The 66,069-nt window shown below is 43.3% G+C and overlaps 1 protein-coding gene across 1 annotated transcript; it reads left to right on the forward strand.

Moving 5' to 3' along the window:
- The first annotated feature begins 25,902 nt into the window (after positions 1–25,902).
- CREG2 (cellular repressor of E1A stimulated genes 2) lies at positions 25,903–60,262 on the forward strand. Its single transcript, XM_073614775.1, has 4 exons — positions 25,903–26,427; positions 36,211–36,380; positions 43,842–43,955; positions 53,522–60,262. The coding sequence occupies exons 1-4, from the start codon at positions 25,975–25,977 to the stop codon at positions 53,661–53,663; spliced, it is 879 nt and encodes a 292-aa protein (XP_073470876.1). The 5' UTR covers positions 25,903–25,974; the 3' UTR covers positions 53,664–60,262.
- The last annotated feature ends 5,807 nt before the right edge of the window (positions 60,263–66,069 follow it).

A 66,069-nucleotide genomic window follows, 5' to 3' on the forward strand; every position in this document is an offset into this window, starting at 1 on the left:
TAAGGAATACTTTCCAGCCAGCCACTGACTACCAATGCTGGGGGGGAGAAGAGATTATTGTTTCATTCAGCTACTGATCAGCAATACTGAGAGGTTATTGTTTCAGCCAGCCACTAACCACCAATGCTGGGGAGTTATTGTTTCAGCCAGCCATTGACCATCAGTGCTGGGGAGGGGGTTACCCTTGCATCAAGCTACTGATGCCCAAAGCTGGTGGGGAGGGGCGGGTTATTTTTACAATCATCATTGACCACCTTAACTTCTGGCCAATGTGTTTATTGTCTCAACAGTTGCTGGTTGCTAAGTAGCCAATGACTATTTTATAACAAAAGGTATATGGGTTGAACAGGGGTGGACTGACAAACCATGGGGCCCCCAGGCAATAGGAGATTATGAGACCCCCGGGCAATAGGAGAAGATTATGGGGCGCCCGGGCAATAGGAGATTATGGGGCCCCCAGGCAATAGATTATGGGGCCACACAGTATACACACACATACAGTATACACACAGAGACACACAATATACAAAAACAGTATACACACACTGAAAAGGCACTGGAGAGGCAGGGCAGCTATAATCTTGGGATTTTTTAAAAAACACAGATTTTTTACATACTGTCCCTGGTTTTATTGAGGCTGGCAGCCCTGATGGGGCCCCTTAGTGGCATGGGGCCCTCGGGCAGTGCCCGAGTGCCCGAATGGTCAGTCCGCCCCTGGGGTTGAAGACCATATGTTAAGCAATGACAGAGTTAAAAAAAAATATTTTGGTGAGTATTGTTCACATGGCTTTTTTTTCAGAGATTAGGTGCTGCTATTTATGTATAGTTGTGGTGGCCAAATTGCGCTGTGGAAGTGGAAGGGTTCTAAAAGGGTAAGATTAATTAATACCTGAGTCTTCTTGCTGCATATATACAGTATCTCACAAAAGTGAGTACACCCCTCACATTTTTGTAAATATTTTATTCTATCTTTTCATGTGACAACACTGAAGAAATGACATTTGCTACAATGTAAAGTAGTGAGTGTACAGCTTGTAGAACAGTGTAAATTTACTGTCCCCTCAAAATAACTCAACACACAGCCATTAACCACTTGCCGACCAGCCGCCATCATTATACTGCGGCAGGTCGGCGCGTTCCCGCGAATCGCCGCAGCTGTACGTTGGCCCTTTAAACTGCTCTAGCAGGTGTGCCCGCTGTACAGCGGGGGACACGATGTCCTCCTGCCACGTGCGATCACGGGCACAAGAGCCAGAACAGGGATGAGTTTTGGCAAATCCCTATTCTGTCAGGAGAGGAGAGACAGATTGTCTGTTCCTGCTAGCTAGGAGCAGCAATCTGGCTCCTCCTCTATTAAGTCACATCCCCATGCAGTTAGAAACACCTAGCTGGGAACACATTTAACCCCTTGATCACCCCCTAGTGTTAACCCCTTCCCTACCAGTGAAATTTTCACAGTAATCAGTGCATTTTTATAGCACTGATCACTGTATAAGGGCCATAAATCTATTCCCTATTTTGTAAATGCTATAACTTTTGCGCAAACCAAAAAATATAAGCTTATTGCGATTTTTTTTACCAAAAATATGTAGAAGAATATATATTGACCTAAACTGATGAAGATTTTTTTTTTGATATTTATAATAGCAAAGTATAAAATATTGTTTTTTTTTTTCAAAATTGTCACTCTGTTTTTATTTATAGCGCAAAAAATAAAAACAGCAGAGCTGATCAAATACCACCAAAAGAAAGCTCTATTTGTGGGAAAAAAAAGGACTTTTATTTGGGTACAGAGTCGCACGACCGCGCAATTGTCAATCAAAAAGCGATGCAGTGCCGTATCGCAAAAAATGGCCTGTCATTAAGGGGGAAATTCTTCCAGTCCTTAAGTGGTTAATGTCTAAACTGCTGGCAACAAAAGTGAGTACACCCCCTAGTGAAAATGTCCAAATTGGGTCCAAACTGTCAATATTTTGTGTGGCCACCATTATTTTCCAGCACTTCCTTAACCCTCTTGGGCATGGAGTTCATCAGAGCTTCACAGGTTGCCACTGGAGTCCTCTTCCACTCCTCCTTGAGGACATCACAGAGCTGGTGGATGTTGGAGACCTTGCGCTCCTCCACCTTCCATTTGAGGATGCCCCACAGATGCTCAATAGGGTTTAGGTCTGGAGACATGCTTGGCCAGTCCATCACTTTTACCCTCAGCTTCTTTAGCAAGGCAGTGGTTGTCTTGGAGGTTTATTTGGGGTCGTTGTTATGTTGGAATACTGCCCAGTCTCCAAAGGGAGGGGATCATGCTCTGCTTCAGTATGTCACAGTACATGTTGGCATTCATGGTTCCCTCAATGAACTGTAGCTCCCCAGTGCCAGCAACACTCATGCAGCCCCAGACCATGACACTCTCACCACCATGCTTGACTGTAGGCAAGACACACTTGTCTTTGTACTCCTCACCTGGTTGCCGCCACACATGCTTGACACCATCAGAACCAAATAACTTTATCTTGGTCTCATGATTATCCATATGTTTTTCCTGAGCCCAGTCAGACTGAAATGCGGCTTTGAAATCATACGAGTTCAGATGAAGTTGCACAATTTCAAAGCCGTGTTCACTGTGAACAAGGTCTTAAGGTGTGCCAGTAAGTGCTGGGTGAGCAAGGGGTGTCATTTTCTGGTGTGCAGAAAAAATCCCCAAACAATTCTTCAGCTCCTCTGGGGAAGCACTTCACAGGGAAAAAATGTTTTTATTCAGAATGTCTCTGTATGTGTTTTTCTTGTGTTTTTTTTAATACGTTAGGAACTGTTAATTCATATGGATGTTGATATTTATTGTGCAAATAAAAAAAAAAATGTAATTTTCACATTCATGGTTTTCAAAAATATCATTTGTCAGCAACCAAAAAGTCCCGCTAGGTGTTACTGAAATGGATATATGAATAGATGGACAGATAAATAAAGAATGCTGTTACATGTTTTGGGGATGTCTGTCAGCTGCACAGATTCTAGGAAGGTTGCTTTGGACATTTTAACCCCTTCCTGCCCAGCCCTGGTGTCCCTTTAACTTGGCTATTATGTCTGGGGGGGGGGGGGGGCAGGAAGGTTTTTTTGCTCTACATCTTAGTGATATTAAAGCCTTGGCTTTTTTATGTTTAACAAACATGTTATACTTACCTGCTGTGTGCAGTGGATTTGCACAGAGCAGCCCCGATCCTCCTCTTCTTGGGTCCCTCGCTGGAGCTCCTGGACCCTCCCTCCTGCCGAGTGCCGTCACAGCAAGCAGCTTCCTATGGGGGCACACGAGCTGAGCCGCTACTCTGTGTGTCCATTCAGACACAGCCATGCCCACTCACTCTCTTCATTGGCTCACTGACTTAAATTGACAGCAGTGGGAGCCAATGGGGCCTGCTGCTGTGTCTCAGGCAATGAGGAGGGGGAGCCCCCGACAGTTGAGGCTCTTGTTCAACATCGCTGGATCAAGATGGGGCTCAGGTAAGTATTAGGGGGGCTGAGGGAGGCTGCTGCACACAGAAGTTTTTTATCTTGTTGTATATAATGCATTAGGATAAAAAACCTTCTGCCTTTAGAACCACTTTAAATTAATTTGCCTGTAACAAGGTATGTCCCAGGTGGTGCAGGCAGCTGGATCCAGTAGCAATATTCACTGCAGGGATGCCCCATCCTCTTCCTGTGGCTGAACTTCTGGTATACAGGGAGTTAATGGTTTCAGCCTTCAGGCTGAACTGCTGTGAAAAAAACTCTGCTCCTCCTTCCTCCTCTTCCTTTAAGAAAACTTCTTTGATTGCTGTCACTGCCTGTAACACAATCTCGGTATGGAGGAAAGATTCTTGTGACTCGTTCAACATTCCCCCAATTACAGATAGTGGTACAGGTAGTGAAAGCAATCAAATACAGTAACTTTTCTCAATGGAAGAGGATAGAGGGGCAGCTCATTCCAGAGCCTGAATCTTTTAACCCCTTGCACAACAGAAGTTCAACCACAGGAAGAGGACAGGGCATCCCTGCAGTTACGTTTTTTTCCGGCTCCAGCTGCCTGCACAACATGGGACCTATTTCATTACAAGTGATGTCACTAAAGCGGTAGAGAAAAAAAAAAACTGAACTTCAGCTTTAAAGGGGGTCACATCTTCATCTGTGCATGGTAATTAAATGGGCACTCTGCTACACTAGTAGTTCTCTTGTCATGTATGCTGGGTGGAATTCTCAGGATATGTTTTTATTCTTATGTAAAGAAAGGGTAAAGCTTTTTTTTGCATGCTGGGTATAATTCTCAGTTTCACTAAGTAGCATTGTGGTGTCGCTCACTGTATGCCAGGTAAAATTATTAGTGTCTGTTCTTGCTTGTTATAACTATCAGTTCTTTTGTATCACTTCTTCTGTTGTGCAAGCTAAATGCAATTCTCGGTATCAGCTCTTTTTTTGCTGTTTGACTGACGCTCTACAATAAGTTAATTAGTAGTGAATTAAAGTAAAATTAAAGCCAAACTGTGTTTATATGAAGTTTAGAGGGATTAGAACACCTGTCAAGTTTTTATAATTGCCATTTGTGTTACCGTTAAGGACATTCACCCTTACCATTTGTCCTGGTGACCATTATCACCAAAAAGTGAACGTGAAAGGAAATCCCAAATTTTGAGTGGTCACCAGTGGAGGAATAAAAGGCAAACCATTCAATGGGGACACTAGTTCTGGTGACTCTGGTGACTGCCAGTGATTTCCCTCACTTTGGATGGACTTCATCTCCTTTCCTGCTGTGGCTATGGGACAAAAGTGAAAGAACAGGCAGGGGTTATAACCAGTGGTGGCCGCTCCATCAGGGGTGCAGGGGTGCTGCCCCCCTAATCCATGTGCCCTGCCCCTAATCTACATGCAGGGCACCGGAAGCATGGATTTCAATGTTTTTTTGAAGCACATGATTAGAGCCTGAGGCACAGAGTACTGCACCCTGAGCCCACCCGTGTCGTGTGACAATAACAAAATAATATTCGCTATTGTCTTCCTGTTTCTCCTCCCAGCCAATCAGGAAGCGGGTCTTCTTAAGACCCGATTGGCTGGGAGGAGAAGCGACTGTATTAGCCACCAATGAGGAAGCCGCCGAAGAGGGAGAGACGCAGGGGGAAGCCAACCTAGGTGGGGTAAGTGTGGGGCTGGTTGGCGAGCGACGGGGGGGTGGTGTTTGGTCTACCGAGTGACGGGGGGGGTTTGACTGACTGCCCAGCCGGGGGGGGGGGGGTTGGGGTGGAGAAAGGCAGGAGAGGAATAGAGCAGTATACACAGTGAGGGGGCAGTCTGTACAGACAGGCTGACTGTCAATGTCGGCTTTTAAATGTAATTGTCAGCTCTTTTTTTTTTCTATACTTCATAGCACCGAGAAGGAGCTGTCATTCGGGCCTGCCACTAAATTAAACAAAGGGGTCACTGGGTGATGTCACTGGGTGACCCCGCTCCTTTGTTTAATTTAGTGGCAGGCCCGAGTGACAGCTCCTTCTCGGTGCTATGAAGTATAGAAAAAAAAAAAGAGCTGACAATTACATTTATAAGCCGACAATGACAGTCAGCGTCGGCAAGTGAGGGAGCCTGTCTGTGCAGACTGCCCCTTCACTGTGTATTCTGCTCTTCTCCTGTCCTCTCCTTGCCCCCCCCCCCCCCAAAAGAGGACCTGTCACATATCTGCTATCACATAGGGGACTATGAGATAGCAATTAAATCATAAGTAAAAAAAAGTACAAAAACAAAAAAAACTTTTTGTCACTCTTCAGGGATCACTCTTCAGGGTGTAACACCCCAACAACTTTAGGTTTTAGCCAACATGGCTCAGATGACCACTTTCTGTAACTGCCGGCAGCAGTCAGTCCAGCACAGTCCTGGCAATACAGCTTTCTGGGGTGTTCCCCATTAACAACACTTTAAATGGGTGTGCAAGGTGGCTGTTAGCGTAGCATCCTTGACATCACACAACCCATATTTGTAATCCACAAGAGGCGACTTTAGTATCTCCATAACAGTTACTAATAGTACCCGGGTTCGGGTAGGATCGAGGCCTCTCTCTCTTGGCATTCACCGTAGTGATCAGCGTTTAAAATCTCTTTTTGTGAAACTAACGTTATCAACATTAGTTTAAGGAATGGACAGGAAACAGGTAACAATGGGGCCTCCAACCCCCGGTTTTCGATCATATTCCACTGACAACTTACTCATATAATTCTTAAGGTGGTGGGACTTTTGCAACTCTGCTAACAGCGGGAACATTTCTTTCCTTAGAATTAAGAAGTGAACAGTACGAAATACAGTCTTTAAATTTCATCACACGATAGCAACTTTACATCACTTTATCTGCCCTTTCTGCCTCCTTGTCCGAGATTCCACAAGCAGGGTATAAGGGTCTCCATACCAGATTTAAATCCTTGCATATGGGGCATGCGGTGCTAATCACCCCACCACAATAGCGGGTGACTGGAAGATTGCCAGGAATCCAGCGTTCCTGGCAATCTTCCGCCGTTCCCCCACATTAGTTCCTCATCACTGTCACTCCACTCCTCACTACTGGACCTGGCACAAAAACCCGACTCAGGTAGTCCATCGAGCAGAACATCTGGCTCTGTAATGGTAGAACACTCTTTAGCTGGTATATAGTTAGGTATAAATGGCGTGTTCTCGGACACCCCTTGGGCATCCCCTTTAGCGACCGCTGGCATCGCCTTCACTTCAGACACACTAATTTCACTTCTTACTGGCTTACCCGGCCCCTGTATTTTCCTCTGAGGTAGCTCAGACATCAAAGCAAGCAGCTGGGCCCGACCTCAGCCTCTAGGGGTGATTGGTGTGCTGGGTCCTGGGGTGGTTACCAATGCAGTGTCGGCAGCTTCTTGCCCGGTTCGGGTGATGGCTGATGAGCTCTGGACATCACTCCCAGCTGGGACAGCGACATCCCTGTCCTGGTCTACTTGCAAAACCCTTGGAGGTTGGGTCGTAGAGACAACCTCAAACTAGTGCTTACCACAGCATCCACATCTGATCTAAGGACTCAACTCAGATGTCAGAACAGAACACTTTTCACAGATCAGCCCCAACGCTTCCTAGCCTCCAACTGTGTACAGGGCAAGTTGACCCTCTGTTCTATACCGCACTCTGGCATCAGTCAGAACACCCTTCGACCGACTTCATTTGAGATCAACACCTGAAAGGTACATCGTTCAATCCGCCATTATGCTCCAGAACAGCCCCACCTTCTTCTTAAACCCTTGCTCAGACACATGTGGCAGCACGTCCTTATCCTCCTCTGCAGAGCGGGGATTCCTCCCCCTGGCAACGGATTGGTGTAGAAGTTCTTTGGGAACTGTGGCACCTGCCTTCTTGCCGCAGCGCGCCAAAACTATAATGGAATCCATTTTGGAGTCTGTATTAACCCTCACAGCACTGGCGGGAAGTGTCAAAAGACCAGGCTGATCTTCTCCCCCGAGCAATGAGACTTGGTGGTTCTTCCCCACATTGATAGTACACATAACAACGCAGTTTATAAGAAGGATAAATGTTACTCGCCACCTTCCCACGGAGCCAGGCGAAACTCCGACGGAGCTGAAGCCGGTTGCTATGGGTGACTGCTGCACAGACAATGCCTTAACCCCACGTTAGACACCAAATGTAGCAAGGTCTCTGGCCTTGTCCAGCCTTAAGTAGCTGTAGATTCATTTGGCAGACTCCAAGACTTCAACAGGAGGACAGCCATGCAGGGAAAGGCCCCAGCAAGGCGCCACATCTGCACATGCAGGAATTCTGTCTCCTATGGCAAAAGTCTTTAACAGTTTCTAACTCAACGTAACAGTTCCTTCAGCTTCACTACAACAGCCTCTTGTAGTTCTTCAATACTGAGCTCACAGTCTTTTACTAGACCCTCTGATTCACTGACTCTGAATCCCTTGAGCTCCTCCAATCTTTGCGGTGGTATCTTCCTCAAGCGTCACCCACACTTCCCTGCTGGGTCCCTAGCTTGGCACTCAAGATACTTCTCAAGCTTCACCCCTGCTGAGCGGCTCAGTCCCTGGCTTGACTCACAAGGCTGCTTTGCAAGCGTCACCTCCGCTGGTTTGGTCCATGACTTGATCACCGCCTGAAGTTTCCCGATTCTCCACCATGCCCGTTCGGTGAGAATCCTGCTCCGGTACTTGCTTCAGTTACTCACTGTGGTCCCTGGTAATAAGGTGGTTGGTCCCTTTGTGGCGACCTCTTCCCTTCTACCTCCGACCACTGACAGGTTCTCCGGCCGGCAGAACCGTCACTTCTGGTGACACTTGCAAAGCAGCCTTGTGAGTCAAGCCAAGGACCGAGCGGGTCAGCAGGGGTGAAGCTTGAGAGCTTTCTGGAGTGCCAAGCTAGGGACCCAGCAGGGAAGCGTGGGTGATGCTTGAGGGGGATACCACCGCAAATATTGGAGGTGATCAAGGGATTCAGAGTCAGTGAATCAGAGGGTCTAGTGAGAGACTGGGAGCTCAGTATTGAAGAACTACAAGAGGCAGTTGTAGTGAAGCTAAAGGAACTGTTACGTTTAAGTTAGGAACTGTTAAAGACTGTTGCCATAGGAGACAGCATTCTTGCATGTGCAGATGTGGCGCCTTGCTGGGGCCTTTCTCTGCACAGCTGTCCTCCTGTTAAAGTCTTGGAGCCTGCCAATTGAATTACAGCTACTTAAGGGTGTCCTGGCCCTAACCCTCTTTCCCCCAAAAATACAAACAGGACTGTTAAGAATAATAAAACCTCTTTTACATCCAAGAACTGTCTGGCGCCCAATAAATTTGTCCACCTTGCACCCACTATGCCTCACAACCCACTACATACAGAAGGATATCAGCTATCTTTGGCTTGGAAAGTTCTCATTAGACTGGACAAGGCTAGAGACCTTGCTACATAAATCTATTCTCACCCTTGGTGGGTACCCGGTCGGGGTATTAAAGGTGGATTCATGGACTTATTTCTGTGGATTTTGCACTATTTATAAGGTATGATCCAGGGCAGCCTGACGTTAGGATGAACTAAAGTCATGTATAGCGGAAATCTGTGTTTTATACTGAATTGTAACTGCACAAGTTTTCAAGTAAACTTTCTGGAAATTCATCAAGGTGCCTGGTCTGAAGTTACATAAAAAGGGGTGCATGCATGGCATATCAAAGAACAGGGCTTAGAATGAAGTTGAAGAGAGGTTAGTAAAGATACATTACATACAGTATCTCAAAAAAGTAAGTCCACCCCTCACATTTTTGTAAATATTTTATTCTATCTTTTCATGTGACAACACTGAAGAAATTACACTTTGCTACAATGTAAAGTATGTGGGCAGGACCTCCAGACCCCTGGATGTTCGCATTGCTGAACATGTAAATAACATCTAAAAAGGTTTGAGAACACATAGCGTTTCAAAACATTTTAGGATTTTTCATAACAGGGATCCCAAATGCCTTAGATTTTGGGGGTTAGAGAAGGTACTCAAACACTGGAGAAGAGGAATTTTTTTTTACGCCATTTAAGTCAGTGAGAATCCTTCTGGATCCATGAGACAAAAGTTTTGGTTCAGGAAGGGTTAAAGGTTGAATTTGATTTGAATTGTTTTATATCGGATAAATAAACATTATTTTAAGGTGCGTTTTAGGACGTTTTAAAAGTTTTGTTATATTCATGTTTTTAGTGTAAAGGGATGGCCATGGGTATCTAACGTCCAATTTATGCATTTAGTTGATTAATGATTAATATTATTGGCTTTCTGAGAGGAGGTTGAGGTTCTTACATGCCCCTCTTAACTCTTGATAGCTATCATATAAATGTTTGTATATGTCTTATTCAGCTAGCCAGTGTCCCCATAGGAATGAGAGATCGCAAAGGAGGACATGGATTTCCTGTTTCCGCGATCCATGGAGACCATCTGCCTATTTAAACACTTGGGTGACGCGATAGCCCCGCCCTCGCTGACGAAGTTCCGTAAGATGTAATGCGTATGAGGGGAGGAGCTATCTTGCGGACATCACCCGCTGCCATTTCACGATCCTTGTTGTATTTTATCTACTACTTTACTGGTTCATCGGTAGTTGTTTGCAGCGCTGCCTTGTGCTATGATTCACAGTGTTTTGTAAACAAATTTTATTAAATGACTTTCATAACGGAGAGCACTTAGATTGTGTCCTTTCTTCTTATACCCAATTTGGTTTGATCTGGTTCCACTGGAGTGCTGGCGATCCATCTCTATTGAGGGGACAGCAAATTTACACTGTTATACAAGCTGTACACTCACTACTTTACATTGTAAAATTAAAGGACAATACGCGCAAACAAATAATTAATACAAAAGTTTTGCAAGCTGTACACTTCAGGCTAATCACATCACCTCAAATACATATGAAAAATAAGTGCAGCACAATGATAATTGAGGGTATGTCAATATAAAAAGTACAAAGGAACGTCAAGTCCCAGGATAAAGGATGAAGACACCTGGTGAGAAGATAAATTCCAATCCACTGAGATTCTGAGTGACAGGCACTCCACCAGTAAATTGATGCCATTACCAGATATGATAGACCCCTGAATTAACAGAAGGTCAGACACGCTTGTATCCACAATGGGATAGAGATGGATCGCCAGCACTCCAGTGGAACCAGATCAAACCAAATTGGGTATAAGAAGAAAGGACACAATCTAAGTGCTCTCCCTTATGGAAGTCATTTAATAAAATTTGTTTACAAAACGCTGTGAATCATAGCACAAGGCAGCGCTGCAAACAACTACCGATGAACCAGTAAAGTAGTAGATAAAATACAACAAGGATCGTGAAATGGCAGCGGGTGATGTCCGCAAGATAGCTCCTCCCCTCATACGCATTACATCTTACGGAACTTCGTCAGCGAGGGCGGGGCTATCGCGTCACCCTAGTGTTTAAATAGGCATGGCATACCAAAGAAGTTGAGTGCACGTTCTCAGTGTCATATCCAGAGGGTGTCTTTGGGAAATAGACGTATGAGTGCTGCCAGCACTGCTGCAGAGGTTGAAGAGGTGGGGGGTTAGCCTGTCAGTGCTCAGACCATACGCCGCACACTGCATCAAATTGGTCTGCATGGCTGTTGTCCCAGAAGGAAGCCTCTTCTAAAGATGATGCACAAGAAATCCCGCAGTTTGCTTAAGACAAGGATTACTGGAATCATGTCCTGTGGTCTGATGAGACCAAGATAAACTTAATTGGTTCAGCTGGTGCCAAGCGTGTGTGGCGGAAACCAGGTGAGGAGTACAAAGACAAGTGTGTCTTGCCTACAGTCAAGCATGGTGATGGGAGTGTCATGGTCTGGGGCTGCATGAGTGCTGCTGGCACTGGGAAGCTACAGTTCATTGAGGGAACCACGAATGTCAACATGTACTGTGACATACTGAAGCAGAGCATGATCCTCTCCCTTTGGAGATAGGGCAGCAGGGTAGTATTCCAACATGATGACGACCCCAAACACACCTCCAAGATGACCACTGTCTTGCTAAAGAGTGAGTGACTTGTATAGTGCTACCTATGCAAACTGAATCGCCTCAGGGTGCTTTTTGCCACTGGTGTCTATCTGCAGTATAGCGCGGTCCTTTACTCCATGGGGTCCTGATGCGCTTACAAACACATACACATACACCACCCTTATACTTGGTCAATTTTTTTTTCTTGCCAGGATCTAATTAACCTACCAGCATGTCTTTTGGAGTGTGGGAGGAAACCAGAGTACCCGGAGGAAACCCATGCAGGCACAGGGAGAACATGCAAACTTCAGGCAGATGGTGTCGTGATCGGGGTTTGAACCAGCGACCCTATTGCTGCTAGGTGAAAGTGCTAACCACTACACCATTGTGCTGCCCCATAAAGAAGTTGAGGGTAAAGGTGATGGACTGGCCAAGCATGTCTCCAGACCTAAACCCTATTAAGCATCTGTGGGGCATCCTCAAATGGAAGGTAATTAGAAGAAGGAGAATCTGGACAGCCGCACTCCAATAAAAACACCTTTATTGTATAAAATAACAAAAGTTCAAACCACAGCAGGGTACAGGATAGATTTTCTGACGCGTTTCACACTCTCAACAGTACTTAGCCATAGCTGACCTATGACTAAGCACTGTTGAGAGTGTGAAACGCATCAGCTAATCTATCCTGTGCCCTGCTGTGGTTTGAACTTTTGTTATTTTATACAATAAAGGCGTTTTTATTGGAGTGCGGCTGTCCAGATCCTCCTTCTAATTGCTATATGCTTAGCCAGCACCTGCAGGAGAGTGCCATTCTCTACACACCCACCTGGAGCGGTCATCCCTTTCTCCCTCAAACGGAAAGTGGAGGAGCGTAAGGTCTCTAACATCCACCAGCTCCGTGATGTCATAGTGGAGGCATGGAAGAGTAATCCAGTGGCAACCTGTGAAGCTCTGGTGAACTCCATGCCCAAGTGGGTTAAGGCGGTGCTGCAATATGGGTATGTGGGGCACTGATCGCTAAGAAGGGGGCTAAGCTCATAAACCACCCCACTAACTGGACCTTCCATTACCTGTCACCTGTTCCATGTCACCACGACACTGGATAGCTGATTACTTAAGTACCCAACATTATTCGGTTGTCACTCTTCTCTTTCCACTGCAGGTTAGACATACAGTATCTCACAAAAGTGAGTACACCCCTCACATTTTTGCAAATATTTTATTATATTTTTTTCTGTGACAACACTGAAGAAATTACACTTTGCTACAATGCAAAGTAGTGAGTGTACAGCTTGTATAACAGTGTATGTTTGCTGTCCCTTCAAAATAACACACAGCCATTAATATCTAAACCACTGGCAACAAAAGTGAGTACACTCCTAAGTGAAAATGTCCAAATTGGGCCCAAAGTGTCAATATTTTGTGTGGCCACCATTACTTTCAAGCACTGCCTTAACCCTCTTGGACATGGAGTTCACCAGAGCTTCACAGGTTGCCACTGGGGTCCTCTTTCACTCCTCCAAGATGACATCACAGAGTTGGTAGATGTTAGAGACCTTGTGCTCGTCCACCTTGCGTTTGAGGATGCCCCACAGATGCTCAATAGGGTTTAGGTCTGGAGACATGCTTGGCCAGTCCATCACCTTTACCCTGAGCTTCTTTAGTAAGGCAGTGGTCATCTTGGAGGAGTGTTTGGTGTCGTTATCATGTTGGAATAATGGCCTGCGGCCCAGTCTCCAAAGGGAGGGGATCATGCTCTGCTTCAGTATATCACAGTACATGTTGACATTCATGGTTCCCTCAATGAACGCCCCCCCCCCCCCCCCACCTATGCATCCGGCCCCTATGCAGGATGCCGGATTAATGAATTCCAAAAGGGTGGTGTTTTTTTGAAGCACCTAATTAGAGCCAGAGGCTCTAATAGGCTTCAAAATAGGGTGGGCTCGGGGCGCAGAAAATGAGAACGAGCCTACCCAGGTGTGTAACAATAGCAAATGAATATTCGCTATTTGCAACACCTCCTCCTGGCCAATCAGGAAGCAGATCTTGAGACCCGTCACCCAACTGGCTGAAAGGACAGGCAATCTTATTGGAGGCCCATGAGAAGGGGAGGAGACGCACGTTGGAAGCCGCCGCGATTGAGAAGAGGACGCAGAAGTCACTGCCAGCTGCCCGATGCCCGCCACCTAGATGGGGTAAGTGCCGGACTGACTGACAGTCAGCGGCCGTCCGGGGGGAGGTGGTGGTTGTTTGCTGCCCCCCCCAAAAAAAAACACCAGCCTCCACTGATTCTCTCATGTCAGTATTTCCCACGCAGAGGTTTCAGCTTCACAAAGCGTTATAAGCAAACTCAGGTAACGAAAATGCTAAGCCCTCTGACTTACTCTTCAGCAGCACCACTGCTCTTGACACTGGTCCCTCAGACCTGGCTCTATGAACTCATGTGGCTCTTCAGCTTTGTAGATTGCAGCCTCTCGCTGCACAGCCCCACTTCTGGTCTCTCAGTAGGAGATTTCCTGGCATTTCCTGGCCTTTCCCGAGACTAAAGCCATGTACACATGATCAGATTATCGGACGTCTGTTTTTTGCTGCATACTAGTCTCATGACGAAAGTGAAGAGCTTACTCACCATACGAAAATTCTCGTACAACAGACTACAACTTCAGAAGTGACGTAATGTGTTGACTAGTTCTGTATGTATTCTTTCGTTTCTGAGCATGAGTAGTCTTGCTCTTACGATTTTTTTCGTACGAAAACGAATTCCGAAAATTGAACGTTGAGTTCACGTACGACAAAAAATTTATAGTCTGCACATCCAGCTTTTGTCGGATGAAAAACCAGAATCGGCTGTCGAAAGCACTGTACTAACAGTCCGAAAATCGGCAGATCATTAGTCGGACGAAATTTTACTTCCGATTTTCGTATTGAGTGTACGGGCCTTTACAGACTCCCTCCGTCCTGTGGACTTAGTTGCCCCAGCTCTCCCAGTCTTGTTCAGCTGTCCCAAGTTTCCTTATCCTGTGGGTAAGGGATCTCTCCAATATGGGGTGCAGTCTTTTGAGGATATCACGTCTCTTAATGGCAGCACAACTGTCCCCTGGCTGGAGCACAGAGCTCCCTTGTAAAAGGGCCCTAAGCTATGGCAAGCTCCTTGCTTACAATGTGTGCACACCTGCACCCTTACACAGCCTGCAGGGTTCCAATAAGATTTGGACACAGAATTGGAGACTTCTTCCCACCCAAATCACTTCAAAGTCTCCAAACTCCATACCCTGATCCGGGATAATAAAACTCAGAGAACATTGACAAGCCAGTCTTCTCAACTCAGAAACAATACTCTACATTAGGGCAAATCCTGTGTGTATTTTGCCTATCTTCATACAGTGTCATTACTTAGCACTGTCACAGTATTCTGAAAATGTGTGTAAGGGGGGGATATCAATCCCTGTCCAACCCTTTCCTGGGCTGGTGTTCTAGTTTCTTTTTTTTTTGGAGGTTAAGATATAAAAAAAACTGCACACTTGACCTCACTCTCAATGATGCTACATGCTGCAGTCCTTTAATTCGGTAAAGTACACAATTACGAATTTAAAACAGAAGAAGCATACATAAACATATACATATATAGTGTTAAATTTGCATGGTCAAATAGGGAAATGAGTAATAGCAAGGGAAAAATAAAGTAATACTAGAGCAAATATAAACAGTAATAAAACATAATTTCAATTTCCTTTTGAAAGGTTACTACAGTGAAAGAAAAATATTATGTTCAGAATGATTTCTCACAGAAGGGCTCATGATTAGTTCATAGATGGATTGTTTCCCATGTAATGTTATGCTATTCTTAAGGGGGGGGGTTCTTCCCTCATATAATTGGGAAATAACAGTAATATTAGCATTCCCTGTAGGAATGGTCCTCCACTAGCACAATTCACATACAGCATTCCTATCAGGAAATCATACAGCCACATAAAGTAAAGAAGAAGTCTTAAAGAAAAGAAAAAACAAGCACAACCTTCAGCTGGGGTCTTGGGAAAATGTTATAGTGAACTTCTGCTATACATCAGTTTTCACAGGAAATAACAAGAGATTGCTCATATATACCAAAGTGGTGACTGAATCTTATTTCTTTTTGGAATCTTAGCTTGTACCAAACCAAATCCATCCTGCACTAGGAGTTGTGAACTGAGAAGCGAATCTAAATAGCTGGGTACACAGGGAGTTGTTCTTGGCACGCTGTATGAAGCAGCCCATCTGGCATATGCCTATGCTTCATAGGTTTGGTAAGTAATGGTCATACACTAGTAATAGGCAGCTTAACTAGAAAAAGACTTAAGATTTCAGCTCTCAAAAGAGATTGAGCTACACCTCATGAACAGAATTAGGCCAGGCATCTAGAGCAGGGGTCTCCAAACTATGGCCCGCAGACTACATCCAGACCACTACAAGATTTTATCTGGCCTCCCTACTTGGGGCAGTGGCATATTCTCAATGTGCAATGATTGAAGATAAAGTCAACAGAGGCTGCCTATGGTCTCTGCTACTGATGTAATGGGGAACTCTGATGATGGAGATCCTGATGTAATGATGGACTATAATGAGGACATTTTTGAGCCCTTGGATATTTGTTATATATATATATATATATATATATATATATATATATATATATATATTTATATATATATAGCACCCTCTGCTTTAGGTAGGTGCTAGAAGTAGGATTTTTTTGAGTGCATCTGTGTGGGCTGGGAGTGGCTAGGTATAGGCTGGTGACTCACAGATATCATCTTTTGGTTACCTCCCTCTGGCTTCTAGAGGATTCTAGAAGGGAGGAGGGGAAGAGAGGTGGAGCTGTCTGAAGGTGTCTCAGGGAGCCCTGGCCGATCCCCAACTAGGATTGGCAGGAGGCAGGCCTCCTTGATATACCCAGGGTCAGCCCAGATGGGGGGGAATTGTCTGGTGGAAGAAGCTGGAGATGGAGCACTAGGTTGTCGGGGCCTTTGAGCCACTCCCCAGTCTGGGGGGGGTGACCTTGGGCCTAAGGGGTTTGGGTGAAAGGCGGAGCCTTTCTGAGTAACAAAGGAGGATCTGGACAGGAGGCACAGAGTGGAACCGAGAAAGACAACGGGAGCTAGTGTTGCCGGGCAGGTCTCCAGGAGGGATCCAACGAAGAGCAGCCAGGAGGGCTGGTGAGTGACCGACACAGTTGGGAAAAACTGGGGAGGCATGCCGGAGCGGACTGGGAGTGTGCATTCTGAGATGGATGTAGAGCCAGCAGGAGAAACTGTGATGTCATGGGCATTGAAGTCGGGCGGCTGTATTCAGGTGGGCTGACAGGGCCCGAAGAGGACTGACTGGGAGCAGTAGTCCACTGAAAGACAGCTAGCACTAAAGGACTTTTTTTTTACACCATTTGTTGCTACACTAAAGGGGCCCGTGGCCCCTCCCTGCAAATGGCAGTTGTTAGGGCCTGACAGAGTCAGAGTTGGGCCTATCATGTGCTAGCCGTGCCTGGAACCAAGTATTGTACAGGAGAGAGAATCAGTCTACAAATAAGCATTGTGCTGGAGGAGACTGGAGCTCTACAAGTGTAAATAGAGGTTCCAACAGATCATCCTATTGATTCCATTGTTGATTCTGGGCATCACATAATTTCCTTTACCCTAACCAAGTTCAAAACCCCTCAATAAAAATACGAAACAAATATACGGACTGTTCATTGTCTCTAAGGTGGATGGGAAGTGAATGCCAGGTTGGGCAGGGTGACAGGTGGACCTACGGGGGTACCGCTACATATATATGACTGAAAAGATTTGTAGACCCCTGATCTAGAAAAACGCTTGTATTCTAAGGCCCCTTCCACACAGGGCGGGCTCCGTTGGCATCTGCCTGTTTACTGGGGAATCTTTCTGCTGATCTCCGCTGAGCAGAAGGATGGCTGGTCCGTATCTGCTCGGCTTATGCAGAGCAGACACATACAAAGCCTGGTCCTGGTCCTCTATGGGTGGTCACGGATAGTCCACCTGTGCGTTTACTTCTGACTGCCATCCAATCTGATCCACCAGACGGATGGCAGAAGGGTGTAAACGGACAGACAGACCATTTACATCTGACCGCCCATAAAGGAGAGCGGGCATTGTATGTGTCCGCTCGCATAGGCCGAGCTGATATGGACCAGCCATGTTGGCGGATGTTGGCAGGTGCCTTCATAATGGAGACTGGTGGGTCCGATCGGGTCCACCTGGAAACTGACAGTGTGAAAGGGGCTTTATTCCTTTTATGTTTACTCAGCTAGGCCAAAATATTGTTCCTATAACTTTTACATTAATTAGTTGATTAGATGCTTTTGTGCATGTATAACCCGCTGTTTATATTTGTTGAAAGACCAAAGACTGGGATGTGTAAACAACCATTGGCAATTATAATACTATTTGTACAGCAAAAAAGTTTTGCAAAACACAAGCTTCAAATGTAACAATGGAATTTGTTCACCAATGCCAAAAGTCTGCAAAGCAAAATAGGAAAGCTGAAAATTTTGATTCATGAAGAAAATTATGATTTAATTGCTACTGCTGAATTGTAGTTTCATTCTTTAAACAATCGGGCTATTAATATTCCTGGCTATGCTTTCTTTTGGGGAAACAGGGAAAAACAAATAAGTGGAGGTGTATATCTCTATGTGAGAAATCTCAAAGTGAGTGCGAAAGAGGAGCTTTTTAATGTAGAGTGGGATGTTGCTGAGGCATTATGCATGGAGCTGCATACTTCAAAGTTAAAGATTACAGTTTTTTATAGGCCACCCAGTGTTAATGAGAAGGTGGAGACTCAGCTCCTTGCACAGATAAAAAGAGTTGCAAGGGCTGAGACAGTGGTAATAATGGGAGATTTAAATTATCCTGAATTTAACTCAGGGTGGATTTGATTTAAATCATGTCGATTTGAATCACAATTTAAATCACAATTTAAATCACTAGTACAAATGCTTGATTTAAATCAACCTGATTTAAATCATAATTTTTAAAGAGCAACTGTCATCTCTGTCCCACAGCGGCTCCTCCTCTGACCTGATGTTGACTCACCGACAGTCCTATTCACTTTAATGGGACGGCTGGTGATGCGGCAGTGACACAACAAGGTGAGGGATGTGGCGGCAGCAGGTGGGTAGATGCCCGCTAACAGGCACTGCCATGATGGAGCTGAAATGACGGGTGCTCTTTAAATGTAAGGACTCATTCTTGCTGGTAGTTAGAAACTTTAATATCATTACAGTGCGTGTTATCTCAGCTTGCAGAGCTTGGATTCATTGAATGAGTTTACCAAAAATGTAAATATTGCAGAATATACAGCTTCTTGCTATATAACTAAGCTCCATTTCATGCTGAATAAACTAAATTATTAATGTATCTTATATAGAAAACTATATTTGGACTTTTACTCCAAAATCATTTTGTTAAAATAAATTTGTTTAAAAAAAATCTAATTTAAATAAAATAAATCTTTTTTTTTTTTTTTTTAATCATCAATTTTTATCCACCCTGATTTGACTGGAATAATGTCACTGCTAAAACAGTAAAAGGGCCTGAATTTTTAAACCTATTACAATAATATTTATTGTACGGTTTGTAGAAGCCCCAACTAGATATGATGCTCTATTGGACCAGGTAATCTCGAACTATGTGGAGCTTATCACTAAAAGAACATCTGAATAGCAAGGATTTCATATAATTTAAGCTGTAAACAAGCACATACTGGAAAGATAAACGCCCCCACGTGCACACCGGGACCCTGTTCTGCAACTGGGAGTGAGGTAACAGAGGACTTGTAGAGGGGGCGCAGGCTCAGCAGATCCCTCCTAATGCAACATTCATCAGGTTACAGTATGTAGTGACATTGAACAAGTCGTTTTTCAGAGGAACTTTATTGCTGTACACAATGAAAGCTCATCTCCAAGAAAGGGAACTGCTATAATGTATTTTTTTTTTTTACATTACCACAGTCTCTGGCTGGTCCCAGGCATTGATAAGTGTGCGCTGTGTAAAAAAAGTACCCCCGTGTGCAGAGCGAGTGACCCTGCCCACACTGCCTGGCGTAGCCCAGGAACCCCGTGGGCTTACACCTTGGAGGAGTTGGCAAGGATGCGCCCACCCTGCACCACCCACACTCGTCCTGCCCGTAGGATGTCATAAGACGTCCTGAACTTTGAGTGGTGATACTGGGATGATGCCTGTAGCTGCAGTCATCACCCGGCTATCGTTTTTTTTTTAAGCTGGCGGTGAACTTTTATATATATTAATTATAAAAATAAATAAATTATAAACAGCCACTGGATTTTTTTTTATGCAGTGGGATGGGGTCCCCCCACCTCCAGCCTCCTTCCACCGCCTTTCTGGGTCTCCTTCCTATTGGGGAGTCGAGATGACTAAGGACTGTAATGTCCCTGATCATCTCTATGGTCTAAGAAACCTGAAGCGACGAGTATTTTTTCACTTCTGATTTCTCCAGCATATAAACAAGCCATTATTGGCTTGTGAAAGCATCTGATCAAACCAATCTCGGTTTGATCAGATGCATTAAAAGCGGAACTAAACCCATCGATTTAACAGTTAACAAAAAACAGTTACATTCCCAGCATATACTGGGAATGTAACTGTCACACTGTGCTGTTAACCAAACTTTTAAACCATCAAATGGCTGGTGTCATAACTGATCACATGTGCAGCACCATGGAAGTTAAAGATCAAACAGAGGCCAAGATGGCAGCTTCCTTGGCTGAAAATGATAGGAGGGTTTATTTCCACTTTAGGCAGAAGAGAGATCTGGGTCTCAGTAAAGAGAACATGTCACTGCCCATGCTATCACAAGGGATGTTATTCATTGCCTTAATAAATTTAGGTGTAGACTTTAAAACCTCTCTACATAATATCGCTTTGATTAAATACATAAAGTAGCATAAAGTAGAACAAGACAAAGGCAAAACTTTATATCAGATAGAGTAGGGAAGGGTTATATCTTCTGTCAGTTTCATTTTTGCCATCCCATAGGGGGAGATTTCCCTTCATTTCTTGTCCCATGGCCAAATCAGGAAGTCTAAGGGGGTTTCCCTTCATTTTTTGTCCCATAGCCAAATCAGGAAGTCTAAGGGGGTTTCCCTTCACTTCTTGTCCCATGGCCAAATCAGGAAGTCTAAGGAGGAGGTTTCCTGGATGATTCTAAGAATTTTTAGAATGCGTCAGTGTCTTTGTCCCCACACTCACTGAGATATGTCTCATCAACATACAGTGCAGGGGCAGGTGAGTATAAAGGTTTCTTTTTATAATCCCACAGCTACTTGCTGACCAGCGACGTACCTGTACCCAAGGGTTATACTGGGATGATGCCTGCAGCTGCCCAGTACCCTTTTTTAGAGCTGGCATTCGGCTCTCTTTTAAAAGCAATCCTAGCGGCTAACTAGCACTGGATAGCTTTGATCAAGCAGTGGGGGGATGCTCCTCCCTCCCAGCGTCTTCCGTGGCTTGCTCATGTCCCGTCCCACCGGGAGTCCCGATTGAGCAGCCAGTGCTTCCACCAGCTGATCACAGAGCCCAGCAAAGATCCATTTGGCTTTGCTGGGCTTTTTGATATGCATGCGTTTGCAAATGCGTGCTAACTAAACCCCTGTTTTTAATGCAGACTGTTGGACAGGTTTATTTGGTTGATTGGCAGACTGGTTGGTGAGTTGAGCTATGGAATGTTCTGTTTTTTGTCTTTTATGCATTTGCCCTTCCATATACTCCTTGCTGTGAAGGCCAATTATAGGTGGGGACAGGGGCCATTTGTTTGTGTTTGCTGGGCTCTATGATATAGTAGCCTGGAAGTGATGATGTGACATCGCTTCCGAGTTACCCAGATGTAAACAGTGCCATTTTTAAATAATCAAAAGCATTTGATCTCACTGATCTTGGTGTGTTCAAATGCTTTTAAATGCAGAGGAGGGATTTGGGGTTTTATAGACCCCAGATCTCTCCATAAAGAGTACCTGTCACATGCCTATTGCTGTCACAAGGATTTAAAAAAAATAAAAAGTAAAGCGACAGTGTAAAAAATAAAAATAAGTAATTTTTTAAAAAGTGCCCCCGGCCCACCCTGTGCTTGCGCACAAAACCGAATGCATGCATCAGTCCTGCACACACACACACAGTGATCATCCTGCACATGTGAGGTATCACTGCGAACATCAGATCATAGGCAATGATTCTAGCACCAGACTTAAAGTGGTAACCTGTAAAGGCTTTTAGGCTTTTAAAACATCACCTATGGATAGTAAAATTTACGTTGTTTGTCGCAATTGCACAGGTGTGCGCAACTTTAAAGCGTGACGTGTTTGGTATCTATTTAATCGGTGTAACATCATCTTTTAAATTTTATCAAAAAATTGGGTTATGTATTGCGTTTTTTTGTTTTTTTGCACTACAATTCAAAAAAGTGTACTTTTTCCCAAAAAATTGCATTTGAAAAACTGCTGTTTAATACTGTACGATATGAATTATTGCAAAACTCACAACTTTTTTCTAGGACACCGGTCTCCGAACTGCAGCCCGGGGGCCGAATGTGGCCCTTTGCTTGCCTTTATCTGGCCCCTGGGGCACTATTTCTCCCACTGACACCAACGATGGAGCAATAATTTGTGCACTGACACCAACATTGGAGCACTTTTCCTCCATCAGAGACCAATGATGGGGCACTATTCCTTCCACTCACACCAAAAAATGGGGCACTATTACTTCTACTGATACCAATGATGGAGCACTATTCCTTCCACTGACACCAACCGCAGGGCACTATTCCTTCCGATACCAAAAAAGCCTGGGGAATGCCCAGGAAAAAATCCAAGCCTACTTACCACCAGCTCGCAGACAACCAATTAACCTGTCTAACAGTATCAGGGGGCCGTGACGAGGCTCTGTGGCTTACGCATGCGTTTGCAAATGCGTGCGGACTAAACCCCTGTTTTTAACGCATACTGTTAGACAGGTTAATTGGTTGTCTGTGAGCTGGTGGTAAGTAGACTTGGATTTTTTCCTGGGCATTCCCCAGGCTTTTTTGGTATCTGTTTGTAGCCTTCCAATGGCGCTTACTGCGATAGCCAGCTATAAATGGAGGTGGTGGCGGCACAGTGGTGTTTGGGCAGCACAGTGGTATAGTGGTTAGCACTCTCACCTAGCACTAAAAAGGGTTGCTGGTTTGAATCCTCAACCACAACACTACCTGCCTGGAGTTTGCATGTTCTCCCTGTGCCTGCGTGGGTTATTTTATACAATAAAGGTGTTTTTATTGGAGTGCGGCTGTCCAGATTCTCCTTCTTCTAATTACCTTCCATTTGAGGATGCCCCACAGATGTTTAATAGGGTTTAGGTCTGGAGACATGCTTGGCCAGTCCATCACCTTTACCCTCAACTTCTTTATGGGGCAGCACAGTGGTGTAGTGGTTAGCACATTCACCTAGCAGCAATAAGGTCGCTGGTTCAAACCCCAACCACAACACCATGTGCCTGGAATTTGCATGTTCTCCCTGTGCCTGCGTGGGTTTCCTACGGGTACTCCGGTTTCCTTCCACACTCTGAAGACATGCTGGTGGGTTAATTGGCTTCTGTCCAAAAAATTGGCCCTAGTGTATGAATGTGGGTTGGGGACCTTGGATTGTGGGCTCCTTGAGGGTAGGGACCAATGTGAGTGTGCAATGTATGTGTAAATTGATGGCGCTATATGGGTACCTTAAACATATAATAATATAATAGATAAGCATCTTAATGAGATGCAATGTACAGGGATAGGGATAATTGTAGACACGCACACTCACTCAGGTTGAACTGGATGGACTGGTGTCTTTATTCAACCTTACTAATGTAGCGCTGGTAGATTTTTAATCAAGTGCTTATATGTAAATTTAGTGGGTCATTTGTTCTGTACATAGTTCAAATTTAATCTATAGCTAAATTAGCCTGTGTTCCAGCATTGGCTGTGTTGCGTGCAGTTCCACACTGTCGCCTGTAGGTCTTGTTGTCACCATAGGTCAGTGTTGGAAAGCAACAAGCTGAAGTATATTGAGTGCTCTTCTTTCCCAGAGGTAACTCAGCAGAGGTGGTCCACTGCTATACGATCTGGGAGACAGTACTTAAGGGACAAGCGCCATTTTTCTTTCTCTTTCACCTGCTGGCCCTCCTGGCCTAAAGGTATGTGACGGTCGGTTCTACCTCATGGCCCTCCAGCTGGAGGGCTGCGGTGCTGCAGCCATGCAGGTGGACCCAGAGGCCTGTCTGGGGCCTACTACTACAGAGATGGTCCTGTCCTGTCTGTCCTACAGGAAGAAGCCGGACAATTGAGAAGACCCAGGGGAGGACCCATCTTGGAAGGGACCATGCGGGAAGCTGGTCTTAAGAGGGGCCTGGTGACTCGATTGGAGGACGCATCTTAATCTAATCTACCGCACAAGTACTGCCGGGTCGGCTTAAAGGTTCTGGTACTGTGTTGCTGTTCATCTAAAACTACTACGTCTTGTGGCAGAGGATCGTACAATTATATTGTTCTTCTCAAGTCTGTGGCAAAGACTTTTTGTTCGTGCTACGCTCCGGCTGCTAGGTCAGTAAGAGAGACCTATCCGGGTGAGCAAAGATTTAATCTGGGACTGAAGGTACATTCGCCCCGAGATTTAAATTCCTCAGAGATTCAACCAAAAGGTATTTGAACTTTCCTGCAAATCCTCTTCTACCTCTTTCCTGCTACTATTTCCAGTTATTTCCTATTAAAGCATTGGACAAGTACTAAAGTGACTGGTGCCTACATTGTCAGATACAAAGCTCAACATGGACTCTAAGTTCTGGAATTGGTGAAACTACGGGTAAAGAGGTGATGGTAACAGCCCGATATAAATCAGCAGTTCCTTCAGGGGTTAGTGCTACACTAACTATGTAACTATGTGGTAAGTTTTTAGTGATCACGTTGGTGTGTGTATTGGTCCAGCAACGCACCAGCACCTTTGCAGCCATAGTGCTGCCTACTGGGTGTTTGGTGTGCTCCTGTACATTTAAGAAGGGGTGGGCTGCCCTTCAGTCTACCTGCCTGCATTTATCCATTAGAATGCATGTGCCTCCACTGTGGGGACACTCATATTTTAGTGTTAGAACCACAGATATCAGGGTGCCGTGACGATGCTCTGTGGCTTACGCATGCATTTGCAAATGCGTGCGGACTAAACCCCTGTTTTTAACGCATACTGTTAGACAGGTTAATTGGTTGTCTGTGAGCTGGTGGTAAGTAGCCTTGGATTTTTTCCTGGGCATTCCCCAGGTTTTTTTAGTATCTGTTTGTAGCCTTCCAATGACGCTTACTGCGATAGCCAGCTATAAATGAGGGTGGTGGCAAGTTTTTTGTGATCACTATTCCTTCCGCTGACACCAATGAAGGGGCACTATTCCTTCTACTGATACCAATGATGGAGCACTATTCCTCCCACTGACGCCAACAATGGGGCACTATTCCTCCTGCTGATACCAATGATGGGGGGCTATTCCTCCTACTGACACCAATGGCAGGGCACTATTCCTTCCACTGACACCAATGACGGGGCACTATTCCTTCTACTGATACCAATCATCATTCCACTATTCCTCCCACTGACACCAATGGGACACTATTCCTCCTACTGATACCAATGATGGGGCACTATTCCTCCTACTGACACCAACGGCAGGGCACTATTCCTTCCACTGACACCAATGATGGGGCACTATTCCTTCCACTGACACCAATGATGGGGTACTATTCCTCCCACTGACACCAATGATGGGGCACTATTCCTTCCACTGACACCAATGATGGGGTACTATTCCTCCCACTGACACCAATGATGGGGCACTATTCCTCCCACTGACACCAATGATAGGGCACTATTCCTCCCACTGACACCAATGATAGGGCACTATTCCTCCCACTGACACCAATGATGGGGCACTATTCCTTCTACTGATACCAATTATGGAGCACTATTCCTTCCACTGACATCAATGATGGGACACTATTCCTCCCACCGACACCAAAGATGGGGAACTAATGATTCCCCTAATACCAAACATAGGACATTATTTACTCCCACTGATGCCAGGACCTTTTCTACTCCCACGGTCACAGTTCGGCCCCCCTAAAGTCTGAGTGTCAGTAAACTGGCCCTTTGTTTAGAAAGTTTGGAGACCCTCTGCTTTAATAAAATGTATAATGTTTTTTGGGGTGGGGGGGTTCTTCTAAGATATGTTCTAGCAAACAAAATACTGATTGTTACATGTAAACAGAAAGAGCCAGAAAAGGCCTGGTCTTCAAGTGGCCTGTGTGCTGTGTACAGCAGTGTTATGTGCAGTTTGTCCACTAGGTGTCAGTCGCCGCTTAGCAGAGGCACACCTCCCAAACTAAGGCTGACGAATGTGGATTCCAGCATCATAGAAGAGCCTGAAAATGTCTGCGTGCAGCTTCAACTACAAAAGCATTGCCCGTGCATCGTGCTTGTTGTGTCTCCTGGGCTGCAGCCTGTTGTCCTATGGTGGAGCCTATGTGATTGTGAATTCAGTCTCCTGGTCAGTCACCAATGAAGTAGAGGAAGAACTGGACAGCTCCTCCACAGAAGATGCTCTCCCTTCTCTGCTGGAGGATACAATCAGCATGTGGAAGCAGAGCTACCCAGCATCTGCCTACAAAGAGGAGAGGGAGAAGATGAAGTCCAGGCCAGGGCCTGACATCACTCAGCAGATCTCCTCACCTTCCAGGATGTTCTCCTATAAAAGGGAGAGCACTACTGAGAACCCTCCTTCTCCTACAGATCCCTTCCACACCAAGCTGGCCACCTATACCCGAACACTGGTCCACAAGAGCAAGTGGGGGGTCCTAGCTAGCATTTCATCCCAGGAGATGGTGAGTGCCTTCCATGGGTCATGTCCTGTACTCTAAGAACATCTCCTGTCCCACTCATCACATTATCATCGCATAACATCATGTATACAGGGGATTTATCAAAACTGCATCATGGCAACCAATCAGCTTCTAGCTTTTATTATCAAAGCTTACCTAAACAAGCTGAAGCTACAAGCTGATTGGTTATTGTGCGCAGCTGCTCTAGATTCTGCCTGCTCCAGTATTGATAAACTCCCGTCTAGATGATCACATCTTTCATTTCACTATGTTACTTTGATGCTGGCCATACACTATACGAAAAATCGTCTGAAATGCGGCCATTTCAGTCAGTTTTTCGGCCAGTTAACGGGCACAAAATCGATAATCACTGGGACGTTTTTGAGCCGAAAAAACGAACGTCAAGTTTGGAAATTTTCTGCCAAACGAACGATAAATTGAAAGGTTAACCGCTTCAGCCCCAGAAGATTTGGCTGCTGAATGACCGGGCCATTTTTTGCGATTCGGCACTGCGTCGCTTTAACTGACAAATGTGCGGTCATGCGACGCTGCACCCAAACCAAATTGACGTCCTTTTTTTTCCCCCACGAATAGAGCTTTCTTTTGGTGGTATTTGATCACCTCTGTGGTTTTTATTTTTTGCGCTATAAACAAAAAAAGAGCGACAATTTTGAAAAAAACACAATATTTTGTACTTTTTGCTATAATAAATATTCCCTTTTTAAAAAAAAAAAAAATATCAAATGTTTTTCTCAGTTTAGGCTGATATGTATTCTTCTACATATTTTTGGTAAAATAAAAAAAAATAAAAAATCGCAATAAGCGTATATTGATTGGTTTGCGCAAAAGTTATAGCAGCTACAAAATAGGGGAAAGATTTATAGCATTTTTATTATTATTTTTTTTTTCTTACTAGTAATGGCGGCGATCTGCGATTTTTATCGGGACTGCGACATTATGGCGAACACTTTTGACACATTTTTGGGACCATTGGCAGTTATGCAGCGATCAGTGCTATAAAAATGCACTGATTACTGTAAAAATGTCACTGGCAGGGAAGGGGTTAACACTGGGGAGTGATCAAGGGGTTAAATGTGTTGTCTAGTGTGTGTTCTACCTGAAGGGGGGATGGGACTGTCTAGGGGAGATGACAGATCACTTTCCATACTTTGTATGAACACCAAGTGCGCCCCTAGTGGCCACAGGGCGAAGCAACGTAACATAACATCGTTTCTCCCAGTAAAACTGCGGCAGCTGGTCGGCAAGTCGTTAATGTGTTTCCCGTCTGAACTGTTTGCACTAGGTATATGTAAATCAACAAACAAAAAATGCATTAATTAATGTCCGCTTAACGATTTTTCGGTCATTACATGATGACACTATTGTTTGCGCTTACGGCCGAATGTTCGTTTTTCGAAAATGGGTTCGGACAATTTTTCGTATAGCGTATGGCCAGCATGAGTGGGTCCTTTCCTCACTAATGCAGGCCATACATGAGTCGAATTCTGAACAAATTTTCTTTCGAAAATCAGAAACTTTGTGCATTTTGTGATCCGATAGTACCAACGTTGATTACAAAATTCGACCAACCAAAAAAAATTACCAAATCGTAAATTTTTGTTTGGAAGGTCGGAATCGGCTGTCGAAGGTTGCTTACACACTATCAGAAAATCGTACGATCGTTCCTCAGACGAAAATGTTTGCCCGATTTTCCTATATTGTGTACGGGCCATTAGGCTTCATACATACCTGAGCGTTTAGTGAACACGCACAAAAGGGTGCTTGTAATAGCATTCATTGTCAGTGATGCTCCAAATGTAGCAAGCGGACATGCGTTTTCATGTGCCACAAATGGGTCAAATCGAGTGGTCAAACAGCATGCAAAGCTCATTTGTTGTGCGTTGCGCAGCCCATTGCAATGAATGGGTTGCCCTATGCGTGTAGCGTAAAAAACGCACCAAAAAAAAAAAGTGTACAAGAACACACATACATGAAACACTAGGTATGGACCTAGCCTTAGAAGCTAATATCCTAAACATGAACTCCAGGCAAACAGGTAAACACACAGATCAAATACATATAAGGGAGCTGTTGTTCCTTCCAAAGGATTTGCATGTTTATCCATCTAGTCCTGAGATTGATACAGTCCTGCCAAACAGTACTGCCAGGTGAATGTCACAACTAAAGCTAGCCATAGATGGAGCGATTTTCTTTCCTGCAACCACAGGTTGCAGGAAAGAAAATCGCTTGAATCCCCTATCAACACTGACAGACCTTCTAAAGGGTTTGCATGTTTATCCATCCAGTCTTGAGATTGATACAGCCCTGCCACACAGTAAAAATTATCCTTATGCTGGCCATACACTATACGAAAAATCGTCTGGAATTCGGTCATTTAGACGGTTTGTTCGTTTTTCGCTCAGTTAATGGGCACAAAATCGGTAATCATTGGGACGTTTTTGAGCCGAAAAAACGAAGGACAAGTTTGGAAATTTTCTGCTGAACCAACGATAAATTGAAAGGTTAATGTGTTTCCCGTCCAAACTGTCTGCACTAGGTATATGTAAAAAAACGGAAAAAAAATGCATTCATTTATGTACACTGAACGATTTATCGGTCATTACATGATGGCACTATCGTTTGCGCTCACGGCCGAATAATCGTTTTTCGAAAATGGGTGTGCTTAATTTTAAAGCGTGACATGTTAGGTATCTATTTACTCGGCGTAACATCATCTTTCACATTATACAAAAAAATCGGGCTAACTTTAGTGTTTTTTTTTTTTTTTTCCCTCAAAAAAAAGCTTTTAAAAAAATTGCTGCGCAAATACCGTGTGACATAAAAAGTTGCAACAACCACCATTTTATTCCCTAGGGTGTCTGTTAAAAACAAAAAAAAAAAAAATATATATATATATATATATATATATATATATATATATATATATATATATATATATATATATATATATATATATATAAAATGTTTGGGGGTTCTGAGTAATTTTCTAGCAAAAAAATTATGATTTTTATATGTAGGAGAGAAGTGTCAGAATTGGCCTGGGTGGCAAGGGGTTAATTACATAAGTAAGTAATATACAAATAATTATTATATATTGTTTTTAAGGTAATTTACTATATTTTCAAAGTCTGTACTCAAGCAGGTGGCTTAATGGACAAATTACTGAAGTTTGAAGTTTGAAGTTATAACTTCCAATCAGTAATTTCTCAGTAAATAGATAAATAATAAATTATTATGTTATAATATTTAGCATATAAATTTATGATTTTGTTTGAATAGTACCAGTAACAGTACCTTTTCAACAGAATCAGTTTCTCCCGCTTAACTGTGTGAGAAAAACATGGGATTGTGGGTAAATCTTATGCCGCGTACACACGAGCGGATTTTTCGTTGGAAAAAACTTGGAATTCCGCTCAAGCTTGCCTTGCATACACACGGTCACACAAAAGTTCTCTGAACTTTCGACTGTCAAGAACGCGGTGGCGTACAACACTACGACACTCCGAGAAAATGAAGTTCAGTGCTTCCGAGCATGCGTAGGAATTTTGTTCGTCGGAATTTGTACAGACGATCGCATTTTCGGATAGGAACGTTTTCCGACCGAAAAATTGAGAACCTGCTCTCAATCTTTTGCTGGCGGGAATTCAGACAGCAAAAGTCCGATGGAGCGTATACACACGCTCCATCCTGCCTCACCTGCTTCCCCTGACTGCACGCCCCTGCCCCTTACAGATAGTTAAAAAGATCATTGTTGTCCATGGGAGGCAGAAATTGCTCATTGCTCAAGGAACCCCTAGCAACCTCTGGAGGAACCCTGGTTGAGAAATCCTGCTATAGACAATTGACCCAAATCAGGGTAGGAAAGCTCTCTTTGGTCAACCGATGCTGGCAGAAATGAAATTGAAGAGCAGTGGCGTAACTAGAACCTTCAGGGCAAGAAATCATGAAGGGCCCCCTTGACCCCCGGCCAGGGCCCCTCCCTCCAAGCCCGGTGGTGGAACGCCAGGCCCAGTCGCAAGTGAAACCTTTGTGACTCTAGTAGTTCCGCCACTGGGGTCAGTAGTTTTTATTTTTGTTTATTTTTATTTTGTTTTTTTGTTTTTATTTCTTTTTTTTTTTTACCATTATTTTTTTTTACAATATTATTTTTTTACTTTATTATTTATTTTTACAATTTTTTTAGGAGCCCCATTGGGGGGCTTTGGTGAAATATCAGGGGTCTGTCAAATGTATCATGCAGTCTGTCATGATCATTAGCACAGCACAGTCTCCCTCGTAACATACTTTTATTATGTTATGTTTTAGGTAGATTGGTGTAATTAGGAGGAAACTTTAAGGTATGTAATTAGTAAATAATTTCATATAAAGTTAATTTATTTTCCCTACATAATTGTTTGCAGACCACATACCAGCACCATTACTAGTAAACACTAAATGTGTTTGCAATCAGAAGGGAAAGAGGACAAGAAGTTTTGGCATAAATATGTGCAATAGTACAAATCATTTATAAAGGAACATTATTACGCAAAATAGTTGCACAAACCTTGAGGTTAAACTATAGGCGTTTTCTCTGGAATTACCCTACACCGTTTGATGAGATACTTTGTGGCAACCTTTCTCAACATTTTTACTCCAGAAGAACCCCTAATAATAATTTTCAGGTCTCAGAGAACACTTAGTAAAACTAGCTCATTAGGGGTCTTTAGGGCGAAAATGCCCTTTACATTGGTGATCTGTAGGGAAAATGCATCCCTTACAATGGTGGTCAGAATGCTACCCTTACAGACAGATAGACAGGGCAGCCATCAGAAATTTTTGGGCCCCTTACACAGCTTTAGACCCCCCTAGCCTGACCACCAACATTCCCCAGGGCTTGCCTATGGGCCATCCTACTGAATCCGCACACCGGCCACCACCCCTGTACGCACTCAGCCCCCCCTCAATCCCATATATATGTCAGCCCCCTCACACCTGTATATTTGTCAGCCCCCCCAAACCTGTATATATGTCAGCACCACCCCACACACACCTGTATATATGTCAGCGCCCCTCCCACACACACCTGTATATATCTCAGCGCCCCCCCCACACACCTGTATATATGTCAGCCATCCCCCCCCACACACCTGTATATATGTCAGCACCTAACCTACACACACCTGTATATATGTCAGCACCTAACCTACACACACCTGTATATATGTTAGCCATCCCCCCCCACACACCTGTATATATGTCAGCACCTAACCTACACACACCTGTATATATGTCAGCACCTAACCTACACACACCTGTATATATGTTAGCCATCCCCCCCCACACACCTGTATATATGTCAGCACCTAACCTACACACACCTGTATATATGTCAGCACCTAACCTACACACACCTGTATATATGTTAGCCACCCCCCCCCACACACACACACACATACACACCTGTATATATGGCAGCCACACTAACACAAATCTGTACACACACAAGCCTCTGGCCCCTCCCTGTATACAAACAGCCCCCTCCCTTTCCTTCACAGCCCCTACTTGTAACTTCCTACCTGGTCCCAGCTCATTTTTACAAAGCTGACATATTGCTGAGAAACATAGCACAGGCAGATTACTGTCACACGAGGGGTGCACATGCACATAGTAGCCAAAGGTGGCAGTAAAGTGCTTGATGTCTAAAATCAATGACACGGGAACTGCAGAAACTGTGAGATTGTTTCTATACTGCACAGCATGGATCCCCTTCACTCGTGCTGCCTTCTTCTGGCCCGGGCGGGCCCCTCGTGGCCCGGGGCCCCATACAGTTGTAGCGGCTGTACACCGCTGATGGCAGCCCTGCAGACAGATAAGATAATTGGGTTCATACAGCTTGTTTTGCCAAGTAGCGTTGACCTCAAAACTATGCAGGCACCATCAAATGGGAGGTCAGTTAGCCACAGCCCAAGTACCCCCCTGGCACCTCTGGAGGAACCCTGGTTGAAAATGGCTGATTTATGGTGAATGCTATACTTTTAAAGGGATACCAGGGAGTGCTGTACACTGAAGTGACTTGTAATTAGAAAACTTATGGGGAGAATATAAAAATTTGGTTTATTTTTCAAATATATTTCATTACATTTTCCAAAAGATGAACAACATAAAGAAAGTAAAGCATCTACATAGTGTTTACATGTGATTCAATTCAACACTTGCAGAAAAGAAAATAAGGAACATAGAAAAAAGAACAAGAGCTGTGACCCATGTTTAGGATGTACTAGTTGTAAATAGAAAAATGAACTACAATAGGTAACAACAAGGTACGCTCCGTGTGAATCTGGAAAGAACTCAGAATCACTGGTTAATGTATTATCCCTTGTGGAAGCATGGATGGGTATCTAAAGCGATCACCCTTGTAATGGAGAGGGCGAGCTTGGAACGACCACCCGAGCAGGTACCAACTGGTGTGAGGAGATTCTGCACACTCACTGGGGTCACAAGGGAGGGACACGGATCCCTGGTATGTCTGGAACCCAGAGAATATAAAGTAGTTATACCTCTTGCTAGATACACAACAAAGCTAAGAACTAGAACTAAAGTAGGGGAGAAAGGAACAGCCATCATGAATCCCAGGAGGGGTTGACGTCTTGCCAGGGCATAATGAATGGATTTTGTCTACATTGAAAAAGGTAGACGAAATCCATAGAAGGTGACTATGTTATCCATGAAGGTATGATACTTCTATGACTGGAAAGACAATACTAGAAAGGATTTTTATGATGCTGTAAAGGTAGGTATTTGTTTTTTATATGTAGAAAGAGTTTAGATCTCATTGAAATTTGTAAGTCACATCCCAGATCTCTTTATGGTACTATTATGCCATAATAATGTACATGCACTGCCTTCTGTAATATCAAATCTTTTGGGCCACACATTTCTTAGCACATAACTGTATTTATGTGTATGTGCATAGTTGCCAACATTGTAAAAATAGTTTTAGGGACACTTTTTTGGCTTCAGGCAGAGTCGCATTATAATTAGGAAGTGGGGGCATGCATTTGTGGGCATGACATAGTTGAAATAAAAATGCGGCGTGCTCCGCGCCAACAAATGGGCGTGGTTTACACAAGAAAGTGGGCATGGCTTAAATGGGCGTGGCTCAAATGGGGTGTGGTTAGAGTCTGAGATGAATGAGGGATGGAGAGGAAAAGGGGGAAAGTGGGGGACAGGGATGGAGGAATAGCAGCCCCAGATCCTACACTACAATAGAAATGTGTATTCCAGAGTTCAACTATCAGCAGATAAAGATACTCCAAACACCTTGTGTTAGCGCTTCAATCATCCCAGCACCATGATTGTTATGGTGTCAGGACGATTGAAGCGCATTATTTCTATTATTACATTGTAATATAAAATGAAATCATTCAACTCACCATAATGCAGAATCAGTGGGAGCCCTGAGCGTGTCACCTGCCACGTTGCCTGCCACCAGATGTCATCAGGTGTCCCCAGCGGAGCCTTCCTCACATCTGTGTCCCCATCAGCAGAGTCCTCCTTACATCTGTGTCCCCATCAGTCCTCCTTACATCTGTGTCCCCATCAGCAGAGTCCTCTTTACATCTGTGTCCCCATCAGTCCTCCTTACATCTGTTGCCCCCCTGTGACATCCAGACTATACGGCCCTCCCGTGACATCCAGACTGGCCCCCCCTGTGATATCCAGACTATACGGCTCCTCCCTCCGTGACATCCACACTATACGCCCCCCCCCCCGTGACATCCAGACTGGCCCCCCTGTGACGTCCAGACTATACGGCCCCCCCTGTGACATCCAGACTATACGGCTTCCCCCCCATGACATCCAGACTATACGGCTTCCCCCCCCCGTGACATCCAGACTATACGGCCCCCCCATGATATCCAGACTATACGGCCCCCCTGTGACATCCAGACTGGCCCCCCTGTGACATCCATACTATACGGCCCCTCCCCCCGTGACATCCAGACTATACGGCCCCCCCCTGTGACATCCAGACTGGCCCCCCCTGTGACATCCAGACTATATGGCCCCCCCTGTGACATCCAGACTATACGGCCCCCCACTGTGACATCCAGACTATACAGCCCCCCCGTGACATCCAGACTATACGGCCCCACCTGTGATATCCAGACTATACGGCTCCTCCCTCCGTGACATCCACACTATACGACCCGCCCCCTGTGACATCCAGACTGGCCCCCCTGTGACGTCCAGACTATATGGCCCCCCCCCCGTGACATCCAGACTATACGGCTTCCCCCCCGTGACATCCAGACTATACGGCCCCCCTGTGACATCCAGACTATACGCCCCCCCGGTGTCATCCAGACTATACGGCCCCCCCACTGTGACATCCAGACTATACAGCCCCCCCTGTGACATCCAGACTATACGGCCCTCCTTGACATCCAGACTGGCCCCTCTGTGACATCCAGACTATACGGCCCCTCCCCCCCGTGACATCCAGACTATACGCCCCCCCCCGTGACATCCAGACTGGCCCCCCCTGTGACATCCAGACTATACGGCCCCCCCCTGTGACATCCAGACTATACGGCCCCCCCCTGTGACATCCAGACTATACGGCCCCCCCTGTGACATCCAGACTATATGGCCCCCCCCGTGACATCCAGACTATATGGCCCCCCCCTGTGACATCCAGACTATACAGTCCCCCCGTGACATCCAGACTATACGACCCCCTCCTGTGACATCCAGACTATACAGCCCCCCCTGTGACATCCAGACCAGCTCCCCCTGTGACATCCAGACCGCCCCCCCCCCCTTTGACATCCAGACTGCCCACCCCTGTGACATCTAGATTATACGGCCCCAAAGTTGGTGGAGCAGAGCCGCATGGTTACAGTAAAGATTGAGCTGCGGCACCGCCCATCCCCTGCCCCATTCCATAACAGGTCACACAGACTGGCAGCGGGGCAGAGCGGGCCGGTGGGTGGGCGGCGCCGCAGCTCAATCTCTATTGTAGCCATCTAGCCAGCCTACGGTCTCCTTGAAAATGGCAGCTGGCGGAGACACCATCTCTGCCGGCCGCGGACCTCTAGCGGCCAGCGGTGAAAATCGGGAAAAAAACTAATTTCTCGTGACATCTCCCGGGAAACGATTAGATCGGGAAAAGGGTCTAAATCCCAGGAATGTCCCGAGAAATTTGGGACAGTTGGCAAGTATGGTATGTGCATGTAATGAAATGTATCTTTGCTTTTTACTTTGTTGGTAAGATTTAGCCTTTGTCCATGTAAACCTTTTTACAAATCTAGTCATTCAAAATAACTTGCTGACAGTGGCATAGCTTGACACACCTGGCCCAAGTGCAATACGTGAGCCAAGGCCCCTTACCTTTAATTACGTACCACTGCTCTAAAACTAACATCTTCAACCCCTATGACTCCTCTGCAGCTAACATACCCAGCTCAATACCTCCTATACCCCTCATACAGTTTCTTTTAACTCCCTCTGATTTGTACAGTACACAGCATGTTCTCCTATTCCAGGAGAAGCATTTAGTTGCATACTTGCTGAAAGTGATGGCAAAGGTAAGGAGATTTAGATGTGGCTAGGACTGGTAGGCATTTGTGCCCCCAAGAAGCAAGGGCTAAGCTGCATTCCTGCTTGTAATACGTAAATTAATCAGCTAAGTCTTTCTTTTGTAAAGTGTTTGATTTTTTTTAAACATATATATTTTGGAGAAATAAGTTATAATTGTCATATTTAGTTGCCTTTTTTTTTCAGATTCAAGGACTGCCTTTTGGACAGGTTCTGCTAACAAGTGATGGTCCTATGCATAACAGCACTGGTGTTCCGTTGTTTTATGTTACTCCTAAGGCAAGCTTCATCTCTGATTTAACGAAGAATCCAGTTATTTCTTTCACATTTGCAGATCCAGATGGTGACATGTGCAGGTAATCCCAACCACATGTAAATTTATCTTTTTTTTAAAAGTACTTCCTAGCTTCACCAACTTTCTGCTTTCTTTCACAATTTTTGTACAATGCAGTTGGGACACAGAGGCTAAGGCCCCATTCACACTTGAGCGTAGCGTTTTTCAGGCAGAAAGTCGTGCAATTTTACCAAGATTTTGACATGTTTTTGCTGCAATTTTGTACAGGTGAAAAGGTCACCAATGTAAAAAGCAGAAAAAACACCTGTAATCTGCCTAAAAAAAAAGTTCCAGAACTTGTTTGAGCTTCAGGTGTTTTGGGGCTTCTGGCTTCAAGCATTTTGGAGTGGAGATGTGAATCATCTCCATAGAGAATAATTTATTTTTTCCCCACCAGCGTTTTGTAGCTTGAGGCTTCAAGCTACAAAACGCTCAGGTGTGAATGGGGCCTTAGGGTGGCCAAAAATGGTCCAATACAACCCCAACAGCTTGATGCCTGAAACAATGTTTGGGTGACAGTTCAGCCATTTAGGACTATATTTAGGGTTACATTAGGGTTTCAAGTGATCACTTTTAACTCTCAGTGATTGTGATTAATCACAAAGAGGTGACCAGAGCTGGGCATTACCATTCCAAAATGATGAAACATATATTCCTTAAAAACATATATTTATTGGGGGAGATTTACTAAAACTGGTGCACACAAAATCTGGTGCAGTTTTGCGTAGTAACGAGTCAACTTCTAACTTCAGCTTGTTAAATTCAGCATTGACAGTAAAACCTAGAAGTTGGTTGGTTACTATTCACAGCTGCACTTGATTCTGTGTGCACCAGTTTTGGTAAATATTTATCAAAGCATGTTAAAATACTTTTCAAAACAGCATAAATTCTGACCTGGGGAGGTCTCTGTAATACTTTTTTCCAGTGGGTAGTAAATTCTGCCCATTAGGGAGCTTTGATATCTAGATAGGGGCATCTCTATGAAGGAAGATGTGCAACCAATAATGAGAGTGACACTACATACCATTGTTTCTCTGAAGTAGATAATGATCAAGGAAACGCATCAAGAACTTGAAAATTCATATACTGTATATTATTGTATTTCATTGTAATGAACAAAACTACATACATAAACTATGAAATATAATACTGTATGTATCATATCTTAGTTATGGTCCTATGAATGCACTATGAGAAAGACTAAACTTGTTTGTTAACTAAAATTGTGGTAGGACAGCTCTGTAAAGAACCATGCAGAATGGCTCAGTAAAAAGTGAAAGAAAGTCTCTGCAGTTGCAAACCTCCCAAGTTTTTAAGATGGAGAGAAGGAAACATTATAGCATAATGTAGGCAAATGACACTCCGCTACCAGGCCCCTAGCTACATGGACCATGAAAAATGAATACCCCAAAATAAGATTGATTAAAGTGATAATAAACCCTTACATATACCCATTAAAGTGCCTAGCCTCAGGTGATACACAATGATGAAGCAAATCAGCCCGCATAAGCTGTATCTGTTTATCTGCAGCTATCTCTTCTCCACAGCCCTTCAAAATACAGAGTGTACACAGCATTTCCTAGCTGCAAAAGGCAGGGGAAGGGGATCTGATGTCACACTCTGCACAGCACACTGCACAGAGCTGAGTTTAATCTGAAACCTGAGTGGTGGACACACCACCTTCTACACGGTCTCATAGCTAAGGTTGTCAGTCACACACCCCCTTCTACTTAGTCTCATAGCTAAGGCTGTCAGTCACCTGCTATGTGCTGGTGGGGTGGGGACATCTCCCGGGATTCTTGAATAAACTGTCAGGAGTGGATTATACAGATTTCAGAGGAAGGAGGAAGCAGACAGGATTCACACTAAGTGCTATAAATTGAGGCAAGTACATTTGAGGCACCATAGTGACACTGTAATGCTCTGGGGAGGTGATCCGGATGTTTTTTTTTCACTATGATTGCTTATTACAGTGATGATCTAATCACTGTTATAAGCAATCATTTTTATGAATGGCATCCATTCATGTGCCATTGTGTACTATCATGATAGCTGTGATTGGCCACAGCTATCACATTGTACAGGTCCACTGTGATTGCCCCATGTACTATGTGATCACTGTGGCCAATCACAGCGATCACAATAGTACACAATGAATGGCTATGAATAAAAGCCATTGTGTACAACTGACATGTGATTGCTGTAAGTGGCCCCCGCTATCCCAGCTGTCAGAATATAGTAGCACATCAGGCAAGATTGCTCCATCCACCTTGCTTGTGTGGATGGAGGAATCGGTTCGATTTGGGCGGCTGATTGAAGAAAACAACCCAAATATGGCCACCCTAATAGGTTAAGAATATTTGACCAACAGGGGATATAGTATGAGGGAGACTTCTGCACTGTGTGCAGTCTATGGATAATCTTGTGCAAACATCTGCTAAACGTGACAGCTTCCTCCTGGTTGTTAGGGAGCCGGCACCAGCTGTCATCCTAACAACCAGTGATTTATTTGGGCACATTCAGCTGTCTTTGTTTACTGTAACAGTGGGGATCATGTGACTAACACCTCTGGATATTGTCCGGTAAAGTAAACAGAGTGGGCCACCCTTTATGTATTCCCCCCAGTATACAGTTATAAATGACAATCATGTATTCCTGTCCTTAAGCCATGGACTTTCAGACTTGGGGATATAGAAAGCCATTGTTTGAGGCCAACTTTTTGTATAGCCAGAGTGTAGCACACCTCAGGGAAAGTTTCCATGTCATAGGTACTCCCAGGTAGACATTTTGCCCTGCCAGGCTTTTTTCTGAGCTGGGCCTTATAACCTAATTTTATGAAATAAACCACATGCACACTGATCATGATGGAGCACATTAACACACAGCTAGTGCACACAGTTCTACTCCCAATTCTGCTTTCTTTATTTTAACATCATTACTCTTTCTACACTACCCCTCTGTCACCATTCAGAAAATTATCCATGCTCTGTTAACCCTTCATGCAAGTACTTTAAATAATTCTCCTTGCCATCTAAGGAATACGGAGAAGCTATGAATTGAATGATTCTTTTGATGCTGTCGCTATTGTCAGTTTCCAAACTTGATTTGGATTTACTTGAAGCTGCCCAATAACACATGTCCAGAAACCACCCAGATTCCACTCAGATACCTTTGGAAATTATAGATAGATGCAATAATGACAGCTTTGTGTGGTTGCGGCCAGGGGCAGTTGTCCAGGCCTACAGACCCCACTGCCCTTTGTTGTTACAGAACAGAAATACTTTTGTCTTTAACTTCCCCACCATCAGAATGCACTAATCAGTGCTGCCGGCTATGGCCAGTGCTGCTGATCGAGCAGAAAGTTTCCAACAGAGCAGCTGTACAGAAGTCAATCTACAATTTTCCAAACCATAAAACTGGCCTGATGTACTAAATTGAGAAATGAAGCGTTGTGAACCTATATTTACATCAAACATCCAATTATGTATTTTTCTTTCCTGTAACATTTCAAATACCAACATTTTTACATCACCTAATTTCTCACTTTAGAAAAAAGCCCCAATGACTCAGAGGTTGCAAAAAATAACATTATTTAAACAGTAGCAGACATTTCTACTGAATGGAAATGACACCATCTGCACCTTCCTTTAAATGTATTGTACTTTAAACAATGATTGACACATTTTTCTCATGTTTATCTCCCAAGCTGCAAAAAAAAAAAAAAAAAAACTTTCTCTTTAGAAATATTGGATATTTGAATATTTGAAAAGCCTTGCCAGACATTATTTATTTATTTGTTACAGGTATTCAATGGAACATGTTATGTAATAAAACAAGAGAATGTTCTCAAATTCTCTATTCCTGTTTTGAAGACTGTTGATTAATGCAGAGTTGTTTTAGATCAGAAAATGCCCAATTCTGTTCTGGCAGCAAAATGTAAGATGATATCACAAGAAACAATCTTCAAAATCTGATTTAAAATTCCATTTTGTCCTTAAAAAAGCAAAATTCAAAAACAAAAAACAAAAGCTATTTGCCTTAATAGGCTACAAAAATGGGCCTGTGTATAACTGTGAAAGACTAAGCTGGTCATATAGGTATGTACTCCTGTAAGCTATATTTCTGTAATTTCTTTTTAGAAAGACCTTGCCATCTTACTATACTGTATATGTGCAGTCACATTTGTTTTTCACCTTGGAATAAGAACAATTGGTTTTGGCTAGTACAGAATGCACAACATTCCTATCAATGCAGTGTAACACAGAATAAAGAACCAAAGGTGGGACTTTTAAGAAGTGAAGATACTTCCCCCAAAGAACCAAACTTTATACATAAAAATACAAAAATGTATTATACATGATTAAAACATACTTAGCGCATTTCATATAAGCATATGCAAAAGGTTAACATACATGCAACAAACAAATGCCCTAAGCTTAACTTCTGCCATACAGCCTGACATTTATCGTTGAAAAACACACTGGGGTTGTTTTACTTAAAGTAGCGCTAAGGTCAAAAATTAAAAATCAATATTTAATAAAAGTCATTATGATGTACACTATATCTGCCTTTGTATGTAATCTGAATGCAAGTAGATGGATAAATGTACCTGCTCCCCCTCCAGCTTGTCAGCTTCCGTTATGGTATAGACCAGTGGTTCTCAACCCTGTCCTCAAGTACCCCCAACAGGCCATGTTTTGGAAATTTCTCTTAGATAAAATAGCTGTCCAAAATACCAAGCCTTTGATTCTGATTTAAAGCACTTGTGCAAGATAAAGGAAAACCTGCAAACATGGCCTGTTGGGGGTACTTGAGGAGAGGGTTGAGAACCACTGGTATGGACAATGAAGCTTTCTGGTTTTCCAAATCATTACGCTGTCCCCTTTTGTGTTATGCTGCTGTTAAGAGACTACAGCGCGGCGGCGTAACGTCATTAGAGGGCGCTGCTTCCTTTCCTTAGAACGCACCAGTGTGCCAATCAACCTAGAAGACACGCTGTGGCTCCTCTCACTCTTCTCACATCGAGTCCGCCTATGCCCTGCCCATGTTTCGCCTATGCCACTCTCCACTGCCATTTGAATTATGGGAACTGTAGTTCCATGTGGGAGATGCAGAGGGAACGGCAGTGATGTGCTAGCTCTGCAAGACTCCTCCCAGCATCACAAACGGAATCCAGCGGTACAGGCTCGGAGGGCGGGTTACAGCAAGCAAAACAGGTGAATGTTGAGGCGATCATAATTTCATTTATTATGTTTATTATTATGTGTAATTTTCACAAGCTTTGCCAAGAGTTCACTAAAAATACATAGCCTGCTCCTTTAAATTGGAGAGTCCAAAATCTGGTGCAGCTGTGCATGGTAGCCAATCAGTTTCTAACTTCAGCTTGTTCAATTAAGCTTTGACAGGAAAAAAATGGAAGCTGGTTTCAGCGCTGCACCAGATTTTGCACTCTCCAATTTTGGTAAATCAACCTCAGTATGTTAGCATATCATGAATAAACAAACACATCTACAGCAGAGATTTGCAGATCTTTCAAGAATGAGGTAGATATGCAGCAGGAGATGCATCCCAACGCATTTCACGAAGAGCTTTTTCAGGGATCAGGGTAAAAATAATTGCATAACACAATGTGCGAATTAAAGATGAGTTGGCGCTGCATGATGAAAGGCTCAAGGGTGAGGTGGAAAGGGGGGGGTGGGTTCCCTTAAAGAGAAGAAGGAAGGGAGAGACAGTAACAAGCCTACAAGGACTCAGTTTATAAGGCTGGCTCATCTATTGAAGTATTATCATGCTGCAGTAGAGAGGGGGATCTCAGAAATAGAATCATCACTCACAAAACATATAATCCTTGTTAGAAGTATAGCATGGAGTCTCTTGCCACCCATGAGGCTGGTGCCTGATGTCAACAACGCCAACAACGGATGGTCCATAGTAAGCCTAGGGATGATGTCACAGCTCAGGCATTACCCGCTGTTGTCTGAGCATTCTCTCCTCTCCCCTGTAGGTAGGTATATGCATTATTTTTTTTATACCTTTTTTCTTCTAATTCTAGTGAGTGGCCACGTGTCTTATTAAACTCCCTTCCACTGAAAAGTTTTATCCCTATTGTGTAGGTCACCAGTTTCTTTCACAGGGTATATCTCTGTATTTGCGGAGGATACTAAGCTAAGCAGGGCAATAACTTCTCCGAAGCATGTGGAAACCTTGCAAGAAGATCTAACCAAATTAATGGGGTGGGCACCTACATGGCAAATGAGGTTTAATGTGGAAAAATGTAAAATAATGCATTTGGGTGGCAAAAATATGAATGCAATCTACTCACTGGGGGAAGAACCTCTGGGGGAATCTAGGATGGAAAAGGACCTGGGGGTCCTAGTAGATGATAGGCTCAGCAATGGTATGTAATGCCAAGCTGCTGCTAACAAAGCAAACAGAATATTGGCATGCATTAAAAAGGGAATTAACTCAAGAGATAAAGCGAAAATTCTCCCACTCTACAAGACTCTGGTCTGGCCGCACATAGAGTATGCTGTCCAGTTCTGGGCACCAGTCCTCAGGAAGGATGTACTGGAAATGGAGTGAGTACAAAGAAGGGCAACAAAGCTAATAAAGGGTCTGGTGGACATTAGTTATGAAGAAAGGTTGCGAGCACTGAACTTATTCTCTCTGGAGAAGAGACGCTTGAGAGGGGATATGATTTCAATTTACAAATACCGTACTGGTGAAACCACAATAGGGATAAAACTTTTCCACGGAAGGGAGTTTAATAAGACACGTGGTCACTCATTAGAATTAGAAGAAAAAAGGTTTAACCTTAAACTGCGTTGAGGGTCCTTTACTGTAAGAGCGGCAAGGATGTGGAATCCCCTTCCACAGGCGGTGGTCTCAGCGAGGAGCATCGATAGTTTCAAAAAATTATTAGATAAGCACCTGAACGACCACAATATACAGGGATATACAATGTAATACTGACATGTAATTACACACATAGGTTGGACTTGATGGACTTGTGTCTTTTTTCAACCTCATCTACTATGTAACTATGTATAAGTGTTAGAAGGCGGTGGGAGCAGTTTTTAAGATTATGTAGATCGATCCCAGGATTCTAATTTAACCACACACCTGTTCTTCAAGTACTAAAGCAAGAGAGTCAACATGACCTCCAGGCAGCTAGCATAGCACTGACAGCTCTTGTTAATGGCATATCTACATACCTGCACATTTAGTAAAAAAGAGCAAAATGAAAAAATAGAAGTTGTATAAAATAGTTAAAGGTAAATACTGAAATAATTTATAATAAAATATCATGCCCGTGTAAGCACAGAAATGTTTCTGAAAAATGTTCCTAGTAATGTAATTATGCATTATTTTAAGACACCGCAACATACTAATATTTGCTTTATGTAATATAAACTGATGTTTTCTGAAATATACATCTGACATAAGATGATATAATGAACACTTCTGTTTTCTGTTCTTACAGAAAGGTGCTTACACAGCCACAAGAGCCACAGTGTGCTGCACTAACCCTAATAGGCCAGATGGTAACTGTACCACCAGATGGAGTCGACTTTGCCAAGAAAGCTCTCTTTGCCAGGTTTGTTTCCTGTGGATCTAAAAATATATACTGTATATTATGTAATTTCCAGATAAATATAGTATTTCTGCAGGATCTTCCTGCTAAGCTAATCTGATTTTCATAAACATACCCTTTTCCATACTGTCAGAACTAACATAAATTAGTAGAGCTTTAACCCTTTTGCTACCAGAGCTATTTTTGCACACATGCTTCAAAAATAATTTTAGGCCTGAAGATTACATAAAATCCCCAAAACATTATATATTTTCTCAAAACAGACACCCTGGAGAATAAAATAGTGGTAGTTCCATTTTTATTGTCACATAATATTACCGTAAAGGTCTAGGAAACGCAATTTCAGTAAAAAAATACACTAAAGTTAGTTTTATGGCACACAAAATTTCCCCTCTTTTTGGTGTCTGTGTCCCATTGAGGAGATTCCCCTTTACTTCCTGTCCCATAGCCAAACAGGAAGTTAGAGGAAATCTCTGCAAGTAAGGGAATTCCTTGGGGATCACCATTGGATGATTTCCCCTCTATTACTTTTCTGGGGACAACCCAAAATTTAGGATTTTCTTTTACTTTCAGTTTCAATTAAAATGGTAAACAGGACAAATAGAGAGGGTGCATCTCCTTAACGGGGACACAGACAGCCATAAAAACCTGACAAGCGTTCTAATCAATCTTCACTCTATCCAAAACTAAAAAAAAGTTTTGCCATTAGTTATACCTATACTTATACTCGCCCAAAATGGGAAGTTCTGCTTGTTTGCATCCTCCCCCCCATCCACTGCCACATTCGTCACTTTTCGTTTCGCCCAGCCATGCCATTCTGCCGCAGTAAAATTGCGGCGGCTGGTTGGCAAGTGGTTAAAGAGGATCCTCACCCTAGTAAAAAAAAATAACAGCTACAAATACTGTAGTTACTGACTTTTAATAAAAAGGACACTTTCTTGTCCAGGGATCCTTACCTGTGCCAGTTCTTCACTAGTCTTTGGGCCCCTGACTCCTTGTGGCTTCATAGCTAGCTTCCCACTGTACATATGAATGGTCCCCCAGCCTTCTGGGACCTGTGACGTGTCCCAGAATGCTGCAGGCAAAGGGAGGGTGGGGGCAAACTTCCGCTTGGATTGCCTAGGTGATCCAGGAGGAAGTGGGAGCAGGTGCCTATCAATACCAGGTACTCGCTCCCCCCTAAAAAAAAAATATTTCTCAAATGTAGACCGGGGGAGGTGGATTACATAAAGTGGAACTTTCCCTTTTTTGGGGAAGTTCTCAAACTCTGAAATCCTAAACACTTTTTGCAAGGGTTAACCAGTCTAGGGGACAGTAAAAGCACTTTTACTTAGCTGGTCCCCTGGCAGATGACGCTCCCCCATGTTTTAGCAGTGGACTGTTCCTCATGGACCTGTTAGCCGGGGTATGCCCCAATGGCTCTGTTTTGTACCTATAACTCATAAACTTTTTCAATAAAAAGAATTTTCAAAAAAACAAAAAAAAAGGAATGCTGCATGTGTTATAATTAGGCTGTAGGTGCTCAAGAAGGGAAGTAATGGATGCAATGTGCAGGAAGGCAAGATTTTGTAAGTTCCTATTTGCAACATGTTTTTTTCAGAAATTGTTAGGCGACTCCACTTTAGGGGAAGTTATATACTCTATATTAGAAATGTTTAATTCTACTTTAAGTAAACACTTTTTATGGAACTGAGTTTCAACTTTCAGTCAGTAGAAACTTAAAAAGGGAATCTTGCGAAAAAAAAAAAAAAATTAAAAGTCAGCAGCTACAAATACTGTAGCTGCTGACTTTTAAAATAAGGACACTCACCTGTGCTGGGGTCCAGCGATGTCGGCACCCGAGACCGAATCGTCCCTCGGTCCTCGGGTGCTGCCGCCGCCATTCTCTGTAAGGGAATCAGGAAGTGAAGCGCTGTGGCTTCACTTCCCGGTTCCCTACTGCGCATGCGCGTGTCGCGCTGCGCTTCCTAACTGGTCCCCGCTGTCTCTGGGACCCGTGTGTGTCCCAGCAAACAGCGCGGTGGGGACGGGAGGGGGCGTAGACTCCCGTGGGAGTCTATGCCGGAAGTGGGTGCAAATACCTGTCTTAGACAGGTATCTGCACCCCCCTCCCCCTTGAAAGGTGCCAAATGTGACACCAGAGGGGGGGGGGTGTTTCAGAAAAGCGGAGGTTCAATTTGTGTGTGAACCTCTGCTTTAAAGCAGAGTTTCACCCAAAAGGGGAAGTTCCTTTTTAAGTACTCCCCCCCTCCTCCCCTGCCACATTTAGCAGGTCATTTTTTTTGGAGGGGAGAGGGTATCTAGTTTTGAGAGGTATTCACTCCCACTTCTACTCGGATGACTTAGGCAATCCAACCAGAAGTTCTCCTCTTCCTCCCTGCAGTCTTCTGGAGACATGTCTCTGATCCCAGAAGACTGCCTGACCATTCAGGAGACACAGCACGACTTGCACATATGTAGTGGGCACCCAGCTGTGAAGCCGCAAGCCGTCACAGCCGGGTGCCCCCAGTTGAGATGCTAGCGCAGAGGAGAGCAGATGGAGAGAAGGGATGGCTCAGGTGAGCACATCCCTGGATCGTGGGACAGGAGAGTGTATTTATTCATTTTTTGTAGCTGCTGACTCTTAAAAAACACAAAAACGGCTGGAGTGCCCCTTTAAGCAGCAGTATTTATAGCTGAATTTCCAATATTCATATATCACCTGTAAAATCTCTGTTCCCCTATACTTTTTGGTTCTGAATTCAAAAATAAGGGGATCTTTTGTGTATTGTAGATTATAGTGTACTTCCCAGTAACAAAAAATGCTGAAACTGAAAAGCTTTCTGTCTTAAGGGCATTATTGTGTAGTTCTGCTTATGTCAGTGATTCTCACTAAAGTTTTTTAGAAAATGTCAAACCAGTTATATAAGCATACCTCCCAACTTTTTGAGATGGGAATGAGGGACACCTATTAGAAAAAGTATATAGGCATGGGTAACACCCCCTATGATGCCCTCTTAAAAGAAAATTATACAAAAAAGGACCCACAAGTGCTTTTTTTTTACAATTAAAGGGGTTGTAAAGGTAAATTTTTTTTTTTCTTTAAAAATAACAAACATGTTATACTTACCTTCACTGTGCAGCTCGTTCTGCACAGAGTGGCCCCGAACCTGCTCTTCTGGGGTCCCTCGGCGGCTCTCTCAGCTCCTCCCCGCAATAACTAACCACCTTAATGCGAGCTTCCTCGCATGGTGGTTATAGCCGCTCGCTGTATCACTCGGCCACTCGGCCAATGGCTGCGCTGCTTTCAATCCATCCACTATAGCCAATCAGCGACCAGGCTGATCGGCTGAATGGAGGTCGGGAACGAGCGGCCGAGTTTCGAGGTGTCAGGTAAGTAAAACGGGGGGGGCTGGGGGCGGCGGTATTATCAAAAGTTTTTTCACCTTAATGCATAGAATGCATTAAGGTGAAAAAATTTATACCTTTACAACCCCTTTAATATTCCTTTATACCGCCTTTTGAAATTTACAAATGCATTAATTTAGAAATTGGATGAAATGTTTAGCACTGGGAAACACTTTGAAAAACAAATAGTGCATTTTATATACAACTATATAGATCAGGCCAATATGAAGGACTAATGAGGAGGAAAGAGGGACAGGGGGACTTTGTTCAAAATCAGGGACAGTTGTGAGCTATGCATTTCGGAACATGCCAATGTACTTTCAGTTCATTTTGGAGGGTTTTCTTTTCACTTTCCTACTATGGCCATGGGACAGGACGTGAAGGGAAATCTCCACAATAGGACAGAGATGGCAAAAAAACAAACAGGGGTTATTACCCTCCCTTACAATATCCAAAATGCTAAAAACAATAAGTGTGGCCTTGTGAGATTCTGTGCTGAGTTTCTATGAGGTCTCTGTTGAGGAGAGCAGAAAATGGAGCCATTCCAAGTGAACGTAAAATAACATTTCCTGAGAAGAAAACATAACCAAGTAACCAATGTGGGAAAATCACAATTCCTCATCTTTGCAATAATTTTGTGTAAGACTTGAACTTTATAATGAGAAAATTATTGAAGGATAAAACGACGCATAAAGCAAACAAAAAAAAAAAGAACAAACCCTTGTTTCCTGGATGCTGGTATACGAGGCAGTCATTGGAGAGACATAAGTTGCCTAGTGAGAGATACACATTGAGGTTGATTTACTAAAACTGGAGAGTGCAAAATCTGGTGCAGTTCTATATGGAAACCGACCAGCTTCCAGTTTTCTTTGTCAAAGCTTAACTGAACAAGCTGAAGTTAGAAGCTGATTGGCTGTTAGGCCCGGTTCACACTTGTGCGATGCGAGAACACCGTGAATCCACTGCGGGTTTCTGCATCGCACCGACTCGCATGTCAGCTCGCACTGCCATATGCGAATCGCTGGGGAGTGTCAATACATTGTTAATGACTACCGCAGTTCAGCTTGCATATCGCACTGCGAACTGACAGTTTGGACATGAATCGGATCGCATATGTGTGATCGCTGTGCGTGTTTGGACCGAATGCGGTGCGATATCAGCCATACTATCTGTATGGCTGATATCACACCGCACAGATATTGCATGTAATGTGAACAGCAGTGCGCTGCAAATTACATGCGATGTCTGGCATTGCACAAGTAACCAACCCAGATTTTGCACTCTCCAGTTTTAGTAAACCAACCCCATTGTCTAGTCTTTCTCTACTGAGATATGTAGTTTTACAGCACCTGGAGACCTCCCTAGAGGGAGAGAAAATAAACTTTTTTTTAGACTGGGTTGTTGAGGTATGTAGTTCTACAGTAACAGAAAAGGAAAAGAATGTCAATCAGAGATCTACATTGATAAGCCTGGCTATGCTGGGATATGTAGTTCTACAACAGCAGGAAATCCACAGGCTGCATAATACGAGACCTATGTTGTCTATAAAGGCTGTTCTGGAATATTTAGTTTTTCAGCAGCTGGAAAGATGAATGCAAATAAATAGGTTGCTTTTTCTGGACATGCTGGGATATGTAGTTCTACAGCACTTAGAGGCTAGACCTCTCTAGTGGGAGAAACGTGAAACTTATTTAGACGAGGATGTTGGGATGTGTAGTTCTATTGCACAAGGAAAGGCACAGATTGCTAATTAGAGATCTATATTGCTTAGCCTGGTTATGCTGGGATGTGTAATTCTACAGCTGACAAAAATCAATGGGATGCCTAATAAAAGACATATGTTGTTATAAAGTTATCCTGGCATGTGTAGTTTTTCAGCAGCTGGAGACAATTAGGGAAATACATACCATATGTTGCTAGGTGGCATATGTGATTCTGCAGCAACGGGAAAGACATAGGCTATATGGTAAGAGACACAGATTTTCTAGCCTGGCCATGCTGAGATATATAGTTCTATAGTAGTTGAATACATACAGGGAGTTTTCTTAGTTTCTACATGCTGGATATGTAGAAACTAAGAACCTAATGCCTAATAAAAGACATATTTTACCTAGCCTGATTGTGCTGAGATATGTAGTTCTACAGCACCAGGAAAGGCAAAGGCTTACTACTAAGATAAACCCATGGCTTGTAACAGCTGTTCTTCTGGGCACTGAAGTTGTAGAGATGTAATTTTCCCAGTGAGACCTAAGCTTTATAGTCTGATCATGCTTGGGTTATGCAGTTATATCAATTTCCTAGCCTGGATATGCTGGGATATGTAGTTCTACAGCACCAGGAAAGGCATAGGCTGACTACTAAGAGTAATGCATGGCTTGTAAAGGCTGTTCTTCTGGGATACGGACATGGTCACTATGTCCCGCGTTTGTGTACATTAATTGATGATATGAAAAGACATCAGAGCCGGGGAGGTGGAGGCGGGTTCATGGGGCTCTGCACTGACCTGGACAGGCAGCTGACTGCAAGAGATGCCAGCTGCCATGAATAGCAGTGGATGCGGCTTGAAGGACTCCAGGCACCCTGCACAAGCCACAGACAGCTGCTACTGGTCCCTGGGCTAGTGTGTACCTGCTGGGCAGGTCCCTGGAGCCAAGTGCTAGAACTTGCTCCATTCCGGGACTCAGACTTTGTTTGCCAGGACTCAGGGATTTACTTCAAATCCTGGGACGTTCCCGGCGAATCCGGGATGGTTGGGGGTATGATATAAGCAGCTAAACATTTGTGCTGATCATCACTATCAATGAGACTGAATATTTTTACATTTGAAACCAATACTTTTTTTAGTTTTACAAAGTCCATCATTTCATAACCTAAAGGAATGTATAGTCTTAGCTGTTTTTTTTAACATACAAAAGGAATGATGTAAACCTTGGTTATATGTATTTAAATTATTTACAGTATGTACATGGGTGCAGCCATTTTTGCATGACTTACTCAGGATCTGCTTCCTGATTTACAGTACTACACAGCAGTTGTGCTTTACTGCTCCTTCTCACAATGGAAGTTAATTGGGATGATTTACTAAAAGAGTAGCTCTATTAACAAAGTGAATGTTTACAGAGCTTTGTAAATAATGTGAAGCACTGTTCACGTTAAAGCGGCATTAAACCCAAAACCAAAAATGTAATATATTACAGATTACCAATCATTAGATGTGTTGGCTGCAATAGTTTTTTTAAGGCTTACCTTCCTCTGTTTTCACCTGGTGATCTGCCCAGTAACACACCTCCTGTATTAACAACTTCAGCCCCAGAAGGATTTACCCCCTATCGCCATTTTTTGTGATACAGCATTATGTTACTTTAACTGACAGATGCGCGGGCTTTCGACGCTGTACCCAAACAAAATTGATGTCCTTTTTTCACCACAAATAGAGCTTTTTTTTTGGTGGTATTTGATCACCTCTGCGGTTTTATTTTTTGCACTATGAACAAAAAAAGAGCAACAATTTTGAAAAAAAAAAAAAAAACATTTTTTAAAGAAATGTAAAAAATCTAATTTCTTCATCATTTTAGGCCAATATGTATTCTGCTACATATTTGTTTAAAAAAAAATTAGCGTATATTGATTGGTTTGCGGAAAAGTTATAAAGTCTACAAACTATTAAATAGATTTAAGGGCTTTTTTTTTTTTTTTTTTTTTTTACTAGTAATGGCGGCGATCAGCGATTTTTAGTGGGACTGCGACATTTCGGCGGACAAATTGGACACTAAGTGACACTTTTTGGGCACCATTGACACCAATACAGTGATCAGTGCTAAAAAAAAAATGCACTCACACTGTATAAATGACACTGGCAGGGAAGGAGTTAACATCAAGGGTGATTAAGGGTTTAAATGTGTTCCCTCAGTGTGCTTTCTTACTGTGTGGGGGATGGACTCACTGCAGGAACAGAGAGATCTGTGTTCCTGATTAGCAGGAAGCACAGATCCTTCTGTTCCTGTCTGACAGAAGGACGATCTGCTTTGTTTACATCAGCAGACCGCCGTTCTGTCATTCCCCTCAGCGATCGCGGAAGGACGGCGGCCATCGCGGCTGGCAGGCCCACTGATTGGCTCCCGCTGTGTCCAATCTGTGTTCCTGATTAACAGGAAGCACAGATCCTTCTGTTCCTGTCTGACAGAAGGACGATCTGCTTTGTTTACATCAGCAGACCGCCGTTCTGTCATTCCCCTCAGCGATCGCGGAAGGACGGCGGCCATCGCGGCTGGCAGGCCCACTGATTGGCTCCCGCTGTGTCCAATCACAGCGGGAGTAGGTCGCCGGCTGCGCGCCACCAAAGACCAGGTCGCACGGACAACGTACAAGCATGTTGTTTTGCACAGCTGGGCCTCCCTGCCGCAGTATATGTGCGGTGGGCAGTCCGGAACTGGTTAAAGAGTCCCTGTTTTGGATGAAGGAGCACATGGGCATAGCAGACAGGACCATTGTTAATCTGGGGGGAGGGAAGTCTACTGTATATACACACAGTAGACCTCTACTAGGCTGACAACGCACAGCTTTTTTGCAGACTGAGTGGTGTCAGCCTTGCCATTCTCTTTTGCTACATTATTCAATAACTCTGGCTCTCAGATGTCTACAGCATAAAGCCTAATCATTCTGTAGTCCAAGATAAGAGATAGGAGGGTTCTTTGAGATGATACAAAAAGTGTAGAGAAGACATGTGACACCTCTGAATTTCTGAGAAGATTAAGGACCCTTTCACACAGACGGACCAATTGGGTCCGTCGTTCAGTTTTTCAGATGGACCCTCCATTATCTCCTATGGAGCGGAAAATGTAAACGAACATGTGCCAGTTTACATCCTCCGACATCCAAACCAATACATTCTGCTAAAAACAGACGGATGGGGATCCCCATCTTTCTAGCGGATTGGATCAGATGGCAGTCAGGTGTAAACGGCCTAACATATATTTTTCACTTATAACATAACAAAATGCTTTCAATGCTATGATAAACTGACCAAAAGAAAGCAAACAAGAGAAACAAGAGAAGTTTATTGTTAGGGTTTTTATACACTTTAAGTCTGGGATCACACTATAGCCATACGGGAACCAGCACGATTCCAGCGCCGTTTCCCGCATCTCTCCCGCATGCAGTTCACACTGCCCTCTGCGAACCACTGCGTGTGTCAATACAATGTTAATGACACCCCCAGAGCGATTCACAGATTGCAGTGTGAACTGTGGATTCGGATAGGAATCTGATCGGATGGGTGTGATCTGATTCCAGTGCGGGGGAAAAAAGTCCCTGCACCTTTTTTCTGAGAACCCAATGCTAGTTCAGCCATACAACTGTATGGCTGAACTCGCACCTCACAGGAATCGCATGTGATCGGCACCCCAGTGTGGGTGCGAATCACATGCAATGTCTGTGTTTGCTACAGTGTGAACCTGGGCTGAAGGAGAATAAAGTCAGGATCCGCCCACGACCACGGATGGCCACCTTGCTCAGCCTCTCAGCGAGCTGCTGAGAGGCTGAGCCATCCGCTCCCACCCCCTCCACAGCCCAGCGCTCCAGTGAGCATGGGGGGGGCAGAGAGCTGCTGACTGACAGTCACCAGCTCTCTACTCAGGGAGCTCTGAGAACTAAGCATCCAGCGGTCTTTCATTGCTCGGTTCTCAGTCTTATGCTGACCATACACTATACGAAAAATTGGCTGAACCCATTTTCGAAAAAGAACATTCGGCAGTGAGAGCAATTGACAGTGCCTCATGTAATTACCGATAAATCGTTCAGTGGACATAAATGAATCCATTTTTTGTTCGTTTTTTTTTTTTTTACATATACCTACTGCAAACAGTTCGGACGGGAAGCACATTAATCTTTCAATTTATCGTTCATTCTGCAGAAAATTTCCAAATTTGTCCTTTGTTTTTTCGGCTCAAAAACGTCCTAGCGATTTTTGATTTTGTGCCCATTAACTGGTCGAAAAGCGAACGAACTGGCCAAATGACCGAATTTCGGATGATTTTTTGTATAGTGTATGGCCAGCATCAGATGCAGCATCGGACCCTTGCTACATCCACCTAGGTAAGTATGATTAAAAAAAAAAAAAAACTTCTTTTTTAGCATTCATCCTAGCTGTAACAAAGTCCTGTTTCCTTTTGTTTCTTTTTCAGACATCCTGATATGCAGAAGTGTTCTCAGGATTACAACTGCCTATTAATGAAGCTAATGGCAGAACATATCTATGTCACAGACTGCTATGGGGGAGTGCACAACCTTTCGCTGGAAGATTACTACAAAGTAAACCCAAACTGATCTAGATTAGATTACTTTTACACAGCATGGAGTATAACCCCGCTCACTGGAAATTCTTGGGAATATCATTGATTAGAAGCATAATGCTGACTTCCTTTTGCTTACCAAGACTACTGTTGACAGGCTGTTACATGCAAAGTACAATAAACTGTAGATAGTGTTATATTTCAGGCAGTTTTATGATAAGTATTTGGTTATGGTGGTGTATATATTTAAAATTGTGAATATTGTTAAATGATGTAAAAAAATACTGGTTATTTACAGGTTCTGTTAGAAGCCTTCAAGACTGCCAGGCAAGCCAATGCATTTTTTGTTAGCAGGTTTAAGATATCTATGAAAGTATATATGCTAAGGACAGATTGTTTTATCTGGTCCCATTTCATCTAATGCTGGACACACACGTGGAGATGGCTTTGTCCTATTTTCTAGTTTCAGTTTGACCAGCTAGGTAATAAGTCTTTGGAATATCAGCCAATTTTGCACAATAGAAATCTGTAAATTAATTGGAAATGGTCAAACCAGGGTAGAAAATAAGATTGTTGCATCACAACTGGTATTATCATGTTTGTCTTCTGAGATTATAGGATGTTGCTACAATGTTGGCATGTCTGAGTATACTCAGAGGGGAAAGTCTGGAGCAGAGTCTGGAATAGCAGTGTATGGTAACCAATCAGCTTCTTTCTTTCATTTTTACAGCTTAAAACCCCACTCCGAGATCATTTTTCTGATCGCTGGATCAAAAAACTAAATCCCTATCTAAATGCCCTTTTTTACTTACCTTAACCACTTCCGCCTCTGCAACGTATCTGTACATTGCCAGGTTGAAGGGGTTATACTGGGATGATGCCTGCAGCTACAGGCATCATCCTAGTATTTTTTTTTGCCCGATGCTCTATAATGTAAAAGCAATCCTAGCAGCTAATTAGCCATGGGATCACTTTTACAGGTGGTGGAAGGGGGTTTGCCCACTCCCGCCTCCTTCCGGGGCTCTCCCATACCATCAGGGATCCCGGGCCTGACCAAAGAGATTACCAAGGACTGGAACATTCCCAAACATCTCTATGGTCTAAGAAACCAGAAGCAATGAGTATTTTGTCACTTCCAATTTTGGTCTAATGGAAACAGGCCATTACCAACTTGTGAAAGCATCAGATCAAACCGATCTTGGTTTGAACTGATGCTTTTAAGGGCAGAAGAGAGATCTGAGGTCCAATAGACCCATGATCTCTCAGCAAAGAGCATCTATCAGTGCCCATGCTATCACCAGGGATGTTGTTCATCCCTGGTGATAGCAATAAAGTTAATTATTATTTTTTTTTAAAGAGATAGTACAGTATAAAAATAAAATAAAAATGTTTTTGAAGCGGCCTTGTGCTTGTGCGCTAAAGTGAGTGCACGCGTTGGTTCCGCACACGTAAATAAACTGCAATCACACCACACATGTAAACTATTACGTGTGAGAAGTGTCAGAATTGAGCGGGGGCTGAAGTGGTTTAGCTGCATTCACATGGCTCCTCAGCCTGAGCCTTCTCATTTTCTGTTTACTTCTTGCTCGGGTCCTTCTTCGGGTGTTCACATTAGTGCTTCCTACTGGATGTCCAGTATCAAAGTCCTCTTAGGATCCAGAAGAGGGTGACATAATCGATCTTGGGCTCCATTTTCTGAATATGCCATGCATCTTCTCCCCCATCCCTGGTGGCAGCGAGGGACGATATCTGGCTTCACAAGGTAAAAGGAAAAAATACCTAGTAGTATGGATTAGAAGGTGGTGGGAGAGAGGCGTAGTAAAACAAAAATACTTTAACCGAGAATGGGGCTTTAACTGAACAGGCAGAAGATAGAAGCTGATTGGTTACTATGCACAGCTGCTCTAGATTCTGTCTGCTTCAGCTTTTATACATTCCCCCACAGTATTCATCCAACCTTCAGAGCCTCTAGGAAAGCTCTAAACAAATTACCCTTATTTAAAAACGTATTGGCTTTTCTCTTATACTATAATAGCAAGTTGATAGCAACATTCAATGACTACAATATTGTATTTTTAATATGTGATACAATTACCATAAAAATAATATCATGCATTCCTTTTTTTTAAAGGAACTGTTTTATCTTGATCATCTTCCATCAAACAGACTCTAATGGTCACTCTCCAACTGTCATCTTCCAGAGCATACTTTAACGTGCTGGGGGGGAATTAACAAAGACTGGTACATGCTGAAAAATTTGCCAATTTCTACAGTATATGCCTACTTAATTAGTGCTTTCAGTGACAAATTAATAAAAGTTGCACACACCAGTTTATTAATTTGTTGCTTGGTGGTAAGGTGGCCCGTGAGGCCCCTGTGAGCACGAGGCCTTAGGCGACCACCTAATTTTCCTAAATAAAGAGCCGCCTCTACACCTATATTAACACTAAAACAGACATTTGCTTTGTTAATCTTCCTAGACGTGTCAAATTTCAACTTTCCCTGAACGATTGACTTTAAGCAGCAAGAAACTGTTCTGTACGGTACTTTCATGTGAGGCCCTGTATGTTTTAAAAAGAATTGAAAATGATTTGTAGAACTGCTGCATGGGAGAGCCCTTGCCATAATGTGCAAGTATGCACAGCATACATTATGGCACGTTACCCACTACTCTGATCCCCTACAGCACCTTAGTTCCCATTTAACTTATGCAGAAATCTCAAAATCCACTATTAAATCCAACTTATATTTGCACCTTGTTTAGGTTTACTTATTGTCAGTCTGTTCAGATAATAGGTAAGTGGTTACAAGTCACCAAAGTCTAACATTTGTGCTCTGTCAATTGCCTGACCTCATGTTCTATCTCTCCCATAGAGGCATCCCCAGTATGTTTGTATCATTTATTTTATATGCTTACCTTTTCTAGATGCCTTCTGGCTGGTCACGTGGTAAGTCGGGTCCTATTCTTTTTAAGCAGTGAGCGGTCCTTGGAGCTGTAGAGAGTGGTGCTGACATGATGATGTCAGCACTGCTCTCTGCTTTAATAAATTATTGAAGGCACTGTATTAATTATACTTTTAGGGGGCAAGGCCATGACACCCTGCATTCATAGTATGTCTGCATTCCTCTGGGTTGAATGACTCTGGACATTATTCAGCTCAGAAGACTGAATATATTTTTGTTCACTGCCTGGAATTTCCATTTATATTATGAGGGGAAACTATAGGGTATTTTGAGTTTTTTTTAAACCTAATTTACCTGAATTTTTTACATGGCTTGTACACTTTATGTGCATGCTGTTTTATATTTTGATCACTGCATTTCATATATAGATCTGTAGCCATACTTCCCAACTTTCTGAGATGGAATGAGGGACACCTATTAGCAAAAGTGTGTAGGCATAGGACACGCTCCCTGTCACGCCCCCTTACCCCCCCTCCCCCCAGAGAATTGTACAAAAAAATGATTGGTTAAACCTACAAGTGCGTTTGGAATTTACAAATTCAGCCATTTAGGAATTGGATGAAAGGTTTGGCACGGTAACGCTTTTTGATAGATAAGTAATGCATTTTATATACAACCATATAGATCAGACCAAAATTAGGGACAAATGAGGAGGAAAAGAGGGGCAGAGGGACTTTGTTCCAAATCAGGGACAGTCCCTCGAAATCAGGGACAGTTGGGAGCCATGCTGTAACTGCTCCCTCTAGCTGGGACCTGTATTAAAAGGAATGTTATTAGAAACCCTGCTTACTAATTGACCTAATGGAAAAAATTGCACTGAGAGAGGGGAGCCAATGAAGTACAATCATATTGCATTACTACTTTGCAGGAAACTGAATCTGTAATGAAGCAAATATGGCTGCTTAAACATACGTACAGTATATACAGTATTTAGGAACTAGCTTTTCAAATTCATTACCAGCCAGTGATGTTATATACTGTGTGTATATATATATATATATATATATATATATATATATATATATATATATATATTGGTAAGGGGAACAGGCTCAACTTGTATTGGCAGTGGTAAACCATGCACAAGACAGGGACACCCAGAAACATTCTAAGCAGGCTTGTTCTGCACTTACGTATCCAGCAAGGTAGCAAAGATAGTTTAATACAGGATGGCTTTGTACAGAAATTCCATAGCATAAAACATATGAAACATATGAAACATCTGCTCATCAGAGCCACTATCTGAATTCATGTCAGTTTCTGAATACCAGGGTGCCCCCTAACGGGTCCCACAAAACAAACAGGCAGCCTTTTTACTGTTTTGGTGCTTTTTAAGCAGTCAGCCTTTTTCACACAGCAACAGGAGTGAGAGAGAGAGAGAGTCTTGAGCATCAGTTAGTTCACATATAAGGACCTGTGGACACCTGAGACTAATAATAAGGTCTGGCTACGAGGCAGGATGTGGACCTATGAGTGGAGGCTTTATCCCACTCAAAGCTCTACTAAGCCTCCAAGCTCCAGCATCCAGGACCTCTTATAATTCTGAGAGAAATCCTGGTGCATGTGCAGGAGAGACACCTATGTGACAGATACAAGTATAGACTGTCACACTGTCACAATCCTTCCAGCCAGTGCCTCACTGTAATATATATATATATATATATATATATATATATATATATATATATATATATATATATATATATATATTCCCGAAAGGCTATATTTTCCCTTTGAATTATCTGCATGTTTCTGAATGTATGCCCTCGCCATTATAAAAGGCTAACATTGAGCTCAGGTGTGACACAAGGAGTATGTGAGTTTTTTGATATGTTGCTATCAACTCATTTATGTTACAGTATTATTGTAAATAAAAAAATGTAGTACCTTTGATATTGTTGCAAATACTGTATGTCTGCAGCCCTCTACTCTTTATATGAACAGACAAAGTGAATGTTTAAGCCAAATGTACTGTATGTATAACATTATTTAGAATGATATAAAGGACATAAATCCAGACAGTTTGTTGTAGCTGTTAAAGTCTAGCTGCAGCCAAAATATTTTAGTTTTTAAATTGTGAACAATGGGGAATGGTAGAACCTTTGTAGGTTTTTTTTTTATCACTGTGTCTTAGTAATATAGTTGATACATTTTGTTTTTTTATTACATTTTCTGTTGCACAGCCCAATTTAAATCTGAACTCTAGGCAGATAGACACGAGAAAGCTTTGTAAATGTAAATACTTTTAAAATAAAATAACAAACATGGTATACTTACCTGCTCTGTGCAATGGTAATGCACAGGTCGGATCCAAATATTTTCTTCTAGGGACTTCTGCTGGCACTCCAGGCTCCTCCTCTTCTGTGTGTCCCCATTGCATGCCGTCTGCTATGGGGGCAGACATATGGGCTTGATCCCAAGCAGGGCTGTGTGTGTCTATTGAAACACACAGCATGCTCAGCCCCATCCTCCGCTCTCTGTTCCTGGGATTTGAATGACAGCAGCAGGAGTTAATGATTCCCGCTGATGCTTCTGTGAGCAATGAGAGGGGAGAGAGCTGCTACAGACAGGCACATCGCTGAATCGAGTGAGGATTCAGGTACATATAAAGCAGGGGTCTCAAACTGGTGGTCCTCCAGCTATTGTAAAACTACAGGTCCCATGAGGCATTGCAAGGCTGACAGTTACAATCATGACTCCCACAGACAGAGGCATGATGGGGCTTGTAGTTTTGCAACAGCTGGAGGGACGCCAGTTTGAGACCCCTGGTATAAAGGAGTCGCTTCATCCAATCAAATGCAACAGGTGTTCAGGTATTCTGACAGCCACCAGGAGCGCGTGTCAGAATATGCGTGTCGTGAGATTTGGTGATTCATGCTACCTAGCGTGGATGGAGGAATCTGTTAGACTCTAAAACCTAAGAGTTTATGGTCCGCTTTAGATTTCCGTTAAAACTATGAGAGTTGGTTTCAAATTTTCTGCAATTTACAGCAAATTGCTGTTCTATATAGTGCTCTGGTATCTATGTTTTTCTCCTGTTTTTAAGGACCGGCCAGCAGTAATATCTTTCAGTATTGCAAGTACAGCCCTGACAGTGTGGATAGTTGCAATATTCCCTTTAAAGGTAAACACATTCCTTTTTAAAACCTTTTTTAGGGGACAATTGAAATTTGTATCAAATACATACCATAATTTTCCTTTCCTGGAGCCAATCCATGGCTGCATACGTGTGGAAGTACGCTGCCATGTTGGCACCAGGAAAACAGAAAATTGTATTAAATACTTACTGTAATTTTCCTTTCCTGGCGTCAATCCATGGCAGCATACATGTGGTAGTATGCTGCCATGTTGGCGCCAGGAAAACGGTATCTGCACAAGTAGCTGTTGACATAAGGTGAGTATGATTTCTGATGTTTTTCTGAATTACCAGTGGATGTCTATTGATAGTGCTCTCCAGTCATTTTTGATTGGACTATCTTTTACAACCTATTGTGGATCCGTACTAATGTGTTAGGATTTACTACACAATTTAGCTTTAAACAAGAGCCTTACTTTCTGCTAAACATACCTAAAATTATGTATTTCTTTGATGTGCCATTGTTATAATTGATTGATTTTTTTTCAGCTGAACTCTTAAACTAATAAAATTGTGGAACATTTGCCTGTGAATTTAATTTGCATCATTTTGGACTGCATGCTGTCATTAGAGAATGATATGTTATGGCTTTGTATGTGGCATTACATTTCATCACATTTCTATCTTACTAATAAATCTGACAGCACGTTTTAAACAGGAAGCACATTCTGAATTGTGCTTTTTATATTGATATTACATATTTCACCATTGAGCACATATAAATGAAAGCTCAAACACGATAAGGGCATATCCAGGGTATAACCTTTTACTGTTTTAGCTAGATAATTATTAGTTTCATGATTTCATCAGATGGGCAGGATAAGCTATCCTTGTTTAGTCTTGGGTGCTGGCCCAAATGATTGGATGTGAGTCATCTACTATGGTAAAGTACCATGAGATTTTAAGGACTGCTTAATTTAATTGGTCATACACAGGAAAATGTACTTGAGTAGCCCAGCAAAAAAACCTTTCCGAATTCTATGCCCATCCTCTCTCTAGAGGTTCAGGGCAAATTTCCTCTAGGTTTGATACTGGTTAATCAACAGTACCCTTGCTGCCCAAACTGTGGCCCAGGGGCCCTTTGGCACTTAGTTATGCTGCCCACAACAATAGTCTGTGTTTTGTTGCATACTAAAGCCAGCAAAGGATAAATATTCTTTAAAATTGCTGGTGTGATTTATTTCCTACATAAAATCTTACTTTTTGTCATTCTTAAAAAATAGTTTGTGTCCATGTGCAAAGTGAATGTGAATGGGAGTGACTTTTTCCTTAGTGATCAGCTGCTGCACTTGCAAGGCTCTAATAAGTAAAGTGGCAAGGTCTGAATTCCTTTAGACATAATTAATCCTTCGTAAGTATCTCACCAAAACTGACATTTTTGTTGCAGAGGATGCTGCAAATCATGTGACTGGACCAGAGAGGACTATAATCCGGTAAGTATACACATCTCTTTTAACACAGGTTGGGCACCATAGGGAGAAGGAAGATGGGGAGGGACATGTTTAAGACTAGTTAGGGTTAGGCTTTAAGGTCAACTATATTAGATAAGTTGGCCACCACTGATGTACAGTATACAGTGGATTTTCTGTACTAAACATAGTAGCATATGCTTTCTTGACCCTTTTCAGCCTCTACTAGCTGCCATATGGTAACAGAGAAAGAGGAATTTTTAAAGCTGAACTTTGGGAATTCAGCCACTTTCTAAAATGTGCCGGATTACTATAGTTTCAGTCCAATGAGGTGCATGCTGCCTCGTGGACTTAGCTCTATAATTTACATTTTACAATTTTGCTAAGCTCCAGGAGTATAGATATTGCGCCTGACAGAGCGCTAGGAGTTTAGCTATAGCTGTACTCCTGGTGCTCAGTAAAACTGTTAATTGTATATAAAAGAGATAAGTCCAGAAGAAGTCATGCACTTCATTGGACTTAACTTATAGAAAGCAAGCACATTTTAGAAAGTGGCTGAATTCCTGGAGTTTGGCTTTAAGCAAATACTCATCTGTTCTACAGGAATCCAAGAGAGATTATTCTTTAGTCCATATATACCCGGGTGTCAAACTCAATGTCATCAAGGGCTACATTATGGTTGCCCTCAAAGGGCCGGTTGTATCTGTAAGACTATATAAATTTACCCAGGGCTTTTTGTCTGAGAGAATAGGTGCAGGAACTCAACCTCCTCTGACGAACGGCATTGAGCTGTGGGTGCAGCCATATTGCACAATGGTAGGATCTTAAAGGGGCAATAAATACCAGAAGTGCATTATGTGTGGAGTTCAGGGGAGCCCTATGTGCAGAATTCAGGGGTGCACTATGTACCAAGTGCAGGGTTCAGGGGTGCCCTATGTAATGAGTGCAGTTTTGGGGTGCCTAATGCACAGAGTGCAAAGTTCAGGTGTGTGCTGCGTACAGAGTGCAGCATTGAGGAGTGTGTTACATACAGAGTGCAGGGTTTAGGCTTGTTTTGCACAATGTGCAGGGTTCAGCTCTCTTGGCTGTCCACTTCTCACTTCCACTGCCTCCTGGCAGTGTACGCGGCTCCGCCCCTCACTCTCACTTGCAGGAAGATCATTGGTTGGAATCTGTGCAATGGGGCACAGATGGGGATCACAGTGCAGCTTACCACGTGATGCATTCAGCCCACGGGCCTTGTGTTTGACACATGTGATCTACACAATTAACCAAACATTTTTGTTTGTAAATATCAGTAACATTTTTAGCATGTGGCTAGCTAGTTCAGGGCAAAGTTCACATTCTAGTTGTGAATTCTCCAATCTAACTAAAAAACACTAAGCCAAGTTGAATATTTACCTGGCTTCATACACATATTAAAACACATGCTTTACAAATTAGGTTTTACAAGCTTATGAACTGAGGGCTTGAGTACTTGGGGATTTGTTTCTATAAGATATGCTTTCCTTCTTGCAAAAGCAACTCAGAAAGCGGTCAGAAACAGCTGTGAAGGGATCTGTTTTAGCAATAATGTGTAACATTGCTGAGCCCCTGTTAAATTTTTTTTAGGTTGCACTGAACTTTGTTGTGTTATGAGTCCATTAGGGGTAGCTAACCTCAGCACCGGTGTTGAGGTCAGGTCAGGATGAGCAAGTTTGGGGTGGAGGAACTTGACTGGCCTGCACAGAGTCCTGACCTCAACCCGATAGAAGACCTTTGGGATGAATTAGAGCGAAGACTGTAAGCCAGGCCTTCTCGTCCAACATCAGTGCCTGACCTCACAATTATGCTTCTGGAAGAATGGTCAAACATTCCCATAGACACACTCCTAAATCTTGTGGACAGCCTTCCCAGAAGAGTTGAAGCTGTTATAGCTGCAAAGCGTGGGCCAACTCAATATTGAACCCTACGGACGAAGACCAGGATGCCATTAAACTTCATGTGCGTGTAAAGGCAGGTGTCTCAATACTTTTGACAATATAGTGTATATAGAATATATATATTTATATATACAGTATCTCACAAAAGTGAGATACATTTTTGAAAATATTTTATTGTATCTTTTCATGTGACAACACTGAAGAAATGATACTTTGCTACAATGTAAAGTAGGGAGCATACAGCTTGTATAATAGTGTAAATTTTCCTCAAAATAACTCTACACACAGCTATTAATGTCTAAACTGCTGGCTACAAAAGTGAGTACACCCCTAAGTGAAAATGTCCAAATTGGGCCCAATTAGCCCTTTTCCCTCCCCGGTGTCATGTGACTCGTTAGTGTTACAAGGTCTCAGGTGTGATAAATTTGGTGTTATCACTCTCACGCTCTCATACTGGTCACTGGAAGTTCAACATGGCACCTCATGGAACTCTCTAAGGATCTGAAAAAAAAGAATCATTGCTCTACATAAAGATGGCCTAGGCTATAAGAAGATTGCCAAGACTCTGAAACTGAGCTGCAGCAAGGTGGCCAAGACCATACAGGGGTTTAGCAGGACAGGTTCCACTCAGAACAGGCCTCACCATGGTTGACCACAGAAGTTGAGTGCACACGCTCAGCATCATATGCAGAGGTTGTCTTTGGGAAATAGACGTATGAGTGCTGCCAGCATTGCTGCAGAGGTTGAAGGGGTGGGAGGTCAGCCTGCCAGTGCTAAGACCATACTCCGCACACTGCATCAAATTGGTCTGCACGGCTGTCGTCCCAGAAGGAAGCCTCTTCTAAAGATAGTTATTGGGTATGTGGACGGGGGATTATAACGGTGCCAAGGTCAAAAAAAATATTTTCAAAGAAAAGTAATAGAGAGAAGGAATAAGAAGCAAAAAATACAAAATTTATTGATAATCTGACATAGACAAAATACACATTACATACAATATCATGTTACACTAAAAGGAAGATTATGGATACATGTACTGTAAGTGACCCTAAGAATGGTAGGGTGGGCCAGGTGGAGATGGCCGTTGAAGGAGAAGGGCTCGATTTCCTACATGTTTCGCCAAGACATTGGCTTCTTCAGGGAACAAGAGCTCATAAGGTAGATATTTAAAAACAATTCTGTGTGGTAAACATGAAAAACATGGTGAGAGCAATAATTTAACCGGACACTACATAGTATAAACAATAAAAATAAAAAATAGAGACTGTGGCTGGACAGTCATGCGACCAAAGGCTCCACACTAAGTAACGGTGATGCAAACATACCTGGGGCCTCAGTGCCCGAGAAGGGAGGGAGGAGAAGGGAAGGGGGAACACAGCCACCCAAGGGGATCCCCGCAGGGGAGCGGCCAGGCCGCGCCGTAATTTGTGCCTGCAGGGGGCATACAGTAAACCTGGCAAAGGAATGTAAAGATAACCATAAGTCATGATGCACTTGTAATAATAATCCAGAGATAAAATAGCACTTCCGTGCATTATATTCGAGAGAATACATAAAATGTATATATATGTATGTATATGAGTAAATGTATCTATATCTCTAGAGAAAAAAAAGAAAAAAAGTGCAGACTTACATGTATGTTTAAAAACCGTAGAAAGAAAATATGGTCACGAGGTGCCTGTAATAGATGTATGCACACAGCAGGGGCAAAACGTCAAGATTGGACCAAATCAATGGTCCAATTGGACCCGGCCTGATTAAAGAAATAGATACCATTAGGGGTGGTACTATTAGTAACTAGGACCATATGGAGTAGTAGTGCCTGTACTTACTTAATAATGTCAGCTGTAGAGAGAGATTCTCATAGCAACACGTTCACAGGTGTGTAATACCTAGTCTGTCATGGCGTAGACACTGTTAATTGAAAGAATCAATCTTGGCCAGCAGAATGAAAAGCAGGTCCAAGGTGGCTCCTAAAGGATGTATAGGAGCATGATGAATAGTTCGTTTAAAAGGCATAAAGTAAGAGTGTTTTAAAGGGTAAAAATTACCTTGTAACTGTGTGCAGAGAAGATACAGGCACGTCTCTCGTCCATCAAGGAACTGAGGAACTGGCCGGTTACTTGTATGCCCCCCACACCTGATCAGATGATGATCAGGTGTGCGGACGCAAACGAGGGGTGTTCACGGCTGCGCACTGCGCGGTGCCTCGGAACTACAGGTTCCATCATGCACCGCGCGCGCATGCTCAGAGTGTACGGCTCGTGTGGCGAATGGGGAGGCGAACAACCCTGGAATAGGAGGTGCCCAGGTGTCGCTTCGTCCAATCTGCCGATGGAAAAGGAGGGCCGGAGAGTCTGAGAACAGACGTGGGCACCCTGGGGCAGACAAAAGTCTGCACCTTGGCGTCCGTACAGGCAGAAACAGCGCTGGCCACGCCGGCCCCAAGCGGGGAGAACCCACACAGTGACCGCCCACCCCCCACACATCAACCAACCCCCCCCAATCAGGAGCTGACCAAGGCACCCAGGAACGAGTGCAGACCGGTGGTGGGGCACAGCGGGGCATGAGGGGTAGTGTGCTAAGACACAGGGTAGGGGGATGAGGCCTATACTGCCCAACATTCCGCAGGGGTCACTGGGGAAAGTGGGAAGTACCTGTGTGTCGGCACACGACAACCAGCCACAATGTGTGTAAAGTGCATAGAAAACCATTGGGTCCTAGTATGCCAATAAAGTTTATAACCAAAATTACAAGTGCAGAAAAGGAAAAGATACGTTGAACAACACATATCTATAGCACAACTTATATGCTGCAGCACATATATGGCGATATTTTTAGTAATAACAATAAGAATTTAATATAACGAGTAAATACAAACTGAATACACTGTGTATATCAAACAGAATATATAGGGTATGGAATCAATATAAATACTTATAGAGGCAATACATTCATGGCAATTGCAGATAGTGCAATGTTTCACAGTACTAAAGGGGAATTTTGTGG

The sequence above is a fragment of the Aquarana catesbeiana genome, linkage group LG02, assembly GCF_042186555.1.
Source record: "Aquarana catesbeiana isolate 2022-GZ linkage group LG02, ASM4218655v1, whole genome shotgun sequence".
NCBI classification, from domain to species: domain Eukaryota; kingdom Metazoa; phylum Chordata; class Amphibia; order Anura; family Ranidae; genus Aquarana; species Aquarana catesbeiana.

What these genes read in the sequence shown, in the direction of transcription:
- CREG2 (XM_073614775.1), top strand. Translation starts at nt 25,975, where the DNA reads ATGTCTGCGTGCAGCTTCAACTACAAAAGCATTGCCCGTGCATCGTGC. An exon ending in GCATTTCATCCCAGGAGATG is followed by an intron (nt 26,428 to 36,210) that starts GTGAGTGCCTTC and finishes TTTTTTTTTCAG; the next exon opens with ATTCAAGGACTGCCTTTTGG. An exon ending in CCAGATGGTGACATGTGCAG is followed by an intron (nt 36,381 to 43,841) that starts GTAATCCCAACC and finishes CTGTTCTTACAG; the next exon opens with AAAGGTGCTTACACAGCCAC.